Genomic DNA, 70688 nt, shown 5'->3' with positions numbered 1-70688 from the left:
GTTAGCTCCAGCGAAGTGTTGCATCAAGACGATGTTGTCATGCAGTTTAAGTGAACATCAGAAGAAATGTATGGGTAGGTCTGCCAAATAACACACTTGCAAAAACATCATTTTTCACTGGTGTCAAGTAATAGTCATCATTTTGGCTTTATGTGATGCTTTTGGGATGTTCGCCTCTTAAACGATGTGTGTCAAACCCAAATTAATTTAAAAAATGAGAATTTGGATGAAGAAATACATTTTGTAAACACTGTTGTGGTTACAATGAAAATTCCCTAGACTTTGAAACTTGTTAGGAAATAGTTCCAACAAAATAAATGAATAAATTAAAACAAAACAAAAAAAAAATCCACTGTTAAGTCTGGGGATTATCCAGAACAATTAGTACATAATGTTTAGAGTGACCCAGTTCCTTTTGTTGAAATTCCTTTTTGAAGCATATTAGGCAGCACAAGCTTTATTCAGTTCACTTAATTTGCTTCGTTGTTGATGGGAAAGTCTCAAAAACAGATAAATTAAAACCTCAGCTGCCTCAGTGAAACAGTCTTTGTATTTTTACTGTAAATGGAAGCCAATCTGTTTTTGTGTCTTTAAGAAAGTCCCCTTCACCTGCTTACAAACACTGCAGGTGCAATGTGCTGCACACCTGCCATAACACAGAACCTGCACACAAAAGTGCTTCAATGGTAGGACAACAATGTGAGAACTGAGGCGGCCCTCTGTGCACATTCATATCTGATTGTGCAGCGTAAAGTCACTCGAAAGCAATGAACTGAATGCTGAGAACGTTTGTTTTTGTTGTCAATGGCATCTCTAGGAGGAACAGAACAGAATGCAGTCAGGTAGTGTCTGAAATGTATGAGATGAATGTCAAGCATCCAGCAGGGTTTCAGGGACTTGAATGACATTTTTTCTTTTGTTTTGTAACATCATTGAGGTCTGATCGTGGCCGTACCAAGAGGAATTTTCCAACTGTTGCTTTGAAGATTAATTAATCATTAAAACAATTAGGTTCATGACAAGGTGATTTATTCCTCCAATAAATGTAGCTTATTGCATGTTTTGTTTTTCTCATGCAGCTCTTGATTCATTCGTAACCCAGGGCCAAACACTGGAAGGCACAGCACAGTCAAAACAGAAACAGTGAGGAGGAAGAGTTGCCTTCTGAAGGCAATGATTTCGTAAGAACTTCAAAGCGGTTGCATTTACATTGTTAGTGTCTACCTGCTGCCACCTAGTGGCGACAGAGGAGGATTGGTTTGTATGGAAATAAGATAAAAAGCTATATATACAAAGCAGAAAAAGATGCAAAGATTTTTTTTGGTTTGAAAATGTATGACAATGCATTGTAAATGCCAACAGTTTCTATCAAAACTCAAGGCTGTAAAGCCATGAGTTTTGTTTTTTGTACACTTTCCAAAGGGTTGTTCAGGGAAAACAGGGGAATTATAAGTCGATCATTTGACCTTCAGGGGAGATTTTCCGCCTCTGATATCAAAATTTTTCATGTATAGTCCTTGATCTCAGGGGGTTTTCTTTTGGGATTTTTTTAAAGTACAGAAATTCTAAAAGCAGTTGCAAAATGTTTTTATCATGCCATCCTCAGATACAAAATAGAAGGACAAGCCACGATAATAAACGTGATGCATTTACCAAAGGGAGATGGGGAAGTCAAGCACAATAAGAGCAGAAAGATAAATACAAAAACACCTTTGCATGAAGAGGCTTTTAACATGATACATGAAATGATGCATCTATAACTGTAATCATCATTAACACCTACTTTTCAGGAGAGAACTCAAATCATGTTTTACCAGTATATAACTCTGGTGAAGTCAAAACACTTTCACTTTCATAGTTGGACTTTAAAGTTACTCATTTACTGTAAACCACAAGGTTGCAGTATTGCTTTTGTCCCGCCATATAAACTAAAAATGGATCACACACTTGGACAAATACAAAAAATAGATTCCAGAGAGTGTTTTTAGGCAAAACGTTTAAATAATAGTAAAAAATTCTCCTTATATACCATCAAAGCAGGATAAAAGCATTTTAAAGTAAACTCAAACCTGTTTGAAATATCAACAATAAAGACTCCTGCAGTTATTATAGATTATATATACTATATTGTATCCTAATACTCCTCACATAAAAATATTATTCACAAATGTCTACCAAGTCAATCTCCTCTGCAGTATGATGTGTAAAGTTTTCCACACCTCTGTTGGTCTCCAGGATGCTAAAATGCTTGTATCTTAACAATGTTCAGAAATGAACTCATTTTCACAGTCTTGTTGTTTCTGCTGTATAACGACAGGTACAAGTTCATTTCTATAAATTAAGTATAAATCTGGATTCACTGCTTTACTTCAAACTTATTCTTGTGCAGAAGACCAAAATTTAGAGTGTATTTTCTAATCCTCTTGCACATAATACAAAAAAATCCCTGTTTGTCAATGAGGTGTGTCACAAGACTTTCAGTTCTGTTGGACTTTTCCACATTTAGTAGGCTTTTGAATGACTGAGGCGTGGGGGGATTTATTAGGAGGTGTAGAACACTGAATTGTTGTGAACATTTTAACAACAATTTCCTGTGAAACAGTAAAGCCCCTTTAAATATCAGATTTTCAGAAAGCTTAATCCACTTAAACTCTTCTACAATGTCTCTTGCAGATTAATGTAACCAACTTAAACCAGCATGAAACAATGTTCAAACCTTGAGTTTGAACATTGGTTTTACCTTGAATCTGAGCTCAATATAACAAGGCTTTAGTCAAGGACGCAGATCACACAACCCAGCGGAAACCGACCTATAATTTATTTATCTAGTCTTTCAAATAATTTGTAGAATTTAGTATTGTCCAGATTGTATGTTTTTTTAATAGTGGATAAAACGCTTCATTCATATTTGAATTTGCAAGATAAATAAATGAATTAAAATTGCTTGTGTCAACAGACTAACAGCTTACACATTTGCTCAAACTGCCACTGGAAAACTTCCTAATTATACATCCTGTTTTGCAAAGTGTAATTCTCTTATCTGTTGACAGGCGGACTTTACTTCTTCCTCTACACAGCATGAAGAAATCATATGAGAAACATACATGAACAACTGTCAGTTCACATATTGCAATAAAATTCTTGGATAGATGGAGGGAAAGAGGTGGAGGCTGGAGAAGGGAGGAGACCTTTTTCTGCCTTTCTGGGATTTGAATTGGAAGTCTGGAACTTTAAATGTTGCAAAGGAGTTTCCACATCAGGACAGCATGGAAGCTAAAAAAGGGCGTCAGACTCAGCTCGAGCACCGGATCACATGAGGAGAAACAGTGTATTTTAGTAAGCACTGAGTCAGACAGTAAAGATACACATGGATATGACACTGCAGACTTGCAGCTGAGACAGATTGTCCACAATAGAAGTGATGATACATGGGAGAAGGAGAACAGGGTGAGGAGTGGAGGCTGCAGCAAGCAGCAGAGATGATGAGGTTGTGGGTGGATGCAAATGTATGGAAATATTCAGTAGACAATGTTGTAGAAGAGAAGCGATGAAAACAAACGCCAGTAGGCTAACTGCCATCTGCAGAGAGAAAGGGTGGTCAGAGGGATCAAAAGGGTAGAGGAAGAAGCCCAGACTGAATACTGAAGTCTCAGAGTTGTGGAAATTTCCGTAATGAAGTCAGTTCAGCTGAGTTTTCCATCAGATCATCAGAGGTCTTCTGCTCACCCATCTCTAATTTGCTTGAACTTTTTTTTTTTTAAACTAATAAACAATGGATATTTAATACGATATCAGTGGAATTTTAGATATATCAAAACATTCTGAGATAGTTTTTTTTTTTTTTTTTTTTTTTAAAAATGCCCGTTCACCCACTTTTAGCACAGTTTAAAAAAAAATTCATTTTGAGTCAATTTTGGCACAACACTATCTGAACTTTTAGCCGGAGATTTTCCTCTGTTAATTCTCATCCTGTCAAGGATTCAGATTGTGCAATATTACTTTAATATTGCATTAATGTGTGCTCAAAGATGTGACTCTGAGCACACATGAATGCAAGATTATTTCTGAATCTGCACATCTTTCATCTCCTCTTGAGGCTGAATTATAGGCCTAATACCTTTCTTGATCCAGGCTTGATTTTTTTAGATATTAAAATTATTAAGTTACTTATTGTCACTTAACACTTGTGACACTTTACACTAGAAGGTGTTCTTTTATTACAGTGCAAGCCTGTTTTTAATTACAGTGTAATCTTCTTTAATTGCATTCAGTGTGCTTCTTTTATTACAGTGCAATCTCTTTCTTAATATATCTTTTGTAATGGCTGAGTGTTTTTTTTATTGATGCAGCTGATTCCAAGAGCTGTTAAATTGCCTTTAGTTGTATAAGAATGACAATAAAATTCTATTCTATTCTATTCTATTCTATTCTATTCTATTCTATTCTATTCTATTCTATTCTATTCTATTCTATTCTATTCTATTCTATTCTATTCTTCTCTATTCTATTCTATTCTATTCTATTCTATTCTATTCTATTCTATTCTATTCTATTCTATTCTATTCTATTCATATGTGCAAACTTGATTACATTTTTGTCAGCCTAAGACATAATTGAAAACTAGCACTACATAGATTGCAAGTGTTAGCATGCTAGCACTCTACGTGCTAAATGCTAAACAATGTTTCTCCTAAACTTCAATATATTATCATCTGTTAGGACAAACTGTCTTTTCAAAAGGCTGACTGATGTTAGAAATTTACAAAACAATAAAAGTTTGCATGATAATAAAAGTCCTGCTATGCATGCACCTCCTCCTCAACATCCAACATCCACTGATGTAAATACGTTATAAATTGTGACATTGTTTTGTCCATTAAAGCAGGGAAAGGGGAAATCACAATGTGAGAGGCCTCTGTTAGAGTTAGATAGAAGTAAAATAATCAGATTAATTAAAAAATATATTTTTCTGTAGCAGTTTGTGCATACAATGCACCACAAAATGCTTTTCATACAACAAAATCATAAAATTTGCAATGAAACATGAATGAAACTTGATCAGCTTGACTAAACTGATTATATAAAGTAAGTAAGCTAAATCACTTGAACAGAAAGCACAAGGAGTTCCTGGTGTCATTTCTAATGTACGTCTCAACTTAGACCACTAGGTGTCAGAGTGTCTCCTTCAGTCTGATTTCACAAAGTTTTAATTGAATGAATGATGAACTTAGTTCATGCCCCACTTCTCTCTCTCTCTCTCTGTCTGTCTCTCCCTATTTCTACATACCTCTCTCACCCCCTCCTCTGTCGCACAGCCAAAATAATAAAATGCTGACTTCTCAAAGTGCTGTCAGTATGCCTGTCTCAGCATAGCAGCCCTGAAGCCTAACACACAGGAGAGAGAGAGAGAGAGAGACAGAGAGAGAGAGAGAGAGAGAGAGAGAGAGGGAGGAGGGGGAGAAAAAAGGGAGACAACTTTGTGTAACTGCAGGCTCTGCCTTGCCTAGAGGCTTCAGCACTGCGCTTCTGTGAAGGTAGGTGTGAGGCTGCTTCCCTCTGAGTCTGTTTTAGTTGGTCTTACCGGCGTGTTCTATCATCCTCTCCGCCTGTTTCTGGGGCTCTAATTCTGTTAAATATAGTCTGCTGTGTGACTGTGAAACTCTGGGACAATGTTACAGGGTGTATGGGTGCATTATTGTAAAATGTGGTGTTTCTGTGTAGAAGTTTCATGGTTTGATGTTGAACTGGACTTGATTTGAGTTTGAAACTGAAATAAGCCGTGTCCCACTTTGTTGGCGGCTATTTTTCCCAGCAGGACCTTCTGCAGAAGGTCAGTCGAAAACTAGAAAACTGTCACTCAAATGAATCCATCAGTATGGTATGTGGAGGGGATAATCCACCCAATGGCTGTCCATTGCTGTGTAGTTAATTCATCATGGGGGATTTGGAGATGTTGTCTCAGGGGGGCTGTTGAGTTTATAAACTGGAAAGGAGTTTAAAGTTTACCCTCTGCCTGCTCATCACCTCCAGTCAGGATCCATTAGTGCCTGACATTTGTAAATCTATCACCTGGTCACATTGTCTTTTTGGATCCAATGATTTAACTGTGTAAAAGTACAGAGCTTGTATTTAATGTAGATGTGACCTTGTTGTTAATTTAGCTCAGTTACTGCCAGGAAGCGTTGTGATGACTGTGTATCTTTGAAACATTTATGCTCTTTTTCATGAAAAAAAAACTTTAAACCTCCCTTTTGGTGAATACAAGCTCCTCATCCAAGTTGTTCTTGAGGCCTCAAAATGGAGCTCTGACACGGTCTCAAGGAGCAACCCAAGCCGGGGAGGATTCACACGACTGGAAGTAGCTGACTTGTGAAGCTAAAATTAAGCTGAGGGCTGATTTGGAATGTTACACTTGGGCGGTAAGACGTGGAGAAGATGACCCGCGGATGGTGGCAAATCTTCTGAGCAGTCAGTGGCAGAATTAAAAAGCCTGTCTTGTCATGCTACTGTTACAGAAAATTAGACCTACCCAGCAAGAACACAAATAACAGGGAAACTTAAACAAGTGTTTAAGTTTATTTCTGCCTCAGTAAAAGCGAACAGCGTGACACAGAAGCAGGGTGTAAATAACTTTGGACCATTTATGAGTGTATAACCTTTGTCACTCTGAAATCTAAACCCTTGTAATGGCTTTTTACCTATAAAACCTTCAGTGACTCCTCTCTGCTGCATGCAGTACTGGAGCTCCTTCTCATTTATAACAAATTATATCTGCTGACATGCAGTGAATCACATTTTTATTGCTTTCTATCTCCAAAATAAAAGCATTTTTGCTTAAGAATTCCAGTTGCCTTTGCCAAAAATCAAGAAGCTGCCCTCAGTGTGTTCTTCAAATGACTCCATGAGCTTTTACCCAATCAGACTCAAGCTGTGAAATCTCTGAATACTTGAACTGCTGTGACCAAAGTGCTTGTGCACATGTTTGTAAAATCTCAACAACAGATGGTTGGAGATGGAAGGATCATAATGAGCAAAATTGTCAGGGCAGTTGGGAACACTGCTTTAGTTCTATTTGGAGAAAACACTGGCTTCGTGTGATTTCTGTAATCTTAGTTGAAATGTTTGATAATGAAGGGGTGTCCAAGCAGAGTGACTGAGGTCAGTGTCACATCATTATTCTCACAAAATCCCTGCACACTGACACGTATTTTCTGTTTTTCTGACTAATTAGACCCTCAGTTAGGCAGAGCAGTTCTGTGTTGGGAAATGCTTAACACCACCTAACTTTACAAGACTGAAAAAGGTGGAAATTGGCCTTCAATTTAGAAGTTGAGCTGAAAATTTAGTTTATGTTATTTGTTGGCTTTGGATCTAACGTTGGTAAAATATCAACCTCTGCAAAGCTTGAAGCCTAAGTAAAATTTTGATCTAATCTTAGATGTTTTTAACCTTTGTGTCATCAAAGAATAATGTAGAAAGACAACATTGGAATGTGTGAACTCGCAATCTGCATGAAGTTATGTAAATCTGTCAGACAGTTGTCAAAGGTTATAGCAACAGATCAATGAGGGCACTGATTATTATCATAACTGATAAAATGTTATTGTATTTAGCCTGTATGAGTAAGCAAAGTAATTAATAAAAATAAAAAAAAAATAAAGACTAAAGATAAAAAGGCTTTATGTAATCTTATGTGATTTTTTGCAGAACAGCATTTCTGACAGTTAAATCTACACTTAGGTAATCATATCTGGCTATTCATTTATTTATACATCATAGTGTGCTCTATGTTATTATCCTCATATAAACTTAGTCACACCAAAAAGATGCATAATTTATCCTGACAAAGTAACACGTGTCACATGATGCTTCAGGGGGCTTTGCTTGAATTGAGGATTCCCATTAGATGTTAATTAAGCTGGCTGTGTGGTTCTCTGTCCCTTCCTCTATCTCATTATGCTTCATAGGAGTAATTATGCCATTTATCACAGCAGATTGCTAAAAATATTTACTTACAGGGAAAGCAATAATGAGAAATACTTTTGTGAGTCGCTAGGAAGAGTCACACTTGTCTGATTTTATTGTATTCTGGTCTTACCTCAGGTTGTAATGGGAATAATGTGACCGCATGGGTTTGTTTTGGTGTTGATAGAAGAACAGGCCAGTGGCAGCTATAGGTGGAAGTGAACTTAGCCCATCCAAACGTGCGTCTTTGCTAATCCGTCAAAAAATATGAAAAAAAAAGCTCAGTCAATTCAAAAATAGGGCTAAAATACCAGTATGGTCAAGGTTGCATATCCTCTTTTCAAACCTCTGCGCTACCGACCCTGTTACTCATCTAATATTACCACTAGACCTTGTAATATAGCAAGTTAGAAACAGCCACAACAGATGACATCAAATCGGTGTCACACATAACAAAAAAAAATACAGCCTGGCATATTTTCAGGTGGATTTGAAGTTAATGTTAAGTAACTGTAATTAAATAAACCCCAACAAAATATAGACATTTATAGCTGGGCCCAGCTGAGGTCACAACTCCCACTAAAAACAGCAGCTGCAGGTGCAGGAGATGGTTGAGATTTTGACTGGAAAAAGAAGTCTGGCAGTGGCAGGTGACAGCTTCCACACTGCTCCACTCCCAGCTGGTCTTGTTTCACAGAGAAACCCTGCTGAGACTGCTGGGGACAGATGAACCTTCCCAACCACCAAACAGACAGTCTGTTTGTCAGTTTACCAGAGTGCCAGTTTCTATTAGGTTGCAAAGCATCCAGCTGGCAGGAAAGACTCCCCAAGAACTGTAAAAGTATTGATCTAGATTTGTGGATGTCTGTGGGAAATATTCTGTCACACATTTGCCAGTGAAGTTAAACTATATAAAGTAATATGTTCTTCGGTTCCTTTAACTGGTTGGCTGCTGGTATGCAGTTGCCTGAGCCCTGACTATTAGCTCAAGTGTCAGAAAACAGCCGTGCATTTAGCTCAACAATAAGCGAGGCTCAAAGGCTTGACTGCAGGCAAATCACATGAGCCTTGTTTGGATGGAGCCCCGTGTCACGTCCACTTCTTAAGTCACAGACTGCTCTCCACGTCAAATACGGGAGAAAATTAGTGGTCTAGCTGGTATTTTTAATATTACCATGTTACAATATGTTTCAATTTATGCTGCCTTGAAATAAAGATTTATATAATGTGCATGAATAGGAATGAAATGTGCAAAATGTAATCAAATTTATCAGGTTTTGCAGATAATTTTTTATTTTTATTTTCTTTTGTTTATAGAGAAACCACAACTGTACACATTGTTTAAAGCCTAATAGAGATTTTCTAGATTATCAAACTGAGATATTACTTCTTTTAGCCTTTTAGGTCGGAATGTTTTAAAATATTGTAATATATTTGATTATAATTTTCATAATTATGTTAGTTTGATGCTTTTCTGTTAAGCATCAAACTGTACTGTACTTACCTCAGGCCTTCGAATAAAAATGAACAATTAATTAGGAGGAACATTATTAAAATCTCTAGTGACACTCACACGTTAGCAATAAGGACACTTAAAACCAGGTTTAAAACTGGGAAACCTTAAATTAAACGTAGATCTCACAAGTACAAACAACATAAGCTGTTGATCCAGATATAAAAGCTGTTTTTTCAGCTTTAGGCTGGTAAAACTTTTTATACGCGATAAAAAGCGAGTCAGAGTAGCTTTATCCTCCACCTGGTCCTTTGAGCTGCAGCCTCCTTCCTCTCATCCTTTAAATCTCCTCCATCTTCCTCGATACTCAGCCGTGTGATCCACTGTTTGCGTCTTTGGCTTTACGCATTAGAGCCACACAGCCCAGACGAGAAGCTGCCAGTGGGGTGCAGGCACACAGGAACATGTTTAAACAGGTGTTTTACAGTTTTAGCTTCCTGAAGAGGAGCTTTGTGGAGCCTACATGCTTTTTCTATATCTCTGCCAAGCTTAGCATCTATGTGGTTCATATTAGATGTACTATTTGAGAGGCCTAATGCTGAAATGCCAGTTTTTCAGCCAATGCAACCTAATATATAGTGTAGTTTATACAATGAATTGTTTTTTTGGTGGTTTCTGCCCATATTTTGATCTACAGTTAAAGACCTAAATATCAGGAAATAAGAGTTATGTTCTAATGAAGCAGTTTTTATGTGATATTAGTTACAATACCAAGAACATACTTTAGGTTTGTAAACAAAATCACACCTCTTCACTAAATTTCAGACTCAGAGTAAAATACTGCACATCTGAAACATCGGCGCTTCCATATGCACCCATACTTGTCATTCACTGATTTGCGACAGGCATTGTGTCAATCATATGTTGCATCTGCATGTAGGTACAATCAGTCACAAGAAGTGTGTGTTCTGACTCTGTGTGTATGTGTACTTGTATTACTCATGTTGTAGGAACATGAATCCCTTTACATGGTGACATTGTGGTGACACAATTTCACAAAAAAGCAAATCCCCACATCATAAATGTTCAATTTTAGTGTGAGGACTTGGTTTAAGGGTGGGTTAGGTCTTTGGAAATGAAGGCATGTCCTTGCTATGTCCTCTGAAGTAATGGACTGTTGGTGGTTGGTGTGTGTGTCCTTTCTAACAAAGACACAAGAACAAGATTGCATCAAGAACAAGGTTATAGCTGTGGTTTGTTATGAACAGGATAGAGCAGAACAGAATGGACTGCCCATTAATTGTCATTTACAAGTCCTGGAATAATTTGGAAAAGAACAGTTCACTTACATCTCCATTTACACAAACAAACACAGCTTGTGCCTTTCCACCTCTAGAATCCTTTTAAGAAAGCATAAGACAGTGTACCTTCATTCATTTGTTCCTGGCAGAGATTGAGCTTAAATTGAACTTGGAAGACAAAGTTTAGACCTTTTCAAAGCAACAAGTGGAAAATCAACCCCAAAATAGATTGTAGTTACAATATAGCAGCTCTATATTGTATTATGAAGCAGAGAGACAGGCTGTGGTAATTTACACCTGTAAGCCTTACATTCAAATTAATTTAATTTGAATAAAAATAAATACATTTTAAAAAATGTGAGAAAACCCGCACTAATACAATATCACTGGATCATCTTGGGTGACAAACTAATATTTATTTATTCAAGTCGTGGTGCTGTGATTGCAAGCTTTAAGATTCTGTTCATAGTCAGATAAATAATCACCAGAATAGCGCAGAGTAAACTCTGCTGTAGTATATACTTAACTGGTTCCAACTAGATTTACAATTTTACTGCCTCATAATACTGATCTGCTTTGTAAAATTCAAGGTTGTGTATGAACTGTACAACGAATATATCATCTTGGTCTTTTGAAACCAGACATACAGAGACAGGAGTGGATCTGACTGAGAACCTCAGGACACTATGCACCCCGAACCCTAATTTTTATCCTGTTTTACTCTAAATTGGACTATAATTTACAAAATGAACACCATGCTGTATTGAAGGATGCTTAAAACTAACTGTTGAGACCATAAACTCAGCAGGGACCTGCTTACTGAGAAACAAGTCAAGTGGGAAATAGAGTGATTTTCTCATCAACTTTTTTACAATCTGGCATCTTTTTTGCAACCAGAGGAGTTGCCCCCTGCTGGTTGTTGTAAAAAGAGCAAGTTTAGAGTTTACTTCTGCATTGGCTTTTTTTTTTTTTTTTTTTTGTAATATGAGGCTACATTCATCTTTTATAAACAGTCTATGAACCCACATTAGCTTAATCATTAATGTCTTCTGGCCTGATTTTGCGCCACACTTAAAGCACTAAACATGTACTGCCAACATCACTTTGATAGTTAGCTGTAGCACTTATAATAACTTAAAACATATCAGTTTAGATACTAGATGGGGTCCTGGTCATCACTTGCTCTATAAGCTGCCAGGACAAGTTTATTCATATTGAATCTCTCTTTCGCTGCCAGCCAACTGCAACATCCCACATTGTTGGAAAATTGAATTAGAAGCTACTATTTAGTTTGTTGGTGAGGTATTTAGGGCAAAACACTAATATAGAGTTGCAAAAGCCGCTAAAAGCACACATTCATAATGTTCTGTGTCACAACGTGGGGGTGAACCCGAGCAGAGAGCACACAGACAAGGGACTGAGGCAAGAACCAAGGTGGATTTTATTTAACAAAACAAAGGGGAGTGCTGGACGGGGTGGGGAACCTGGTGACTGGAATAACTGAACTAAAGGGGAGGTTGGGGGGATGTGACTGTACCAGGAACCGGCGGCCTGGTTGGCGTTCTCCGTGGTGGGGGTAGGTTGGTGGTGGAGAGTGGGCAGGAGGGCCTCGTTCCAGGGGGGGCGACAGGCAGGGTGTTTTCCAGAGCCGAGGGGGGGCACACGGCAGGCAGAGACCCTCCACGACGAGTAGGGGATCCAGGAGCAGGTAGCAGGTCTAAGGTGAGGGAGGCAGGGGGGGAGGTCTGGTCAGGGCTGGATCCAGAGTGCAGGAGATGGGGGGACAGAGCAGGTGGAACCGGGAAGCTGGGTCAGCAGAGCTAGGCAAGAGAAACAGGGTTAGTCAAGGCAAGGCTTTTCAATGGAAAAATCTCAGCAAAGGTTCAAGGCTAGACAACTGACTGCATGAGCAGACTTTACTATCTGGAAGGGTGTAGAGTGTGCAGCCGGCTTTTATGGTGGAGATGATCATCAGGTGTGCTGCACCACAGCTGCCCGGAGTTCCGTTAATGAGTGATTGGTGATGAACAGCAGCTGGACAGAGCAGCTCTGCTGAGCTGCAGCAGGAAGGTGGAGAGAGGAATAGGAGGGAGGAGGATGAGGGAGGATGAGGGAGGATGAGGGAGGTCAGGTGGGGGCTGAAGCTGGGACAGAGGAGGGAGCCCAGACACTATGTTGCTAAATGTGATTATATACTGACACATAAAGTCGCCTGCTGTAAAACACTTGTTGTGGAGCAAACTCTTTGTAGTACCAGAAGCTGTTGGGTGTTTGCAGTTTGTGTGTTTGACTTTTCATCACCGATATGTTTCGGGTGGGTCCATTACTGTATGAGCAAGTGTCCGTCAATGATAAATAAGGGACTGCACTTTCCACTCCTCCCTTCTCTCTATTCTGCTATTCTTAGTCGCTGTCTGGTGAGCTATGGGTTTAAAGTTACAAAGACCTTGCTCTCTCTCTCTCTTTCGTTTCCTTCGCTTCTTTGCCTTGCAAAGCCTCTTCGTCTTTCAAACTGCAGGGCATCAGTGGGCGGTTGTTCACCTCTCATGTGTTTTAAGGTGAAAATGAAGATTATGTAAGAATGTGATCAGTGGGCTGCTGCAGCATATTTATACGGACTCTACTCTCCTGGGTATTGCAGATTTGTTATTGGAAATGCATCTATTATTACCATCCTCTCATTGTTGAAGCACACTGGATAGGCAGCTGATAAGCTCGATGAAGTTGCTTGCCAGGACAGTGGTTGACAAAATGCGGGGTGGGGGACCCCCATGGGGGCCTTGACGGAGCTCCAGGAGGTTCCCAGGTGACATAAGGGCAGAGTGGTTTATGAATTACTCAAATAGAAAAACTGGGTATTATGAGGCTGACCATGAACTGTAACATCCCCAGTTAGCATCTGGCTGGATATCTTATCCCATCTCTATTGTCTAGTTTCATGTCATTTCTTTCCTAGCAGCTATCCAGTAAAGGCATGCCCAGATAAATAAATGAAAAAATAAAGGCTTGATAGATTAATATTGTGATCAGAGTTTTCGTGTGGTTCATCTGCTGTGTTAAATGTGTATGGTTCAGTGCTCATCTGTTTACAACTACTAACTACAAATCTATTTACTGTATATTAAATGTAAGATACTCTGTGATGATTCAGTATCTTGCATAGCTTTTGTCTTTCATAAGGTAGTGTCAAAGTAAAGTCTTTTGCAATAGAAATGGTAATACATTAATTTGTGGGTCACAAGTTGTTGTGCTCAAATGGCAACCACTGGGACAAAAAAAAATCAAGCCACTTTGGAGTAACTAAAAACTGCAGTTCCCCGAGCGACCACTAGAGCCTGGATCCAAAACTGAGTCTGTACCTTAGACGCCCACGTTAAAAAGTCCAACAATGCAGCAGAAATAAACATGCTAACAGCCTTGTACAAAAATGTTTTGGTCTCAATGGCTAATTTCTCCACTCATGACACCAGTGTGGGAGGTGAATTTTTGTATAACTTAACCATTCAATAAAAAATAGAGGGTTAAGTTATAGTTAAGTCCACAGATATTTGCGTGGCCTGCCTCAGCTCCACTTACTTTCCACCTCTTTGTGTATTTTTTGATTAGCCTGGACTTCAGAAGCCCTGTAAGTGACATCAAGAAGGGTTCATCCACCTTTAAATGCAGTCTACATTTGTGATATTTTTTACTCCAGTCAAACAGTTTACGTATAATTCTGATGAGAACCTAAGACAAGACACCATTACAAAAAAAATCGCTGTGATTTCCCCCTCTCTCTCCTCCTGTCTTTGCTTCACCTGCAGTGTCGTCTCCCCCAGGGGTGTGCAGCGGTGTGCATGAGTGAGTGTGTGTGTATGTGAACCACAGCCTCAGGAGCCATGTCAGATCCCAGGGACATCGACGAGGATGCCATCCTCAAGGGCCTCAGCGCCGAGCAGCTGGATCAGCTGGAGTATGAGCTGCAGGAGATGGACCCTGAGGTATGGAGCAGAGCTTCATTTGTCTTCCAAGGGGTCAGCTTTTGATCACTTTCTCCACTTCCACAAGGTGTTGATGGTCACATCTGGTGCTTGAGGTGCACAAGTCCTGCAGGTTTTTGTTATCAGGATGACACCAGTTGTAGCTTGTTGACTTAAGAGATTCAAAAACTTACAGGAGTTGGGATATTCAAGACAAATGGTGCAATCAGTTCCATTTTAGTGACTGAGTTCATGTCTTCTACTTAGAAGACATGAACAACAAAAAGTGAAAAAAAAATGATATTCTTACTTCAGTCGAACAGTTTTTTGGAATAAAGGAAAGGCAATATAATGCAACAAATAATATTTTTATGTGGAGTCAGATGCTATTTGGAGAATCCTGCTCCACTAAGAGCAGAAAAGTATGCAGAGCTCTGACTTTCAGTGGTTTGTTTCACTGAATCTAAAACCTAAAACCTTTTGGAAATGTAGCAACTTTCAACCCACCTTAGTATATAATGATCCAACCTCTTATTCACAAAACAGTGACGATGCTTGATTTTGGATTATATAATATTATGAAATTGAAAACCCCAAACAGCTTGCAAATTACTTTCAAAATAAAAATCCACTTTAGCTTTCTTTACAGAAAGTAATACTGATGTAAATAATTAAGAAAAGTATTGACAAAATGCTGGCCATCTTTTACGCAAAGAATTCCGCTACATGCATAGAAGATCATTTGATGTCACTAAAACTTTGATTCAGTTTCCACTCTTTGAAATAACAATTAATCCATTTCCCTGTTCTGTAGTCTTAATGCCACAGCAACATAATATGTGACTTCCTGTTCTTCCAGAATGCCATGCTGCCAGCTGGTTTCAGGCAGCGAGACCAGACCAAGAAGAGTCCGACGGGGCCTTTTGACCGTGACGCCCTGCTGCAGCACCTGGAGAAGGAGGCTCTGGAGGATCCAGACAGAGAGGACCTGGTGCCTTTCACTGGAGAAAAGAAAGGTGGGAGGAGCAGGTGCTCCATATGAGGATTCCTGTAGGTTGTCTGTGATAAAATATGCAACAAGTTCTTTAATCTTGCCTCCAGTCTTGGAACTGAACACTGAGACACACAAAAAACCTCATGTATGTCTCTTGTGGCATATAGAGAGTACAGTTTCTTGAGGAACTGAAACAAAACTGACTGTGAAAGATACATATACTATTTCTGTTTTTCAGTTAAAAGAGTTGTGAATGCTGAATGTAATGCCGCTAGTTTTGAATGGAGTGAACTAAAGTCCTTAGAGACAAGTCTTGCCACTCGGCAGACATTTTGCTTACACCCCTGGGTAGTTATTTCAGGCTAGCATGACCAGTTGTCTGTGTAAATAAATGATGAGAGAGCCTCGACCGTACTTTCAGGGGTCACTGTGATGTAAACATTGCATGTACAGAAAGACCAGTCAAATGTGATTTTCAAAAATGTGTAAAATTTTGTGTAAAATTATATTTTAAAAATGTTTTCCCCCACAGGTTATTCTTCTGCTCTGCATGCAAAAAGTTTATTGACACTGTGCTTGTGTCAGTCCAACAATACAATTGGCTGGATGTTTCCTGGTTGTTACAAAGCAGATGATTAGCTTTTTGTGGCAGTACTCTCCTGAAGATTTCTATTCAGGATTCTTTGGGTCTCTGCCTTCCTAACAGATACATCTCAACATACAGCTATGCCACATGCAATCAGCTGTACCACTGCTCCTGAATGTATGTAATATTAGATATGGATGCAGGACATAAAATAAAATTTTTAAAAAATTGAATAATATCCAAGCAAACTACAATAACTTAGTTGCACACAGTCAAGGTGTGTCTCCATCAGGCAACCTTACATATACAGAACATATTCTCCTTAGTTTTGGTGCAGAGCCCACTTAGTATTTGTATCTCTAGATGTTTAATAATAATTACAGGATTTCTATATATATACTGGATGTAACTGTCTCGGAACAGTAGCTCTTCAGCTACGGTTCATGCAGGTCCTGAATCTCCATGGACTTTTCCCCCCTGCTCCTTCAGATACATATACAGTTTTGTGCTCTGTGATGCACCACTGCACAGCAACTCAGGCTCTTAGTTTCAGGTCTGTGTGGGGTTTTTTGCAGCTCACTGACTTTTGGGGCCGTTTCCATTAGATTCCCACAGCCCGACATGTTTAGACCTACATGGGGAATTGACTTGGCTGAGAATATTCGTACTGTAGTTTGTTCACAACAAATCCACTAAACGGAGACCGATCATACAACAGGCATATCTATGCCCGGTCGAAAATCTTTTTTTTCTGAGGGGATTTTCAGCTGAAATCATGAAGATAAATGAGCCAAGAAGAAAAAAACAAGTTCGCACAGGGTTGGCTGAAATGGAAAACTGAGTTTATTAGAGCTGCTCCATAAGTCTCTGATAAGCCCCAACTTATTCGTGTTTTGGGAAACATGATTCGAAGAGAGCTTTTACGAAAACAGGTCCAAGTTTATAGTTTGAGACATTCAGACTACAGAACCTCATTAAGATTAAAAGAAACAATAATTAATCTTTTTTTCTCATTTCATCTCCAGGAAAGACCTTTGTGCCCAAGAAAGCAGCAGAAATCCCCCAGCATGAGCAGGTGATACTGGAGCCAGAGCTGGAGGAGGCTCTGAAAAACGCCACTGATGCAGAGATGTGTGATATTGCAGGTTAGACAAACACTAATACTAGTAATGCTAATGGTAGCAGTAGCCACTGTGTTATGTCGTTATTTACATGATGACTTCTACAAGTGCAGATGTGTGAACAAAGTGTTTTAATCACTTTTAATTACGTGGCTTAATTAAACTCTCTGAACATTATTTTCACGCACAAGAAACTATATATAGTGTTTGTCCAACACCCAGTAATACATTAGTCCTGCAAAACCATAATCGGTGAAAAATGACTGCAGCTCTGACTACTAAAATATTGCAACTAGAATTTTTACTCCGAAAAGTTGCTTTTACTTGTAATCTACCAAATAGTGTTGTAAGAATGATAAAGTGGTAAATGACAGAAGAACATTGGGAATCACAAATTTAGACACTAAACAATTCTTTTACGATTCTACTTTATCGTGATTGCACAACTGAAACAACAAAACTCCAATTCAAAACTTTAAGTAGTGAAAAATATTGGAAAGTAGAGCAATGAATAAAAAACTAAACAGTACTGCAGCAGGACAGGCTGCTGTTGTGGGTTCCCTCAGTACAAATTCAGCCTCAGGCAGAACTAAAGCAACAAACTGTTTTTATTTTTTCCAACCACACTTTTCAAAGAAACACAGATACTGTGCACTCCTCGTTGCTGCCCAGCTCGGAGCGCACAAATAACTATCCTCAACAGGAGACGCCGTGGCACAATAACAATGGCCAGACTGGTGAGCTGGCGCCTCTTTGGTGTGGCTGGACTGTGTGGCTGCCCTCCAGGTCTCAGTTCACAACTGCATCAGAGAGGAGAAGCTCATTAGACAATGCTGTGCCAGTCAGCTCTGGCTAGCTCTGTTTCCTGGATGAGTCTGTCTCGCCTCTGAACCTGCAGCAGAGCAAAACCCACACCGTGCTGCTAAACAAGCACATATAAATATAAGGTGGCTCAGGTATGGTGCTAGGTTAAAAATTAGCTCATATATATATATATATATATATATATATATATATATATATATATATATATATATATATATATATATATATATATATATATATATATATATATATATATATATATATATATATATATATATATATATAAATAAATAAAAAATAAAATGTGTAGAAATTGCAATTAAATTACAAAGCTTTGTCCCTTCATAAAACTGACTGGTGTTGCACGCTTGTCTTTCTATTAAAAAGTCCATCTTTCTGTACGCCCTTGTAGCTCAACAGGTAGAGCAGGCAACCCACAAACAAGGGCTATAGTCCCAACACAGCGGTCAATGGGTTCGAGTCTGACCCATGGCCTTTTACTGCATGTCTTTCTCCCACTCGTCTCCCCATGTCTCTCTCTTCACTGGTCATTGTAATAAAGGCAAAAAGGCCAAAAACTTAAAAAAACACACAAAAAAGTCTATCTTTCCCATCAGCAGGTGCTTATTAACCCATTATGACCTACACAGCATAGTGCAGCCTCAGTGTTTTCATCACAACAGCTCTGACCCACATATTTCTATCATACAGAGCCATTGTCTCTGCTGTTAGCTTCATATTTTTTCCCTTAAAACTGACACTTTTCACTAGTCCCAAGCGAACAGACATGGCCAGACATGCAATGAGGTCCAATTCCCCATGCTCAGCAACACAAAAATAAATAAGCCTGGCTCCGGGCCGCCGAAGGAAGGGTGGAGTGGACTTGGGGATGGTGGGGGCAAAGATACTGTATCTGTTGAAAACAGACAAGTGGGAAACCGCTGTGTTCACAGATAAAGACACCGTTTTCCATGTTTCCTGAAGCTCAGATTATTTAGCTGAACCTTAAACTCAACAATATAATGTGGGTAATGTTGGGAAAGTGTTTAACAATGGCCTGTGTTAAACAGGGCCTCATTTAAAGTGTAGATTTGACTCTTTTTTTAAAATATGATTTTCCTGTGTATTTGCCTTTATTATGTAGAAACTGAACAGAGATGACATTTGTGGAAGCAGAGCAAGGGAATGATATGAAATATACCAGGGACTTTTGCATTCTAATAACCTGACTGTTGGGTCATCATTTTAATTAATGTACTAATGTATCTTAAAGTTCAATTACTATTAAAAAGTGAAATGTTTGTGAAAGTTAATGTAATGTTGGGGAATGTCTACATGGATCATTGGTGTAGAAACTAACCAAAATCCAACAAGAGCATGACTGAACAGATTTTTAGTTGTTTTTACTGACTTTTAGCCCTCAAACTAATGCAGCCTAAATGCCAAGTTCTCCTCTTACTCATCTAGTTACAGCTGCTAATCAGTGACTGGACGAGCACTGTTCGGAGGATTGGCTTAGCAAATGGGCAAATGTTATATTACTGTATGTTTTATTAGAAATCCTTTTTAATCCACCTGAAAACCTTACATTTTTATAAAATCCTCTTTGCAGACTAAACGCTGGCTGGCATTTTAAACGGGCCGAAAGTGAACCATAAAACATGTTGCTTTATTGAGTGTGATCCTCTGAACACCCGGCCACACTCATCTGACAGGTCAAACTGGCAGGCAGGCATCCGGAAAGGCAGAACAGGAGGGTCTGTTTGTCCAGCTCCATCAGCCTGTTAGAGAAACTGCCGTTTTAACCCTGGATGAGGTCCAGATGAGGATTAAACCTCAGTTAGCCTCTGTCAGTCTATTGTTTGGGGCTTTTTGGCAAACAGACTGAAAGGGGCTGAATAGCGTGGCTAGCCGAAGCCCAGAGAGAGCACCCAACAAGTCAACCTAGGATTGTGATGTTTTTTATTTTAATTAAGATATTAGCATGTTGCTATATTGAGAGTTTCAGTCATTTGCAGTCTAGTTTGTGCTGTAAAGCTACCGTGGGTTATTCTCAGGGCCAAACTGGATGACGTGTGGGTGTTTATGGCTGGTAACGCCCCCCACAAACCCACCCCAACCCCTACCCCCTCAGCAGGCAGCTGTCCCCTTGGCCTCCCCTTCCCTCACAAGGCCCTTCCCATGGTTCCCCACACCAGGTCAGGAGGCTGGTGGGTGGGAGGAAGGGAGGAGGAGGTTGCTGTCACAGCAGTTGGTTTGTGACAGTTTGGTGCTGCCACTTTACAGCAAGTCACACAGAGCCATGTCTGCCTCCTCCTGGTCATAAACAGTAACATCAAGAAGAAACATTTACTTTTACAAACATAGGTCACTCTTGGTTAAAATGCAAAAATGATCAAGACTGAATATGTTTAAGTGAAACAAATAAGACAAATTTTATGAGTACGCATTTTTGAGGCAATGCCTACCAATATATTGACACTTATTGTCGAAACAAATGAAACTACAGTGGGTATGAGTTAAAATATTTCACTAACTAGCGGATCATTTTGCTTAAAAAAATAACACAGTGACACAATTCTAAATTTATGCTCAACTTCCTCTCTATGTACTTGTTACTTAATTAAAATTATTAATTATTTATATAGCACCTGTCTGGAAAAAGTTTCAAGATTTTAAAGTACAGTGAATAAAAACTAGTGGACAAAATACCAAATCAGTTTAAAAAACAAACAAACAAAAAAATGAATAACATAACCACAATGCAAACTTATTATCAATTACAACAATCGCATGAAATTCTAACTATGCATATTCACATTTTATATACAAAATACAGTGTATGATCAATTCATAAAAAAATTTTCCAAGCTACACATTAAAACTCACCAGTATTCAAAGTAGGAAACATTTCAGCCAATTTCAGCATTTAAAAGCATTAGTAACTAAATTTAAAAATGCTGCACCCTGAAAAGGGTCATTCTATATAATCTGTAGATTTAATTGTGTGCATTGCAATTGTGTGCATGCCCTAAATTTCCATAAAATCTCTCCACTCACCCCTCCCAAAACTCTCCAGCTGGAGCGAACTTGCTCTGCTCACACACTGTTAAACTAGTCTAAGTTACACTACGGCAAGTTGTAACGTTGCCATAGTTCAGGCATACATATTCAAACCAGAAACAGATTCTGAAGAATTATGATATGGAAAGTTCCACTTTGCAAGTACATGATCAGGTTTGTTACATATGAAACCCCAGAAGTCCAAATCTGTGTTTTTGAGACTCTCATTGGGACATTAGTTTTAAGGTAGAAATACTCACCCATGGCATTTACTGCTTATGTTGATCATGATATGTCTTGTAGTGTTTGAAAAAAAAATTACACAATACAAATAACATGGTTAGCAACTCGCTGGTGAACATGCCAGAACTGGTGGTTCCCAAAACTGAGATAAAAACAGCAAAACAAAAGCAAATATTGGACTTAAGTTTGTCCAGAAACATGGCTTTAAATAAATACTAAAGTTGCTTTGTGTTGTATTTACAGCTTGTTAGGTTGACAAAAAAAAACCCAACCTTTTTTCAGGTTTAAGGACAATTTGTTGATAATACAATACTGTATAAAATTTTAAATCCAGAACTTTCGGTTGCAGTGGTAATGGTACAAAGATATTGGTACTTTTATTGAAGTAAACAGTCCTTCATCATGGCTGACTTCTTAGATTAAACAGTCATTAGGAGGTTTATATTTAGCACTGAATATATATTTCTAAGGGCAACTATGAACTAAGAATTTGACCTGGTACATAGTGTAGATACTGTAGATTTGTGTGGTCTTTTATTACCGAGTCAATATCAAATAGAATAACAGTAACAACATTAGAGGTCCACTGACTGACCCTGAAACTCACATATTCTGCAAGATATCATTACTTACTTTAGGACCCTGGAGACTTTAAGATCACAGCCTACAACTGAGGTCGCCACTGAGCTCAGAAAACAATATCCTTATCTCAGATAAACAGAGAAGACACACATATATAGGAGATGAGGGAAAACCGAACTCCTTTTGTTTTGGATTCAGAACTGAATCCAAATCAGAAAAAATTAATTAGCCAGCAGAGCAGTGCACAAGAATTTTTCTTGGGGATATCAGTACAGGCACACAGCAACAATGCAGACTATAAAAACAAACGTGACAAGAGCTGAACCTGCAACGTATGATCGTATTCAAATATCACAGATATTTTTATCTGAATAGCAGTCGTGACATGTCTTCATAGTGACTGTTTTCTTGTGCTTGCAGCTATCCTTGGAATGTACACGCTGATGAGTAACAAGCAGTACTACGACGCTCTGGGCACCACGGGCACGATCGCCAACACAGAGGGCATCAACAGTATGTGCAACACCATTTTATAAAGCTCTATTCTGAGCTACCACTGACATCCAGAAGAAGCAGCTGGTCACATTCTTGATCTTCTTCTTCTTTATCTCAATCATCCTTTGGACAGTTCATGAAAATGTATTTCCCTGTGTGACTGTAATAGATCTTACACTGCCACTCTGTAGCCTCAGCTGTGATGTTGTACCTCCTGCAGGTGTTGTGAAAGGAGATCCTTTTAAGATCTTCCCTGAAGAGCCTCCAAACCCCACCAATGTGGAAGAAACCCTGGAGAGAATCCACAACAATGACAGCAGCCTGACTGAAGTCAACCTCAACAACATCAAGGTCAGCCCAGTGGGACATTACAAAACAGAGCACAAGAAAGATAAAATCTCTGTTCTGACACACAGTTATACTTTTTGCCTTACATGTGCCATTTTACCATGTCCAGTGCCAACCTGACGGGATTATTTGTCCTTATAACAACAAAAGTTCAAAAAGAGTGTGAATTATTCAGCTGCTGTATTGATCAGTTAGAATATGAAACCATACCTTTCAAAGCTGACGTCCCTTTATCTTCACTGAAGGACATTCCCATCCCAACTCTGAAAGAGATCTTTGAGGCGATGAAGGGAAACTCTCATGTGGAGTTTCTGAGCATCGCTGCGACCCGTAGCAATGACCCTGTGGCTTATGTGAGTACGTTCTCCCTTTAAAATATCAATGACTTGCCAATGAAAGCACAATTTTTATATTCATTGTTACTTTCTTTATTGCTTTGGTATAAAAAGCTTACTTGTTTATTTCATGAAAGCATTTCTATTTTCTTTATCTCTGCAATTTAAATATGTTATGTATGCAAGAATTGACAATCCTGTGGCATTAAGAGGATTACTGGTTCTTTTAATCTGGTACTGTGAGGACACTGTTGCACTTCACCATGTGTTTATGACATCTCACATAAAAGCATCCATCATCCTAACCCTAAACAAACTAGGTTTCTCATGGAGTGCATAGAATTCAAACGCTTGGTCATAAAGTTAAAGACAGATATACTGCAGATCTTATAAAGAAATTTATCACTTGGCAATAGCAATATTTTCCAACTTTTAAACGCAGAGTATCTGACTTGTGGATATTGGAAACATTTGTGTGCACTGCTGTGTGTGTGTCGTCAGGCATGTGCTGAGATGCTGCAGGAGAACACCAGCTTGCAGAGTCTTAATATCGAGTCCAACTTCATCACTGCAGACGGCATGATGGCTGTCATCAAAGCCATGGCTAACAACGCCACTCTGGTGGAGCTCAAGATTGACAACCAGGTCAGAAAATAATAAATGAAACCTTGAATATCATGCAGCAGATCCAGTTAGTACTTCTGCTTTGTTTATATGGCGCCAATTCACAATTTGTCTTCTTAGAGCAATTCACATCGTACAGTCAGAAATTTCAGTTTGTATGATAGAGAGAAATCTGATAAGTCCCAACAATTGAGCTAGCGCTGTGGCGACATAAAAATCCCCCTTTAATAGAAGAAGCCTACAGCAGAACCAAGCTCAGGGAGGACAGTCATCTGCCTCAACCAGTTGGGGCGAGGGTAAAGACGCGAGAAATCAGGGTAGCATTGAAAACTAAACACTGCTTGAGACAACAACAAGCACTGGGGAGACTGGTGAGGCAGGTAACTACGGTTTGGAAACGTACAGTACCGGAGTCAGAGACACCTGCAAAGAGGACAAAACAGAAACTACAAGGGTGAGAAGACACAAAATTATTGATATGCAATGGTTGCAAAGAGAGTAGATAAGAGGAGATCAGAGAAAAGCTGCTCATTGCATCATAGGAAGTCCCCAAGCAGCCTCAGCCTATAGCAACATAAGTAAGGGATGAGTCAGGGTCACCTGAGCTATTAAATTTAATCATGAAAGAATATAATTGTATTGCGAAGGTATCTGCCTGCTGAACACACACTGGGAGCACTCTGCACTCTGAAAGCAAAGTGTTCTATTGGGATAAAATGGTCTTTAGGATAAAATGGAGCTATAATGTAGATATTACTTGCAACCCTACACTTAAAGTTAGACAAAGCGATAATTAGCATATGATAACAAGAAGAAATCCTTATTTTTGTCACAGTAAGATGAATGCTCTGTTTTGAATCGGCTGAAAGGGCACTTTTTAAATTGACAATACATTGTAAAGTATAGAATTTAATGTCTGAGTTCACCACTCTTCTTCTTTCTGATACAGAGGCAGAAGCTGGGAGACTCTGTTGAGATGGAGATCGCCTCCATGTTGGAGAACAACTCCAGCATCCTCAAGTTCGGCTACCACTTTACCCAGCAGGGTCCCCGTGCCAGAGCCGCCATGGCCATCACACGAAACAATGACATGAGTAAGAAACCATTGGACCACATGCTCTGAAAATCCTTTGAAATAGTCATAGAAAGTTTGGAATGAAGGGAAAAAATATTTAAGGTTGGCTTGGCAAGATTAACCTTAAATCAGGAATGTGGGGGAGAGTTGCAGCCACTCGTGCAAAGAGGCTGTTTTCACATATTGAGTTTTGGGCTTAATTTTAGGGAAAGTAAATATATCTTGAACAAATCCAGACATCTTCTTGACAGATATTTCAGGTCATAATTTTGTTCTTATCTGATTTTTTTTCCTTTTCTGCAGTTCGCCAGCAGAGATTAAGATGAAAGCAACAGTGAGCAGACAGGAGAACGATCACTTCAGCTCCTCGGAGCCTGCACAGACTGCCAATGATGGCCTCGCATCGGCTTTTTCACTGTGCTGCACCAGAGCTGAACGAATCCTCCCAAATTACTCTGGGTCATTGTGCATGGCGGAAACCGTGTCTAACATCCATTTCATTTCATTTACTGCAGCAAGCTTTATGTAGACTGCTGAAATCATCATAAAGGCATGTATAGGCCACCAGCAAAATGTGAAGTGTCTTCTTTGTGATTTTTTTTTTCATTTGCGCATCACCAACATCATCCCAAACAAAACGTTAACTCTTTTCATTCATGAAAACCTTTTTTTTTTTTTTTTTTTCAATGTGGTGCTACATTACATGTGGGAAGGTTTCAAAAATCTGTAAATAATTTAAATAAAAATATATATTCAATTATTTTTTTGGAAATGTTTGGCAAGTTTGCTTGTATTGCTTCTACACCTTTTTTTGCACATATGAACATTATTCACTTACTTTGGTACATTTAAACATCTACGGCTGAAACTGGATGGATTGGAAAGGAACTTTGAATTGTGTTACATTGTATTTCAAGCAAAAAAGAGATACCAATGTGACATTAATTTTGCTGCAAATTATGTTTGTCATATATAAAATCACATTACCAATACTACATTCTCTACATATTCCATTATGAACACTAACCAATAATTTTGCCTTAGAAATTACATCAACTACTGCATTTTACAGCTGAGGTCTTCATGTAAATAATCACAGCACTTTAATCCTTAAAGTCCCTCCTGATCCTTTGACTTCCTCCAAACACCTGAGCTATTTTTACACCACACCCTTCCCCAACCCGAAACTTAACCTAGCCCACTGAGCTTGAGTTACCTTGTTCCAAATATAAGAGGCAACTTTAAGTGGGTTGCACCCGAATGCACCCGCAGAGATTTACGAACAGAAACAGCTGCTAACCTCTGAGGATTTTGACAGCATTGCTCGGGTTCCTACCCTCCACCACTCATTTCTTTAACCTATTTCTTCATTTCTTGTGTGCACGCTCACTTAATGTCAAATTTGACATGACCACATGATTTTCAGACTTCTCAAAGGTCACATTCCAAAAGCCCTGAAGGCTTCACTGACATTTGGCATCGTGAAATGCTTTAAAGTCAGCGTTGCCTTGCTACAATCCTTTCCAAGAGTTTCTCTTCCCTTTGATCGTTCGCAGTAAAACGCAGGTGTATTTTTGGACTGTAACACTGGGTGCCATAAATGCTGTGACATGATATATTCACCATATTGTGTTCCCTTTTTTGTTTTCAATTTCGTGTCAGACAGCTATAAAAACTAACGCTGAAGGAGCAGACGTGATATTAAAGGTCATCGGTATTTAATCATCTGTGAATTTGTCCTCAAACACTCTCGAGAGTTTACATGTGATAATGCCAAGTCGAAGTGATGAATGAAAAAGATTTTCGAGATATAAATTTCCCCCATGTGCTGGTGACGCTCTCAACTCCAAAATATTGAAGTCAACATGCTCTCGACACATATTAGTGGTGTCATCAGAAACTAACCCTTGTTAATTCCCTCTGGCTTCTCCAAATGACCCTCAAGGTGTTATCCAATTTATACCAACTGTGCTGAGAGGAGCTCTGAGAAAACACACTGTGACGAATGCCAACTGGTGGCTTCGGTACCCAGATTAGCACCAATTCATCCTATCTGCTGCTGATTTATAGTGAAGTATAGTGACCGTGGATTGATCCTACCAGATGGAAATGACTGAAGTCACATGAAAGGGTGAACAAAGGGTGATGGAAATAGCCTCTAATATTCTGTAGGCGTTGCGAGACATTCAGCTGAAAAGTGTTTCCTGAGCTGTTAATGCTGCTCTTTTAACACTTAAGGCTCCACAAACAAGAGGATGTTGGAAAGAATGACATAAGAGAACACGGTGAAGCTCAAAACAATGATCTTGAATTATCACTGATTTATTTGAATAAAAGGACCAAAACTACAAAATGGCCAATGAGCAAGAAAATATGCTCTTATAAACCAGAAATATCTCTGAAATCATAAAGACAGCAATGGTAAAGTGGAAGGGGGTGAACTCCGAAAATAATATCGAAATTGAAATATTGCCCAAGTGTAACGTGCAAGTTACAGCAGTATTTTTTTTACAGTCAAAATGTGTCACTACATGTAACTTTACTTGTGGTGGTGCTAGAGAGATGCCCTGGCCTGTAAATCATACTCTAGAGATCTAGAGATCAAATGGAATGTGCTTGAATGTGCTTTTTGGTTGTCATTGTGCATATTACAATATGAATTTTTTGCATGTTGTTCACCCCCAGAATGAAGTCTGTATGAATATTAATCCCAGGCCACATAACTGCCATATCAGTTGTTGATTCTTGAGTAGTTTCAAGTCATCACGGTGCTTAAATAATTCCCAAACTGATCAACAATCTGGCACTTAGCTAAACACTTCAATATTTGGCATTTTTGAAATTCTGGTGCGCTGTCTTGGAGATGGAACAATTCCACAGTCTGATTTCCCAGAACTCACCATGAAGTTAACTCAGTGTGCTTGCACGAGTACAGAGACAAACAAAAAACTAACGTGCCACAGAGCTAAGTCTTAACAGAAAGTCAGTGGGACAAACTCGTTCTGTCGCTCTGTAAAAGAAAGGAACACGCTGCAAGGCATGAAGTCTGCTGGAAATCTATAACAACAAGAAGTCATTTGGCAGTTTCATCTACATGTTTACTGAGAACACGCATGTCAGGACCGCTCAACTGAACATACAGTCTGATCAATGTGAGCATGAGGTTGTAGAATTAAATCAAACTTTTACTGTGAGTTATAAACAAAATTAAAGTGTGACTTGCAGTGTCTGCTTGGCTTAAGTCTGCTTGATGTTAAATGGATTGACCGCATAAAACACAACATTCTCAGTAAATTTGGGTAATTTGATATAAGATACCGGTAATTTCCTGGCATTTCCCTGTGTGTACAGAACCAGACGATGCAGTGACAACAGCTTTCATGAGTAAATTGAGTGTTTCCTGTTAGTTACAGATGCAAGTGATGGCTTCTGCTAACTGACAGGCTTCTACTACAATGGAAGAGCAAAGTAAACAGGCATTGAAGAACAAGAAAATAGGAAAACAATACAATTTAATGAAAGGTTGATGAATAGTACAAATCTGTTTTCGAAAGTCCTCACAAGTGGGGGTTCTGGCTGTCCCACCAGCTGCGTGGTTCCTGAACCCTACCACTGTGGTACGAGTTTATCTGTGATTTTACACAGTACTTCTCAGTCCGCTCAGTGACTTGTAGGTGGAGCGGCAAGTGATACAGGCTCTTCCTCGTCTGAATCAAACTCCACATTCTCGTCTTTAATCCAATGCCCACTCGGGTCCTGTAACCACCCATCACTAAGAAATAAACAAAGCAAGATGAAATTCACTAAAACACTGAGGTTGATGCAGTCAAATGTACTCAGCTAAACACTGAACAGACACACAGCAGTGAGCAAGCTGATGATGCTCAGCTTCAATTTTAACAACAAAAAAAAACTCTGTTGTGCACCTTTTTAGTTTGAGGTAGTGCTCCAGCTCTCTCTTCCGGTCGACTGTCATCGGTTCTTCCTTCTGTGTCACTGCAGCCTGAGATGCTGTTGTGTCTTTTGATGGACGTGACTCTTCACTGGCTACAGGGAAAAAAAAACCCAAAAAACCTGACAGTTTAAGAAGAGTTTTCCTCAACATAAAAACTAAAAAGATTTCCAATGACAACTTCACCTGTTGTACAGTCACTAGAACTGTGTGAAGATAAATTGTGTGAAACTTCAGTTTTACAATATGCAGGTGGCACTTTGTTGCAGCTGTTGCCACTGGGATCTGAGCTGGTGCTCGCTGCTCCTTTTTCAGATTTTGTACTTTAAAAGAATGACAGAACTATGGTTAAAATTTTTAATGACATTATAAATGGGGAATTTGCACATCAAATGACCACAAACCTGGTTCTCCTGTGACAGCTGTTGTATGGTACAGTCTTCAGCAAAGCATGATGGGTGAGCTTCCGTGTTTGGGCCAGTAAAGGTGCTGAACTTGATGGCTCCTGACATCACAACGCAATGATTTAAGTGAACTATATACTGGGAACACACTGACAAGTTACAAGCTAACTCTACCAAATGCTTTGTCAAGTGCTGTTCATGTTTTCCACCAACAAACAAAAATGTGTGTAATTTGTCAGGGTCATATGGCAGTCATGATGCTGCCACTTAATGCGTTTTATATAAGACAACAACATGGATAAACAATCAGAAAGACTCAAATTGTTCCGCTCATGTTGTTTTCCAATGATGACTCATCCACCCTCTGCCTGCTGAAGGATCCAGCTGATTGCCGTCTATTGTTTCTAGGATGAAACATGAACTATACTGCTTAAGTATGTGTAACAAGAGATTTTGATAAGTTTGCTTAGGGAGTCAACTTATCTGCAACTTGACACAGTTAAGAGGTACTAACCTGTCGACTGTCTTCAGCCTCGACGTAGTTCTCATGTCGCCTTTTGGTTATTTCATTCCTCAGCTGTGCTTTCTTGCCATAGAATGCTTTTAATCCTGAATATAACAGTACACACAACATAAAAATCATCAAGGTGTGATTTGGAGCAAATATCCAAATGTGACTTTTCAGACAGATATAGCAATTTAATTGGTGACACAATTTATTAAAGTCAAGCTTCAGTTCAATACTACTTTGCAAACAAATAAACATGTGATGGAGCATTACCATCTGAAAAAATATAAAAAGCATCACCCTGTCTGTCACAACCGTTATCATTTGTCAGCTTTTAAATTACTTTAAACTACTTTGACTATCATTTGAGTTTAAGGAAAAAAGGTTCAATTATCTGATTTCATCTTCTTAAATTTGAATATTTTCAGGTGTCTTTGGTCTTCTGTGACAGTGTTGTGAATATCTTTGGGTTGTGGACAAAACAAGACATTTTAGGATGTTATGTTGGGCTTTGGAAAACGCTGATGATTTTTTTTTATTTTTATTTTTAATTTTTTTTTTACCATTTTCTGGCATTTTATAGACCATACAACTAATCAAATAATTACAAAAATAATCAACATTGAAAATAACTCTTACTTGCAGATATATTAGTATAACTTCTGCAAGGTTCTAACTTGACATGTTAGGAGTTTGGTTTTCTTATTCCCCCCAAAATGATGGCAGCATTTTAAGTGCAGAAATTTCATAAAGTAAAACTATTACTCAAAAAAATCACGTTTTTAAAATAATAATAAAAAACACAGTCTGTTACAGGTGCTGTTACATCGTAAATTTCCCCGCTGCGGGATCAATAAAAGTTTAATCTATCTATCTATCTATCTATCTATCTATCTATCTATCTATCTATCTATCTATCTATCTATCTATCTGAGGGATACAGCTATATAAAACAGACACCTTCCTACCACAGAATAAAAATCTGTCTACTGATAAGTTACTCTACATAATCTTTGTAAACACTTGAAGTGAGAGTAATTTAATGAGTGAACCAAACATTATAAATAAAAGTGAGCGCTTGACCATGGTGTCTCACCTTGTAGATGTCTCTTCCCTTTCCGGTGGACTGTCAGCATGTCAACTGTATCAAACACAGGACGGTAAGAGCACACAAGGCAGGTATACCTGAAAACCAAATGAAGAGGTTCAATTTCATCTTCTAGTCGTCAGTGACTTAAAGTTAACAAACCAAACTACCAAACATATCGGTGTTTCTGAGTTAATTTTACCTTCCATTTTTCATAAGAGCTGCCTCATCCTCGGGAATAAAATTAGACAGAAGGTCTGCCACACGCCGTTTCTGAGACAACACTTGATTAGCAATCGTGTTTAAATTCACAGTTTCTTTTAAGAAATGCCTACATTTTCAGTACAGCTAGGTGGTAGCTAACAGGATGCTAACTGCAACAACATATATTATGTTTTTTTTTCTCGGAAGTATCTTTTAATAAATAAAATAGAGCATAAAACATAAAGTGTTACCTTTAGAATATTCAGTTGACTCTTGTCATCGCCTTCACGTTTAAACGACATAATTAGTGGGGTTGTTATCTATTAAAACATGTCAGTAGCAGGTTAGCTGTTCCACAACAGCTACAAGCTAATTCCTCGTGATAGCATTGCTGCGTTTACTGACATTGAAGAAAATCGGAGATACGCATGTCCAACATGAAAATACCACAATTTTTTTTCTTTTTGACCTCAGAGTTTGCTAATGTATGCCAGTGATTTGTAATTATTTTTATTAACTGGGAGAGTCCAGACAGCCATGCTCTGTTGCAACTAAACGCAGCTCTGGGGACTGTATATTTGATGAAGCTCCAATTTGTTCTGGTTATTCCAATTGTTATAAACTCAACGCCTGTGACGAATCATGGGACTCGTCACTCAACACGGCAGCCATGGCAACACAAGCGAGCAGACAGCTGACATGAAAACGTTGACAAGTTTCTTAACAACTTTTCCGGCATTTGTTTGACACATGAGGTAGGCTCAACTTTTAGTCAGGCAAGCGTTCGGTTTTAGCTGCTGCAGAGCTTCTTCATGTGTCATTCTCTGGATACGGCGACAGTTTGACACTTGAAAAAACGAACGAGCGTCAACATTGATTAAGTTGATAAGTTAGCTAGCAGGCTAACTAAGCTGCTAGTTTGTTTCTTAAACCCTACACGGGCTTAAAGTAAGCGGTTGCTTTAATGATGTTGACAGAAGTAAAGTTTGCTCGTAGCCGCATTTTACCACCAGTCACCCGGTTATCAGGTTAAATTTTTTTGCGGCAATGTCCGAAGAGCGAGCACCTTTACCCAGCGGGGGGGACGGCCTACTCCGTGGGAGCCGCCGTACGAGGTCCTACGGCAGTTTGACTCGATCTCCGCTCTCCCCGGTCCGCCAGAAACGCATTGAACACACAATTCAACCAGGAGAAACACTACAAGGCCTGGCCCTGAAATATGGAGTATCTGTAAGTATGAGTCACCTGTTTTTTTATGAAACTATTTAAGTCAATTTTATTTCTTTGTTGCTCCTTTTAAACGCGTACTTTAAAACTTACATACGATTATATTACTCTGTCATGCTCCCCAAGTCACATTTTAAACACTGAAATGTCATGAGAATGACTTTACAAATGTAATATCTGTTTTTGCAGTACTAAAATGTAAACCTAGTATACGTTATTCTTTGTTGTTTTTATCATCTATATGTACACGCATTTTTCTTATTGTATTTTTTATTTTGCTGGTGATCAAAATAATTCTAGCCTTTAGGGGGTTGATGCAGGGGATACGACCCCTTTATTCTAAAACTTTCACAAACTGAAGATGGAAAACAGGGCAGAAGAGCAAAAATTAAATAAAAAAAAAAGTCAATATTTTGCATGTTGACTCAGCAGGGAGTATACAGCAATGGAGAATGCCGGAAAGTCTTAATGGATCATAGTTCTCAATATTTTTGCCTGAATGTTGTGTTTTTCGTTAAACAGAGACATTGCTACCATAAACTGATGCCGTAAAGGCACACGTGATGCATAGAAACTTACCAGAATTTAGTATCCGTTGCATCTTGGTTATGGCCCTAATACATCCTATTTTTAACTGTAACGTCACAATTGCATTAATTCTGTGGTTTCGCAGAACAAAGTTGTTATTGAATTAATACACGTACAGCCCTCTAATTACATTGTTTAGTCATTTGTTTCTGTATATGCTATAGAAAAAAGTCTGCCAGAATATCAGTGCACATGTTTGTTCCTTATAAGAATTAATTAAAATTTGTCATGCAACTTTTTACAATGGAGAGCTTTAGATTTAACACAAGTTTGCAAAAGGCTCACAAGGAAATTCTCTCTTACAGATGGAGCAAATCAAGAGAGCAAACAGACTGTACACCAATGACTCCATATTCCTGAAGAAGTCTTTGTCAATCCCTGTGCTGTCAGACATGGATGACTGCCGTAATGGGGTGGATTTGGCTGAGGAGGGCGGCGATGGAAGCAGTACTAGCAGTGCTTCTGTTCAAAATGGACACAGAGGGAGAACCTCTGAGAAAAAGCAAGAAGATGGGAAAAAAATGGCATCGGACCTTACTCCAGAGGATTTTTTGAAGAGGTTGGATGGCTTGATAAACCAGTCCAAGGAGGCTGCTGTCAAAGGATGTCAGGAAGCAGAAAAAAGGTATAACTACATGGCTGTCACTGTTTTCTTACTTACACTGGATATTCAGACATGGCTGTTTTGATGTTTTGAGTTCTACAGAGTTCTACAAAGTAGGTGCATCTATGCTCTGGTTTGCCATTTTATATGTAATATATTTATTGAGCAGCATTCAATCATTTGTTTATTTGTGTCATTACCAAAGCCCAACCAATTGGTGCTGCTTACGGACATCTTTTTTCTTTTTGTATCACTTAGAATTTACATTATATTCATAGGCATTACTAAAGCATGTTTTGCCACCTAGATAACACTTATTTTTCCAGGTTCATGTTTAACATTATATGTGCAAATGTTCACCGTATTTTGCAAATTTTGTGTTGTCCACATGCTGAAATATACAAAAATATTGTTGCCAATTCAGACTCTTGATTCATCCATCCACCCCCCTGAACCACTTCATTCTGTGACTAAATGCTGCCATTGAAAAGAAAATGGTTAATTCTGCATGTGAATGTAATTCTGAGTAGGCTGGTTTGATCTTTGAGCAGGACTCATTGTCTCATAGAAAGAGGCAGTTTTTCAGAATATTCGTGAAAGCAGCCAAGGATGAATACAGGCTGAATCAGTGGAGACTTACTCTATCTTCTCATCTGTTTTCTCTTGGCAGGGTTGCGGCCCTAGAAGCAGCTTGCACCAGCAGGACACCAGATTGGCGGCCGCTTACAAGGTCGCAGAGTGTCTTTTCATCTTCCAGAATGCAGCAGCAAGCAGCACAGGGGGCAGTACCCCTCACTATCACCAAACTCACCAAGACACTGAGAGACAGGGAAGACGAGATCTTTGAATTGTGACATGTTTTTTCGTCTGTCTCATTCTGATTTCAAAAGAAACTTTTTCCAGAAAGCTATGTAGCAGGGTTTTCCTTCCAGGCTAACAGAGCATTGCGGACAAAGGAGCTGAACCCTGGTGATCTCACTGCTGCCGTGTAGAGTTAATGTTTAAATGTCTTGCCACACTGCCATTTAGTATAGTCATTGTTACAGGATGTAGTTTGATTAGTTTTTTTTAATATATATAAATTTTGCACATTTGTAGCCTTATTTATTTTTTGAAACAAACTGCAGAATGTACCCTCTAGCTGTGTCTAGTTTGTTCTCACATGCAGGAAATAGGAGCACGAAAGATTACAAATGATAATTCACAGTCACATGTGGGTTTAGTCATATGACTGCTCATATGGTCAACTCAGCAAGTGGTTTGTGTGTAATGCTGCCACACATTTTTCAGGCTAGAACCTTCAGCCATGGAATATAAAGTGTATAAAACATGTTCACTGTAAAAATAACAGCTCAAAATGCAAGTTTTTATTGTTGTTGCTAAACACTTTATACTCTAATGTAGCCAAAGGTTAAAAAAAAGAAGAGATGCATCTTTTAGAATATATTTTTACAGCAGTCTTTTTATTGTTAGGGTTCTATGTTTGATTTCATTCAAGTTTTGTATAGTTTATTTTAAAATAAAATAATTGATCCCATGTTGAATAGATTTTCTCTACATTTTTTCTTAAATGAAGAAAATATTTTAGCAATTAAATGCTAAATTACCGTATTTGTTCGATCTTGTGGAAATCCCAGCCAGCTCTTAATTTTCCCTTTTCTAACCTTTAAAATCTGTATCATGTAAAACTGAAAGAATAACATGTTTCTTTACCTCAGCCAGTGACTGTGATCCGATCGTCAGCAAATCATGAATTACAGGATTACTGGTCAAGCTGGTGCAGTCAGTCTTTTCCTAGATGCTTCTAAACATGTTTTGAAACTACAGAGTGATGGTGGGGTTATTTGCTTTATTATTGGCTGCCTCGTCATCTGGACCTCAGTAAATACAGTTCACTGTTTCTGAAGCATCATCTTGACCACCAGGTGGCAGTGTTGTATTACAGTGGCATAGTTCCCTGTCCTATCTGCAGATGCTGCCGGTCCAGCTAATAGAACTCCTCCACTCCAGAATACGTAATATCAGTAGTTCTGATGAAAACATTTCAAGATCTCAAATATTAAACATCAGGCGACATTTTATATGCTCATAACACACATGATATAGTATAAATCTGTTCATGTTCAAGTTTGCTTTCTAAAATGTCTGAATAGACAAGTAGGCATCACATTTATACAGTTTGCTCTAAATGTTTCACCTATAAACAATACAAACTTGACTCCACAATCTTTATTCTTTTCCCACATGTTCTCTGAGAACTGTCAGGCGGCACATTTGTTCTCACATCACTTGTCTTACATTGCTGGTCCTCAACAGCAGGTAAGACGAATTTTGTCCCAACAGTTCAGAGTCTATGGTGAGTGCCTGTTGATCTCCCAGTGTCTGTCTGAAATATTTTCTTTGTGTATGTCATATTGTTCCGTCCTCCACCAGTTTGTTGAGTCCTCTACAGATGTTCGTGAGGTTGGGTCTGAAGGGGCCGCCGGGCTCGTATAGTTGGGTCAGGAGCTGTGGGTCAGAGTAATGGTTGAAGACGTGGTTGATGCGGTTGTGAGATTTGGGTGTGAGGTGGGTGTTGACCAGCTTCAGCAACAGATCCCTGCAGCTGGACAGGAGCTCTGACATCACTGCCTTGTCGAAGGTAAAGTCCACCTGTATTAGTCACAAGATATATTTATTTGTTAGAAAATTGGCTTGAGTGGGATTTGTGACTGTAAATACACTAGTAATATCTAATATAGCAAGCTCCTTTGTTATGGACTAATTAAAGACCCCTTTTTAATCTTGTTAACATAACCATATGGTGCTTTTTATACACTAGACATTGTCAGTGAATTGAGCAGTCATCATCATGGCTGAGCATTTCTGCCTTGAAGCTGCTGTGTTCTGATGAACTGATGACCATCTCAAGAACAGATTCAGAATCCTCAGATGTCATACATACAATAACCTAAGCAACCAGTCTCATCAGTTTGCTGGGTGTTTTTTTTTTTTAATGTGTGATTATTCTTCTTAAGAATCTTTTTCCAGATCAAACATGTATAGCTGAATTTCTCCCTCATTAAAACTTGCTATTGTGTTGTGCAGAGTAGTTTTACAGTTGACAAATTTTAGGTGGATTTGTCTGTTCTAGATTTGTGCATTCCAGAGGAAGCACCATTTTTGAGTTGCATCTAAGCCATTTTAACTTTGGAAGGGATAATTTTCATGGAAAAAAGTGACCCAGAGATGAGTTTTCAGGGGTTAAATCAACAACTGGAGAGCAATTTAAAGCCATACAGCAGGATTTCTGCAAGTACCTTATCAGAAAAATAAATAAAATGCTTTCATAAGTTTAAATTCAGCCACATATAGTTTCTACAGGTTATGTTTTTTTTTTTGTTTGTTTTTTTTTTTTTGCTTTTATTGTTGTATTGGTAATGTTTGTTGCAGATGTCGTTTTGATATAAAGTAAATCTATAATCAGTGTGACACAAAGTTGTTACATGGTATAAAAGTAGAGAAGGAAACAGGCAGTTGAGTATTGTAAAAAAACAACAACACACTCCACAACAAGTTTGAGCCACATACAGTACGAATACATAAAAGTAAAAAAAAAAAAATCTGCTGTTTTCATGCTGTTTTGTGTTCATATATGTTTTAAATTATCTTAATCAGACATTTTGATTATTTTACTGGAGGGCTTGCTGTGATTCATTCATTTCTTTGTCTGTGTTGGACATAGTAAACTAACGCTGAGGTCACAACATTTGGTGGCGGTTGTTTTTTTTTTATTTGTGAATTTTTTTTAATGAACATATATTCTTGCAGTTGCCAGCACCTCCAGCCTTGACATATATGTTGCACAGCGTTTTTGTCCCCCTACTTCAGAGTAATTTGCACTCTGTTACAGTTATTGAGTAACAGGAAGTTCTTGAATCTAAATTCTGTTAACATCTTGCTTTCTGAAGCCTGCCCAGACTCTGTACATTGAAAAGCCAATATGTGCAAGTGTACCTCATAGAAGCTGATGGCCGTCATAGCCCCCTGGTGCAGCTTCTTCTTGAAGTCTTGGGCCACTACCAGCTCCTCTGTGCTGAAGCGGTTGTTTCTGAACAACACGCCGATCTTCACTGCGATCTTGATCAGGTTCTTGATGACTTTCTGAGCCTCAGACTTATTACCCGAGTACTGTTTGGAAACGTGGTACAGTTCATCCAGGATCTCACTCGTAGTGTCATCAATGAACATCTGCACAGAGCTTCTGGTGGCCATGGAGCTCAGGATCTTCTTCTGTGCCTTTAAGGCCATGTCCTTGGAGCTGAATGCATCCATGGTTGCCTGGATTATCAGTGAAAAGGATTTTTCATGTTAATGACAATCTTGATAAAGAAATTATAGAGCCATTTGACTGTTTTAGTGCTCAGATAAAGATTTTACTGCTCTCTTTGAGAATATTAAAATTATGCGTATAGACAGGCAGTTGAGTGATTAAAACTGAAGAAATAAATGATGCAAATCAGTGGTTTCCGGCAGTGGGGCAGAATTGAATATTCTGACTTAGTGCTTCTAAATTACCCAACAGGACATCAATATACACTGAACATGAGACTCTCAATCACAGAGGCAAAAAGATTTAACATTTACAATTTCAGCTTTTTCTGAGGGAATTGATTGCTCATTATTTTACACAGCTTCTCATTCTGTAGCTTCAAAAGCCTCCGTCCATACCTGACATTAGATTACAGCAAATCCAAAGCACTATGGTAAATTACAACTAGGAGTAAACACACAACTTTCTCAGTTTGGAGGAATAGTGCTAAATATAAGAGTAGGCCTTACTGAGATGAAAAATGATTTTAAAAAACTAATTACAGGTTCCCCCCTCCAAGAAAACCAACCTTTTTTCACACCTTACTGCTATTTGGCAAAACCTTTACTGCCAGAAATCCAGCAGTTCCAGTCAAGGAGCTGCAGGTTAAGTGTTATGTTCAAGGTGAAACTGCCGGTTGTTATGGAGGCTGGGGAGGGCAACACATGTTCACCTCACTCTCTCTCCAAATTTTCCATATCATACAGATTCAAAGCAGCAACCCTCCAGTCATTACGTTGACTCTCTAACCTTCAGATTGTCACTCATTTTGACACTTCTTCCACATCACTGAAGTCCATATTAGCATCATCATTATAAGCAACTCAAGCATGTATATTTGTCCTTTTATAAAAATAGAAGAAAATATGGTAAATATTCTGCAAAATTTTTAACCCAGCTTTTATGTGATGTTAGTTAGTGTTTGTTTTTGTGTCTGACATGAACACATGATGCCAAAAGGGAAAAGTGCCATGGAAGAGGCCCCACAGAGGCTTTTAATTTCTCCACTGAGACTCTCACAACGCCTAGCATCCATCACCGTGAACCCCCTGGGAGGTCATCAGCATGCATACAACACGCTACGACAGGACGACAAAATACACTCCTTTTCTTTGATTGTCAACACAGTTTGAAATAATTCTGTTTTAATTCCATTTAATTTCCCTCTACTCTCTAACATGGAAGCAGGCAGATTTGAAGAGGATCACTCACAGAGGAATACTACATTTACATTTTGCTTGTCTGATCTTCTTATGAGAGAGCCACGCAAGACTGGGCAAGCAAAATAAAGTTTCATTCCCACATCTCCAAAATAAAGATGGGAATTATCAGAGCAATATGACTCTTACAACAGATAAAGCAAATAAGTGCCTTTGTGGTATACTTATGTTAAATAGATAAGTCCTAGTTATATCTTCAGTTCCAGAAAGACAACAGCTTAAGTCTAAGTCTGAATGCTTAGTTTCCACTTCACCTTAATCCAGAGTATGTGTGATGAGTAAGACAGAATCAACAGAGACGTACAGTATCTTTAGCAAACATCAGTGCCACTGAGACGACTGTGGATTCTCACCTTCTCTCTATGTCATTTGGTCTTAAATTCTTATGTGTCAGAGCTGACTGTGCAAACAGGGCTGAAATTCAGAGGACAGTTCCCGAACATCTTTCAGTGTAATTTTCTGTACTGAATCCCACTTCTGGCCTGTGTGGACAAGTATTTGAGAGGAGCAGGTAGACTGCATAGCTGAGACAGGTCCGTACCTGCTGAGTTCACATTGCATCAGTGCGAGGGCAAGAACAGAAAGTGAGCATCCTGAACTCAGCGGCTACCATAGCTACTGTCGCTGGGTCTGCCTTTGGGTAAAACATCAGCTCCTCTGTTATTGAAACATCCTGTGCATTAGCAACAGCAGATTGCCAGTACGCTGTCAGTTAAATGACTTCCTGATAGCTGCTTTAATGTATTTTTTCTTCTGCAAAAGATGATGTTCTAGTTGCCCAGCTGCAGCGATGCACAGTCAGCAGTGTGAGCAAACGACTCCACTATTCACCGATAAACAGAAAAATGATCCGGTCACATTAGCTACCATATCATGCAAATAGTGCAGCCCTCCCTGCGTCTCTCCCCATCTCTGGCGCGCACCCCAATCCCAGCTGCAACATTTATAATAAGGACACAGTTACTTTTATAGGATATCTCAGTGGGTTCCATTTCACATGCACTACCATTCATTTTGAACAAGTGTCACATTTCTAATGGCTCGCTTCGTTACGAAAACTTTGCGTTCCCTGTGGGGAATTAAAGAACATTCATTAGATTAATTTCCCTTAACAATGATAATGGAAGTGGAGCTGTGTGATAGCTATTTCAGATTCAAGCTTCAGTGTCATTTATTTGCTAAAAAGACTACAGGGATTTGAGGGACGTGCACAGTGTGCAGTCATCAGCAAGTATTCCACATTGTGAAACTCCCACAGCAGGAGACTGCTCGCTGCTTGGCTTTTTGTGTATCCACATTGTTTATTTTATGCAGCTCTATCAGGGGGTTGAGGCTGTTTGGAGAGCATTGAAACATGTCTGTGTTACAGCAGCATATTGCCATAAAACTTCTCTTTTTTTTTTTTTCCTCTGTAATGGACATCATTCAGTTGGTCACGCCGAGGACACGTTCAGTATTGGGTAGCAGTTTTCTGATACAGATGGATTGAAGAGGGCCTTTAAGCATTTATCAGTTTGTTGTTGACACCCACCAGGGAGAGACAGCATTACATGTTCAAGTGTTTGTTTCCTCTCTCAAATGCCTGGAACTGGAACTGAGCATCTGTGTGCTGTGTGAGGATCTAATATTGTAAGAAAAACAACAAAAAAAACAGAGATGGTCTTGATGAGTTTCAGAGTTTGTACAACATCCAGGCAGTGTAGAATTTATTTATTTATTGGTTTGATCAGGGACCATGCAATTAACATAGAAAACAGCTGATGTCTTGCGTATAGAGTGTGTAGCATTAAGCTAATTTTCAACTCCTGTCCCTGGACTGTTAGGTTAATGGACAGTCGAAGAGAGACTGCTGATTGGTGGAGCCATCCAGGCAGGCGAGAGAGGTAAATATTTAGCATTCCTCAGATGACTCCAGTATGGAGATCAGTGTTTGTGTACATGTATGTGCATGTGGATGTGCATTTTTGAGCACCAGAGGTTTCCGGTTGTTTTTGCATGCAGGTATTGGAGATATAGGATTTTGCATGGGTATTTGTGTGCTCGCTCATTCTATTTTTGTGTTTATGAATATAATTCCTCTCACAGGGTTCAGAGGAGCCCCCTTTTCACCGAGCATATAAAACTATGCTTTGTACTGTTCTTAGAGTGCAGCAGGGCCTTGTTACTTTGACTAAGATATCCTCCCTGTGTGTCATCACCAGGCCTGGGTTTGGGCAGACAGGATTGTAGCTTGTGATATTGAGAGCATCAGGTCTCTTTCAGTTGCTTATAGCCTTTGATCAAGTTGAACAATGAGAATGTTCCAGGAAAAAGCACAACAAGGAGGCCATATTTGGATAGGATGATTGGTGGTTGTATTGAACTGACTGAAATTGTTATTTCTCCGGGTTATGAAGCAGGGAAGATAAAACATTAACCAGAAAAACACAGAATTTCTGCGTCTTTACTCAGCAGCTTTCTGTAAAAGGAAGAGAACTTTGCCAGGATGAAATGTCACTTCCGTTGTGTGTTTTGAACTGTGGCTGAAGAACTGTACTTTGAGAGTTTTTTTTTTTTTCATTTTACCATCTTGTGTAACTTGATCTTAATCTCGTCTTACTTCACTTGCACATTGACTTCTTCACGCAAGTTTGTTAGGATTCATTTTGTTTCATATTTATTTTAATAACAGCCTAGACCACCTTTGACCAATACTTTGGTTAAAACAGAAGTGCCTCAATAAAGCAGCAGACAAGCAGGCATTTTGAAATCCTGTAAAAGCACATATTGCAGCTTCTCTTTCAATATTGCACAACTTTTCAGAAGCGTCGTTGTTCAAGCCTGCCACCCATCTGCAAATGCCTCAAAAGGGAAGCGAAACAGAGCAGTTTGCTCTGTGGTGAGGAGTCAGTTTGTATTTGCCCCTTGTGTCTGCACAGCAGTGTGACATTACAACCTTTCACTGTCGTTGGCCATGACTTAACATGCTTCAAATCAAAGTAGGCCAGTGAAGTCCACTGCCTCGAGATTTGAGTTGAGCAACTCCCAGCCTGTGCAAACAAAAAATGGGAGCTCTACATCTGTGCCTGTCACTGTGCTTGTCCCAGCATGACTGTGAGTGTACATGCATATCTCCCAACTCGTGCTCAAGATGGGGAAGTGGAAACAAGTCACACAGTTTCCATCCCTCTACTTAGTCTGTCTGGGCGCCAACTCTGAATACTCTTTAATATGTATAACATCAAAAAAAAGAGAGAGAGAGAGATTACGCATATCTTGTCCTAGAGATTTCCTGTAAAATAGCACGTGAACATGGCAGAAGTCTCTTACCTGTGTGTATGCTGAGTCCCCCTCCCTCCTTGTCTGGTTCAGATATCGCTCTCTCACTCTTCTCTGTGTATCAGGTGGACAGCACAGGCTGGTTCATTTAAAAAGATCCCTTCATCTCCACCACGAGCTGAACCAAAAACCCAAAAAACAGCCCTCCTGCAGCGCTTCTGTCAGTGCTTACCACCCTGTCTTAAGATAATGTTGAGTTGTACTTCCTTGAGGAACTAAATTGCTATGACACACCCCTCAGCCTGTGTGAATGTCTCTCTCTCTCTCTCTCTCTCTCTCTCTCTCTCTCTCCCTCTCTCCCTCTCTCCCTCTCACTATGCTCTTGTGTTTCCCTCTGAAATTCAAATTCAAAACTCTTCACTGTATTTTTCTCTACCTCTCACTCATCACACTTTGGCACTCACTCTGAATCTGTCTATCTTTCTCTCCCCCAGCTCTCCTCTGTAATGCTGACGTTGTGCCTCTGCTTGTTCTGACAAGTGAAAACCCCAGAAAGAATTTACCAATGATCCAGTGATGCAGCCAGTTGAAAGGGGAGCGGCTTAACCCCTTTTTTTGTGTTCACCTTCGCTGGAATGCGGCTGCTGTCAGTGCTGCCGAGCGCTCTGTCCCTCCCCATGTCTCTCTTGTTTAAGAATCAAAACAATGAGTAGCCAGGAGTGTATCTCTGACTGACATACACAAGGAAAGTCATTGTTCTGTGACTGTACTACAACTGCATGCTTTTACACAACCTACGGTACTTTTTGATTTCAGGCTTGTGATCAAAGCACAGTTCCATCATGACAAATAACAATACCTGATAAAGGTGTTTCCATCTGCCAAGTCTGTCCGTTTATAGTTGTCTCTAGTAGTAAAGTTACATTTGTTTAAACTGCCTGATAACATTTAAAGACTGATTTCATTTATGCTGTGATTTTTTTTACACTAAGTTAAAGGCTGTTAGTCTCTTTTATCACGTAAGAAACTAAATCATACATTTCAGCTCTTTTTTTGACAAAGCTAAATCTGCATATTGACATCATAAATCCTTTGTAATTTAGTGAACTTTGTCCCTAATGAATAACTTTCCATGGCATAAAAACACACATCATAAAGTAATTCCCCTTAGACTTCTTATCACATAAGCTAATAAAAAGCTGAAGTCTAAGAGCTCTCTAATGAATGAAGCTTTGTTTACCATAAAACTTGTCAACCGTTAAAAGTCTGATCTGAATAGGTGAAACATAAATACGCAAGGAGGATAATATAGAATATAATCCAGAGTAAACACTATTGAGTCTGGTAGTTTTAACAACAGAGCAGTCAGTGTATGCAGCTGCAGTAAACATGTCTGCTGGTCTGAAGCTGTGAATTCAATGATTCATCTAGAATCAGGAAGTGTCCACTGCTTCTAGAGCCATGTGTTTATCTATATATTTATCTGAATGGCAACCAGCTGTGCTGAAAAACTGTTGGCTGAGGCTCGGGCCATTCAAAAAAAAAAAAAAAAGACATGTCCATCGAACACTCGCAAATGTTAATTGTTGTCAGATGTTGGAGTTAAAGGTCCCACTGAGACCCAGCTGTCCTGTGAGGAGTGTCTGGATAGGATACAGCCCACCAGAATGCACTGGAGACCCAAACACACCTGCCTCTTTGTTTTGCCTCCCACTCAGACCTTCTGCAAGAAATTAACTCAAGTAAAGTCACGGTAAACTTTGCAACTGCAGCATGAGGTCTGTCACCGTGGCAACAGACAGGAAATAGTGCTTAAGCGGTTTCCTGATGGCTTCCTCTTTATCGTGTAATGACATCTCACAAGGAAACATCAGCAGGGAGTACACAGCTGAAGATCTGTGTGTGTGAGTGTACATGCTTGTATATGTTTGTGCATAGGAGGCTCTGTGTGTGTGTGTGTGTGTGTGTGTGTGTGTGTGTGTGTGTGTGTGTGTGTGTGTGTGTGTGTGTGTGTGAAGGAGCGCACACCCCCTAAAATGAGCCCTTACCTGTCTCACCTTCGTACTGAACACAGCTTACACACTTGCCTCTTTTGGTTATGAGATAATATGAGGATCTTAAATTATGTCACTTATCCTTCATTAAAAGATCACAGGAACCTTTCAGCCTCCAGCCTTCCACACACACATACAGTCACTCACATAATGGCAGTGTGTTATCACCAGATGACTAAGACAGGAATAACCAACTTCATAACCACTGAGGTCAGAGAATTGCGCCTGAAGATTTGGAGCTTCAATTGGACTGCGGATTTGGTGAGCTTAGGCCCTCTGTGCACTCACGCTTACACTGTTATAAGATAGATGGCAAGCACAGATCGAGATGAACAGATGCTGGTGCGGGGGTTGCCAAAGATTTAATATGATCAGTCTGCAGCTAACAGGGATTCAATTTGTAAACTCCTTCCTTCTCACTTGTTTCTATTTTTCTGTAAAGAACCCGAGGGATCCACTCACTGTCCCCGATGCCTAATTTTTTTTTAGCAAGTTTTTTTTTGTTCATTAATTTGTGGTTGACATATCACCTCCTACTGGTTGTTAAAATGTCTACAGATGACACTGGAACAGTCATTTATCTACATCCTCTTTACAGCTCTGTACTTCTTTTTCAGTAGCCTGGCAATTTCAGAATAATTTCCTAGACCTTTTGTGGAAAAAAGCATGTTCTCTGGCACAGATAAAAAAAAAAGACCAATTGCTATAATGTCCACTTCTAGTTAACTACTGTCCATTAGTCGCTATTGTAACCTATGTCTGTTAGCTACCGTAGTCCACAGCAGCTCTTGTGACATGCATAAATGCAAGCTTTGTTATAAGATAGCTGAACCCTTTTTTAGACATGCAGGATACGTGACATTGCAGGCTTCATCAATCCCTGAAAGTGAAAGCATTCTTTCATTCTGACACTTGTAATGTTCTGTGACTAAGAAGGCCATGGGACACGTAGAATATTTTTGATAGATGTGAGGTTTGACAGTGCATCAAGTGATGTGTAATGCATTTATAAAGCAACAATAAACAAAAGACTAAATCTAAATTCACTTTGTAACAAATGATTTAATTGCAGCTTATAAACTATGACCGTGAACTTATGAACTATGACTGTGTGTGACAGCTCAATGTCTGAGTAAAAGAAACCACCCAGTCTGACTAGATCCCGACTAATCTCTGTCTCCATGTGGGAAAAAAAATTTAATTATTAGTAATTAATAAAGTCAATCCTGTTGTTCCACGTGAGTACATGCATGCAACTCTCTCGCTTTGGAGATGCTCAAATGGATTCTGCTGCAGGTATGTAATAAATTCAGAGGAAAAAAATCTTACAAATGCCTGGAAACAGCAGACTTCAGTATCTCATTCATTTGACTACCTACAGATTCTACCTTAATTGCAAAGTTGTTTTTTTTTTTTAAACGAACTTTTCAGTTTGTAAGGTATGAAATTTTATAGCAAAGTGAATGAGGAAGGTATTCTGTGGTTTTGGTTGAAAACTGTCTTCTGTGCTCTACATGGTGTTCTTGAACCCATACTGGTGCTGAAATGTAGAAAAAAACCTACCTGATTATCTTGTACCCTGTCAGTTGAAGCAACGGCATGCAGTTGAGACTTGTGCTTTGTTGAATGTGATGCAGAAGTATTACCTGATCTGACCTGGTAAGATTGTCGTTGGGACTTTTATGGAAAAGTGATGAGGGCGCTCATTTTGATATGAAGCTGACACATTCAGTTGTCATCAGATTAATGGGAAGATGTGCATGTCTGTAAGGGACTAAATAGGTAGAGCTTCTTATAATAAGCAAATAAAGAATTAATATTTCTCTGATTCATTGCTCATTGGAGGAGTCCTTTTGACTATGTTTTCTCCTATAAATGTTATGGAATTATTAGGGAGCTTTGCCTATTAAGATACAGTTTGCAGAGTGAAACACATTTTTGCAGTTCGATTCAACAATTGGAATTAACAAAATGTACCAGTCGAATAAATATCAGTGCATGAAGAGTCATTATTTGACTTGCTGAAACAAGGAGCCCATCCTGTTGACACATTTTATGTGTTGGTTATATTTCCGTCATGGAGACTATCCTATGAGACAGCATCAGTAGTTTCAGCAAATACCTCAAAACCACATGTTTTAACGGAAGTGACAAAAACCTTTTTCAGCTGTAGTACAGTGCAGTAGGTCACTCGTTTTTGAAACCCAGCAATCAGGATGCAGAGTTCACTCCAGCCACAGGCCAAAAACAGATGAATTTTGGTTACATTTGTAACTGATAGGTCAAAGATTTATGAAACCACAAGGTGCCATGACCTGCTATTTTTAAAATAATAACGAGAGGTTTCATGGCTGTACATACAGTTTTATATCAAGAAACGCTGTCATACAGTGAATCAAATGTAGGTACATACAAAAAGTAGAACCAGACCTCTAAGACAATACTGTGCCACCAAATGTCTACAGAAATACCATACAGCCAGTTTAAACAAGATCGAATACAACCTCTGATGACGGCTACTCTCAGTGAATTACATGAAGCATCCATAGACTGTGAAATCTCCCAGCTCAGATGAAAACGGTATAAAACTTGTGTAAAATGGCTTGCTTAAATTTCTTGATTTTCCAAAAAATATCCTGTAATTTGTTCTCATTATACATTTTAATACAATTTCTGTAGAAGTAACAGCACTGAATTTATGAATGCTACAAAACAGTACAGCAAACAGCACAAGGTAGATAGAAATAAACTCATTCTGATGGCTGCCATTACCAGTTGTAAATGTGTTCTGTTTGTCTGTGCTGTTTTCATGTTGAGGATGTTGTACTTCCTTTTTTTTTTTAAACAGTTGACATAAGGAAAGCAGGTTGTGAAACCTGTAAAATTCTCAGTATTCAGGGTGAGGATAGAACTGGAAAAAAAAAAACTTTTTAACATTTGGATGCATGAAATCACTGAAGCAAATGAACAACATGAAAATGTTCTCCATCTGTTATTTTTTAAAAATTAAATCCAGTGTTTTGAGTGTAGTAGGCTTTTATTAAGCAATCAGCATAACAGCACCGTTTCCATTCGCTGACTGTTGCACAAAGTTTGCCTTAATCTAAGTAGTTTTAAGTGGGAAATGTTGGTGGTTTATATCACTCAGTATTTTTAATTAACTGGAATTTGTTCAAATGAAAATCATCAGTGACCACGGTGCCTGCTTTGTCTTGCCTGTGACTCAATTTCAATTACATTTTCAGTATCAAACCCTTGTCACATGCTGGACTGTTCTCACCCTACAACAATCTGCTCACAGAATGCAACAGGCAGCACTGCGCATGGGCAGGTTGGCGGGCAGCTTGGCGTACTGCTGTCTTAGGCTGTTTCTCTTGTTGTTGAGCAGAGGACCTGGGTTCTCCTGGCCGTCGGCAGCCGGTGAAGACTCCGGATTTGCATTTCCCTGGGGCACATCCAATTTGGCCCCCTTGTTGTTTTTAGTCTTTTTGGCTTTCTCCTTCTCCTGAGACTCAGATGAAATGGTGGGGGGTTCGTTAGCGGCCTCTGGTGTGGGCAGGGTGTCCAGTGGGAGGTTGCTTGGGCTTGGTTTCCCTTCCGCTTGCTCCTCACTGCTAGTGATGTGGAGGTTGGAAGCCTTGCATTTGGCATTAGTGCTTGTGGAACTAGAGCAATTACACATTTGTTGAATTCACAGCAATATACATATGAGATAAAAATGTTCAGGAATCACATACTTGTAAAAATAATGTCTGACGTCAAACATTTTTACATTTTTCCAAAGTGACAGTAGCTGAACTAACTGGGATTGGGGGTCTGTATAGAATTGCATAGTATGTTAAAGTACCACAGCTTAATTTTCTTCAAATAAGCATCAATGAGTCTGTCTTAAGAGTGACAGTATTTAATCTGTTTTCAATTAAATCAATATGCTGCATGGCCACTTTCTAGAACAGTATAGTTTGTGTATTAGCAGTATACCTTCTTGTCCTTTTGTGTCTCATTTCAAGAAAATTCTTGCAACAAGACAACACTGGAAACAAGTGACCAAAGTAGTAAAAACATTTATGTTTTATGAAAAATAAGTCTCAAAGGCTTGATATCAGATAAAAGGAACTGTTAAAAATGGTGTTTACTATTATGTTGTGTCTCGCCTGTTTTGTTTCACCATTTCTTATGTTGCTTCGGTAACCCAAGGGGTTGCACTGCCCCATGTGAGAGAAATGTGTTTTTGATGAGCAGCATCAAACAACCGAAAGCAGCTGAAACAGCCTTCCAGTTTGTTTGCTGTCTTGTGCTGCAGGGGACAATGAGCACAGCTCTGGCTGAATCAACAGGGGGCAACCTGAGTCCACACTGTGTGCCGAAGAGAAGGGTGTTTTGGTGCCGACTGCTATTCTTTTCTCTACTCACCCATTAGAGCTCTTGTCCTCAGAGTCTTTCTGTTCACTGCTGTAGCGCAGCTCTGCCGGGGTCTTGAACGATAGATCTTTCTTTCCTTTCAGCCAGTAGGTCTTCATGTAGCCTTTACCCTGGAAGATGTCAGGAAGATATGTAGAGTTAAGTACAACATTATTCACACCCATGACAAGTTTTTATTTATAGATTTCTATTTGACCAATATATTTCTTCTGGCTGAAATGACACAAACAAACAACAAAAGATGAGAGTATTATAATACAGTATAAATGAATAAAGTTCCCTGTCAGTTACTAGTCATTTCATTAAAGCTTGGATAAAACCAAAAGAGTTGGATTTTAGGGGTTCACCAGTGACAGCAAGATTGTGGCTGTTCCTATTCAAGTGTTTTCCACTGCAAGGAGCTCCACACAGAAAAATCTCAAAGGGCGTGGTAGGAATTTGAAAGAGACTCCATGGCTGGCCAAAATGGTCATGCAAGAGGTCAAAAAGAATCCAAGGATCCACACCAAAGCCATCCTGAGGAATCTGAGGAATACTGGTCCCAGTATCTCAAGGCAGACATTAAACAAGGCTGGTCTCTGTGAAAACCAACCAATCGGATTCCACTTCTCCAAGACAGGCACTCAAAAGCTCAACAAACCTTTGCTAAAATGCAGCTGAACAAAGACGAAAGCTTTCAGTCATCAGTTCCAAGACAGAAATGGAGTTGTTTGGACGCAAGAACGCATCAGTTGTTTTGGAAAAAGAAAGGCGAAGCATTCCACCTTAAGAATCTCATCCTAAAGGTTGAACCTGGTGGACGAGGATCTAGTGCTTTGGGGATGTTTTTCAGCCAGTGGGCCAAGCAACCTTGTCAAAGTGACTGGTGTCAAGATAGAACATTGAGATTATGGAGGAAAACTTCAGCAGTGTGCAGAAAAACTTGGGCAGCACTGAACCTTCCAACAAGGTTAACAGAACACAATATCAGCATTTTGGAGTGAGCCAGCCAGAGTCCAGACCTGAATCCTATCAAGAATTTGTGGAATCTCAAAGACCTGGGGATCAAACAAGGAGTGGTACAAAATCCCAGTGGAGACATTAAAAAAGCTGATTAGCAATTATAAGATCTGTTTGATTGCTGGTGTTGGTGCTTGTGGAACTATAGGCACTGATTTTTGAGAAACGTTCATGGCATTTTTAGTTAAAATGTAAACATAAACATAGAAATATTTTATATTTATAATTAAAATCTCTAGCACAAGGTCTTGCCATCTTTTGTTGATTGTTTGTGTCATTTCAAGCCAGAATAATCTTACTGTTTGAATAAAAATTCTATTTTAATCAAAATTCGGCATGTGTATGAATAATTTTCAGCATAAGCTGATGAACATGCTTTCTATACATTTTGAAAAGACCAGTTTTATGCAGAAATTGGTTAACCAACACTGAAACAATTGGACTGTTAGTTTCAAACTATCTCTGAGTTGGCTTAAGACGGTGAATATTTTTAATAATACTCAACACTAAGTGGCCACATAAAGATCAGCGTCCCATCTTTTAAGATTATACATCTCATCTTGAAATTAAGAGCTTAAAATTTAGAGCCGCAAGACTAGAAATGTAATGGCCTGTAAAGTGGCAATCATAACGGCCCTTTCAATCAAAGGAAGGTGGTAAGGGAAGACATAATTTTCAGAGAACATGACAGACAGCAAAGTCCTTGGCTACCACTCACCTTTACAAAGATTTTGCCCCTTTCCTCGATGATATAGGGCTCATGCTCCAGGTGGTCTTTGGTGGTTTGACTGATGTGTATCTGCATGCCCTGCTCAGACAGACGCAAACATAGAAAACTAAGCTAAAGCTGAGTATATAAACACAAAAGTTTTCTTGCTTAATGGGAATGTGCTGGGGGTGAAATTAAGCCTGCAAAAACTGCTTCCTATTTAATTTACTTTCTTTCCATCACAAAACAGTTCTCCCGCATAACAAGACATCAACCTTCATTACTGTAAGTAATGGAAAGCAAATGAAGTGATTAGCCTGTTGCATCAACTAAAAAGCAACCAGCACAGTGGCATCATTAAGCAGAAAATGATTTTTGCATTGTAATCTACATGAATTTCGACTGAGGGAAATCTGAGTGCCGTTGCAGTTATTTAGATTACAGCCGCCGGTTATTTAGCACATTTTGCTGGGTGATAGGTTATTAACAATGTTAGTATAGTCACCACTCCATTGCTCTCCATCCTTGAGGCTGTGTTGACAGTGTCACCAAACAGACAGTAGCGAGGCATCTTCAGACCCACAACTCCAGCCACCACCATACCAGAGTGAATACCTAAAATATAGATCCAAATATGAGATGACTCACGCTTAAACTGCACGAATCCATGTTTTAGGGCAATTTTTGTCCAAATTTACATACACACATGAAAAACATGTTGCAACAAATGCAAATTAATCATAAATTATTCACGATTGTTTTACTTTGATGGTGCAGTAGTTTAAAAAGGGTATTGTTGCTTAACGTAACCATGATATAGTGTTTGTGCAGAAGTGATTGTAATAATTCTGCATTTGATTTCCAGTCTTGAATTGTTTTTTTTCTCTGCCACTGGAGAAACAAAGTATTCAGCACAGCAATGTTTTCTTCTGATATTTAGTATCAAGACTGGCAACCTGTTATAGCTCTATTCATTCTGGTCCCTAGTTTACTGCCTGCTTCCCAAAGAACCTGATTAGAATAAACATTTTACAGAATAGATACATTGATAGATGCAAGTTTAGCACAGTGATATTTTATCTCCTACCGTTGTGTTCCTGTCAAGCTCCAGTGCTGCATTATGGCTTTTTTATGTGGTTACAGACAGTATGGAACTGTATAAAGCAGATCTTCTATTTCCATTAGTGTCTTTTATTAGTCATGCACTATTTAATGTTCCTAGCTGTGTTGGAGGGCTCTTTTTGTTACAAGTATGTTTACTTTTAGGGAATCTTTGACTTTGTTCTGTTTACCATGTATGTAGTTCTGTAGTGTTTTTGACCTTAATTTGTTTTTATATAGCTTTATATGCTTATATATAAAGGCATTTGTATTTTATATAACATGGTAGGGTCCCAACCGTAATATTTGCATTGGTTGTGTAAATTTACAAATTAAGTAATACTGTAGGGCCTTCACCTTCATATTTAAATTCATTTAGTAAATTCGCAATGTCATTTCTCAGGTGGAAAGCACTTTGGTTCAACGTCTGTTGTTTTAAATGTGCTTTATAAATTATAGCAACATGGGTTTCTGACTTTAAATCAAAACATTTAGTCACAGCTTCAGTTCTAGATGTCTCATGGTCTCAAATCTTAAGTTAAAAGAATAATTTTACAGTATTTTGAAGCCAGTGAGGGATACACAAATGATTGACATTTTCCTGTGCTCCTGTTTGCGCTAAAAATGTCAGTGGTCCGGTTTGACTCAAAATAGCGACCCCTTGTGGCAGTAGCAATCTGTGTCTCCTTCTGTACACTTCATCCAGATCCTTTGGTTGACGGAAAATCTTTCTACTATGCCCCAAGATCTTAAAATCATGTTTCTTTTGGACTGTTGTTGAAATGTAAGAGGTTGAGTAGATAAAAAGCCTAAACTTCAGCTGTCTGAAGTACAAGGATCAAGTCACTGATTCCCTACCAGTTCTGCGGTTAACCCTAACCTCATATGAACAGCAACAGAAAACATCCAAATAATCTGGATGTGTTATCACACAGGAGACTGTAAAGCTCCAGACAGTTCTGCTGTCTCACCGACTCTGATCTGGATATTATCTCCGGTGGAGGGGTCTTTAAGGTGGTCGATGGAGCTCAGCATGTCCAGGGCCATGTCGCAGATATGGTGCGCGTGAAAGGTTGTCTTGTTGGGAACGCCTGCTACCACCATGTAGGCATCACGGATCGTCTCCACCTGGACAGAAAGGACAGTGACGAGTTCTATAGTGGGATTGGAATGCAAATTTTACTGTATAATTTCATGAATGTTGCCTAAAACACACCAGGATGTGAATTTTAAAGCTAAAATTTGCTCTCACAAATTGTGTACTGAATTTTGTATTCAGAAAAACTAACACATACATTTTTTTTTTAACATATATTGACTTTTAAGAAATGCTTAAAGTCTGACCCATTTCATCTGCAAATAAAAAAAAACAAACAAACTTTACAGTATGACATGGGTTACATCTTGGCTAAAGCATCTAAGATATTCAAAATTCTAACATTTTAATTTTTTTGTAATAATATTTGTTTTAGTGTCATTTACTTCAGTAAATAAAAATTTCTACCATCTTCTGTTTTCTGACAAAAAAAAGAGGAAAAGTCCAGTAAAGTTGGATTCTGAACAGGAAAAAGGCCAAATGGAAAGATAATCATCAGCTGTTCCTCGGCTTGAAAACAGACCCTAAAAACTACAGAGTACACAGTTACAAATAATATGCAGTTGGATGTGTTCCTTTCTTGGACTGACTTTGTAGACGTTGTGCTTCTCGCTCAGTGTGTCAAAGACGATGTAGATCTCGTTCAGCATGTCCACCACCTGCATGGGTGTGATGTGGATGCAGATCTCGTTAAACTTGACCACGTCGCTGAACAGGATGGTCACATCTGGGAAGACCTGGGGCACACACACACACACACACACACACACACACACACACACACACGTTCTAAACTGTGACAATCGCACACCAGTACACTCACCAGGAAAAAGTATTTCTGTTTCATGCGGCTGCCAGGCTATGGCTACTGTTGCATGGCGGACCCCTGACCCCAGTTGCAGTGGGTTGATGAAACAAAGATACTTAAGATGCAAGATGTGCTCTCTTTGACTGACTTGAGAGCTTTGGTCACAGTGTCCTATCAGCTAGAATAACTCAATTTAGCCATTTTTCAGAACATAATGTTTCTCATATTTTGTGAGCACTGCTATCTGTGTTCACAAAACCTCGTCTCTTGTACCTGGCATGTCTCCAGAGCCGTGATTCCCTTCCTAAGGCGGTCAGCCACAGCTTTAGGGATCATGGCGTACAGCAAAGAATCCCCCCTCTTCTTTTCTTCATCCAGCTTCTTGATAATTTCCTGCAGCTGAGCATATTTTTGTTGCTCCTAGAGGATCAGAAACAGGATACAAGAGTCTACAGTTACAGTCAAACCTCATTCTTAAAGCTCAAGAATCCCTCTTTGCCTTCTTTAATCCTCTTAATCCACACCTCTCCTGCATGACTGAAGTAGATTTAATGGTTGAAATCAATAGGGGAGCAGAGCTTTCACCTGAGCTCACCTGTTCAGGTTGCCTCATAGAGAGACCTGGAAGTGGTAGCACTTATTGCATCATATAAAATGACTTATGCTATAAGACACACAAGTGTTACAAGACATTTTATTTGATAATATGAACCTCAGACTTCCCTCATACTTCATGATTTTGTAGAATCAAGTTCTTGCTGTTTCACACAAAACTGCTCTGCTGGCAGCATAGTCTGTCTGTAAAGACTTGAGGATTCAGGGTTTTTCTTTACCTGATCGAGGGCCAACTGCAGCTCAGCTGACTGCTGTGTCCCAGCCAAAATCAGCTCTCTGCTGGAGTCATGCAGATTCAGATCGTTCACATACACACCCATCTTTATCATGTCCTCCACAGTCTCTATACTGCAAGAATAAGAACAAATGAGGATACATTAATTGGCATACAAATGTCTAATCTGTAGCTCCTAATGTCAGTCATTAAGAAGTGCAACATTTAGATCTGAAGAGTAAAGGTGTCAGGACATGCAAATGAATGCCAGGGTAGAGCATGAATATATTGATCTGTTGCCCCCTTTTCCAGTAGATGATCACATAATGGCCAATATTAAAAAAATTGATTCAATCTCAAATAGCTTGTTGGTACAAAGATACTACAGGCTTGTTTTAAAATATATAAGCACTGTAAAACAGAAGATGACTCGTACTATAATGACTCAAACAGAAATACTACACTTGCTGTTTATTTCTGAATGTTACACATAACTGCGCTTTCTCAGTTAAGTTGAAGTTAATGAAATGTAATGCTACATTTCACAGCTAGAGCGAAAGGAATATGCCAGTTGGAGAAAACATGGCACAAACAATAGGAACAACAAAGTGACACCTCAGAAATAGAAGGCGCGCCTTAGAAAATACAAATACTGTATATTTAATTAAAAATAGACTAAACAAAAGGAATATAAGATGTATGTCTTCATAAAGTATAGTCTGTCTAAAATACTAGGCTTCTTAGTTGAGCTAAATAAAGGCTGGTGTATAACGTAACACCTTCATCTGAAGATATTCTTTCTAGTAATTGGATTTCCTACTGTGGGCATGACAGTTACTTTTAGACCCAATTGGAGTTTGACCTATGGAAAACTTGCATACATAAACCAATTTTCAACAATGTGTTTTAAAATGCAGTTAACCCACAATAATTTAGAAGAGAAAAAAACAACAAGGAACAGCAACGCAGGTAGCAGCAGAATACACCAGCTTTCAACATGAAACCATAGCTGAAAAGAGAGAGAACTTGACAGACAAAAAAAAAAGAAAGATCCACTACAGTGACTGGTACTGTACATGATCACAACTGATACTAAGGTAGCTGGAATCTACTTGAACAATAGACACATGGAAGCACAGACATGTACAATACTTGGAGCAACAGAGTTTGAGTCTTTCAGACCTGATTATACTGAATATAATTTGGACCGAGCGTAACTTAGATCCCAGGCTAGGTTTTTGTTACTAGGAGTTGAAATGACACAACCTCTATTCCTATTGAATTTGAAAAATGATCAAACTATGATCTTACATGGGTGTCCCTAGGAAGATGAGGGAGTCCCACTGAGGGACATATTTCATCTGGCCCTTCAGATGTAAAGGCTTCTTTGGAGGCTCCCGCATGTCTTCAAAGATGGTCTCGCTACACTTTCCTGTGCAGCATGGAGGAAAAGTTACTAGAATTATGACTCAATAAACAAAAGCATTCAGATTAACAATAAAAGAAAGCCAGTAAGATATTGCCTGTCCTAATAGTTAACATTTTGTAAAGGTTAAAGTGTAAAGCGTTCTCACCGGTGACTGTCTGGAATGCCAGCAGTTCGATATCCTCGCCTCCAGAGTTGGCAGAACTGTTGTACTGGGTGAGAGCGCTGCTGTACTCTTGGTCTGTGCCCTTCATCTCCTCCACTGCCTTTGGCTCTGATGGAGGGAGAGCAGCAGAAACAGGCAGAGGATAGATGGCAAAGGAACAAGGATGAGTTAACCAGTCAAGTTAACAAGGTCGTAGGTGCTTGAAAATGCTGCAGTGAATTCCAGTCACACAGTCAGGCGATAGCAGAAGAGCAATGGTCAAGAAGAGAATAGATAAAGCATCTATATGATGCTTCAGTGTGTGCAGGATTATGTCCAAATCAATTTATAGTATTTAAGGATGGTTAAATGTGCTTTGCGGATGCAGTGCATTTAAATTAAAATCAGTTTGATATTAATTTCCAACGGAATGGACTATAAATGTTTCATTTTGCTCTATGTAGACACCCAGGAGTGACTTGAACCCTTTTTATATGCTGCTGGTCTGAAATGATTTAAAAAGTTGAAGTAAAGGGACTGGTACCCATTTCTTCTTCCCTTTTTGCTTTCTCATTCTCCTCCTTCTCGTCCGGCTCTTCCTTGCTCAGCTTGGGGATGTTGACCTTCTGCTTGCTCTCTACCACAGCTTTAGACAAAAGCTCAAACACATTGTTCAAATGGGTGTAGATCTGACCAAAGCAAGCAGAAAGATTTTTTGTGGATTAGAATAGTAATGATATAACAGTAAGCAGAGAAGAGACTATACTCATGTTTACCATTTAGAATCATGACAAGTAATTGGACAACCTCATCCAAACTCACATTATCCCAGCTGAACTCCAGCATGGGTCTGACCAGAGTGAACTCTTCGTTGACCTTCTTTCCCTGGAGGTCAGAAAAGACCTCTTTCAGGCCGTCGCCGATGCGATACATGGTCATGTCGCGGCGGAAGATGACGCTAAAGGGGAACATGTCGAAGAAGATGCCTCGCTTCATTGGCAGCTTTTCATAGCTAGGTGCTGTCTTCTGCTGGGGCATGCGGTGCTTGAAGGCAGCATTGTCAAAGTTCATCTTATAAACCTGAACCAGGGAAAAAAAGGGAAAGAAACTTCTGAAATACGAGCTTATGGGTGGAAATATTTTTTGGGGAGAAGTTTCTTCCTGTCACTGTGGACTTATTTTTCACTGCAATATAAATTCCTGCATTTTTAAAATTACTTGAAAGACAAAAGGAAAAGTTACATTTCTTTGCTTATTTATTCTACAAAAAATAATAACTAAAATCTGTGTGTATTATAATTTTCCAAGTGTCCCCAGGTGTTACCAATAGTAGAAGAAAAAACGCAGCTCTACATACTATAGATAGCTTTACTACTTGTATTTTACAGCCATTACAAAATGTTTTTCACGCCTATATCAACTCTAGAAATATATTTCATCATGATGAATGCATCTTCCAGCAATGCACACAGTTTTTTTTAGCCATGCTGCAAATATTTTATAGATCAAATAGGTTTTATCTTCCTCTCAGTCTTTCTCGTCTTCTCGTCTCTGCTCTGTGTAAACACTGCCTGCAGTTTTTGTCAATGACTTTTGGTCGCAGCTGAGTGGATTATTTCTTTTTAGTTGTGTCAAAGACCAAAAAATTTTTAGTTTTTTTTTGCACAAGCTGGTGCAAATGTTTTTGTTTTTTTTAGGGAATTTCTGAACAACTAACTAATTTTGATGAAATCTCACAATTTTAAGGTAATTTTTGACTATCTCTCCTGCTGAGACTGTACACCAAACATGCTGTTTTTTTTATAGAAAGACAGAAAGTTAAATATCTGATGATTCTTTCTGTTCTCACAATTTCTGGCTACTATAAATTTAGTGTCTGTAATTTTTTGAAGCTACTATGCCTTTTAAACTCTCAGATGGATTTTATGGTTCAGAGTTTTAAGTGCACTTGATAAACCAAAATCCCTAATGTAATGGAATATTTTCATGACTCTGAACTTTTGAAATGTAGAGGAAAAGAGGAGTACAATTCTAGGAAAGGAAAAAATATACCACCCATAGGGCTACTAAATTACTAACAGTTCATTCGTACAATTTTTGGAAAGGGGCTCAAGAGCATCTAGTCTTGATGTACTTTTGAACATTTATTTCCGCATCAACAATTACAGACTTACTTTCTAACCAATAATAAGCTCTTATGAATTGGTTTATTAGTTTTAAATAATATACCAAGTCTGCTGTTAAAAAAAAAAAAGTAGAAACTTCTACCATTGTATTGGAATCTGGTACAAGGTTGTTCTTCCAGCCATTTTGCTTGAGGGACATCTCAAGAACAGCAGGGGTGACACTGATGTCATCTGATGCTCGACATCATTACCACAGGTATGCCAGGTTAAATATTTCATATTTGCTGTGTTGTACATTTCAGCTTACCCAAAGCCCCATCCCAATAAACACTTATCTCCATCCAATAAACACTTGCTGTCTGAGTGCAAACAAGAACTCTGCCTGGCATCTCATTGAAAGTGATGCAATCATTTCCCCACTGACTGAACCCACAAAGGGTCAAGGTCAAGCACTCAATAGCTCGACTGATATTTGATCAGGGTCTGAGTACATACCACATACGTCATTTTCTCGGTTTCCTCTTTAGACAGGATTTCCACTTCGATATCTGTGTTGTAGAATTGCCGTCCCACTTGAGAGAGCTGCCCTGCAGGAGCCAATAACATACGCTGGTCAATGGGGTCAACTTTGCGTTCAAGAGGTTTAGTCTGAATAGGCTTCTGTAAGCTTAATTTATGAGCTAACTGTAGTGCTAAGGAGATTTCCATTTTGTTTTGGATCAGTGACTTTGTCTGGATAGGTTAACCTTGTCTGGGGATATCACTACTATTGTGTCCTCATGAACCAAATAATTAGACTTTTAAATACATTATAGTACACAGAAGTCTATTTTTTCCCTTAATTTCTTTATATTTTTTATTGAAAAATACACATTTCTTCAAAGGGAGAAGTTAAGAGGAAAGTGGACTCGAAATTCAAATAACTTGAAAGTAGCTGTGCAAAACTAATTGTACAGTAGATCCATTAGACAATTCTTTTGCAGTATTCAGCATCATGTCAAATTAATCTGCAGTCTACAGTCAGCTGAAAAGTTGTTATGCCTGTCTGGGATCCATATACTACACGTTACATATACTATTTTATAAAAAGCACACTGGATTAACCTATTTTTTCAGCAAACTATTTTCACAATATATTACAAGCCATCGAACAACACAAGCTTTCTACTGCAGTACTTGGAGCAGGTGTTGGATGGTGTGAGCATTTATAGGAGCTGTGTAGCAATTAGCCTTTTCCAGGCTTTCTGTTTAAATTGCAGTAAAGGATCCGACAGCACCAAAAAAAAACACAAATAAGTAATGGATGGATCTCCAATTCTAATTCTGAGCAGCTAGGAAATAGAGGAAAAAGTTTTTTGTTTTTTTTTTCCTATGTTGTCCTATATGGTGAGATTTACATTTGGGATAGTGATGTTTGAGAAAACAAGATGGCTCATCAATGAAGACATCAAGAAAGCAGAAAATAGTACGCGTCCTCTCTGAGTTTAACTGGTTAACATTTTTGTTTTCTTTTCTGAGTTTATTCAATCAGCTTTGAAACCCACACAGTAGTGTTTGAGGGCCAGTCAGATTTTTTCTTCCCTCAAAAATAGGCTTTAATAGAGGTTCTACAGGGACAGCTCTTGTGGTCAGAACATGCCCATAGGTTTGTCCCACCCTAAAATGGCCAGTTCTTGTAGTGCAAATTCACATTTTTGTTAAGGATTAATGACAAATGAACTCTAAATTAGTCAAGTTATTCTCTTTAATTACTAATTCTGTAGGGTTAAGCCATAATATTTATATCAGTTGAGTTCCAAAATGTATTTTATGGTATGGTGTTAGCTACATTATTGCATTAGTTTGGTTGTTCCTTCATAATGAATATTATTGTAGGATCTCAAACCTAATATGTATTATAATCAGGTTAAATAATATTTTTTTTACATGTATGTAAATTTTAATCCTAAATTTATGAATTACTCAGGTTAAATCACACCATAGATAACACAATAAGGCAATAAGGTCTATTTTATATTGCATGTTTATAAACCTTATGTGTGAAACACACACATTGTTATATGCAATTTGTTTATTTCAAGAAATTTCACCTTAATGTTGAGTTTTGTACTGTAATGAAAGAAATCCTGAAGATTCCTGGAAAGTAGAAAAAGTTAATTATGAACATGTAAAACACTGCAGCGCATTTTGGAGAACGATCCTTATAAATGTAAAACACATGCAGTTTACAGTAAAGGGTATGAAATCTGTCAGAATGATGATACAGCATGTGTACTATGCTGCAAAGCTGCACAATGTTTCTTAATATGCCCATATGTGACAGTAATTCTTCTTCGCTGTGCTCTGAAGTCTTGCTATTACAAGTTTAATCACACTGGGGCTCATGAGGCTGTAGCCTATATGAGCATACAACAATCAGAAAACCCACACAAACACAGGGGAAGGATGCAAACTGCACACTGCAGACAGATCTGAGGTTGGGGGTCAAACCCAGTTTCCTGTTGCTGTGGTAAACTGCTTTATACAACTGGGGGAATCACTGGTTGTGCTTCTGATACCTTTGACAAACTGGGTGAAGCCCTTGCGGGTGCTGCGGTAGTGCAGAGTGAGGCTTGTCTCGCACTCCTCCTCCACGCAGAAACTCGGTGGCTGCACTTTGGGGAAGGAAAAGCGGAAATATTCGTGCAAGTTGTCCAGCTCGTTGATGAAGTCACGCACATTTCGCCCCAATACCTGGAAAAGAATGACGAACAGAAGGTTCAGTACTTCTGATTGCTAAGTGTTTTTGATGCTTAGCACTCATTGCTTCTGTGCTTCTTCGCTACATCTTTAAGATCACTATTCAACACCATTGCAGATATATATGATACCCAGTGACGAAACATCCTAAAAGTACCAATAAAGCAATGCAAACACACTCAATCGGAAACTAAAGTGCTGCATGAAAAATTATTAGCAAAAAATTGTTGAAGTAAAAGTACTGCTTTGGGTCCTCTGATTGATGTATTACTCCACTGCATCTGCTGCAGGTGGAGCTAGTTTGAACCACTTTAAATACTGTTTCGTATTCAAGTACACCAGATTAAACTGAGGACACATGAAATGATTAATAAGAGAGGAACGAAGAAACACTGGTTGTGATACAAAATACAAATTAATTTTTAGTTCAGATTTTTGGGGAGATATTGTATCATGTAAAGATAATTAAAATGAAACCATGTGGGAAACTTAGAGTGGAAAATTACTATTTATAGAGCTGTTATAACTCATCTAAAATGTGCCTCCAACCACATGCTGCTTTTTTGGACGGTGCCAAAAAAGTTGGAAACCACTGACTTAATCCTTAACAAATTGTTGTATTTCACAGCTTGTTTTATTCGAACCTGTTTAAAATCTTCATTGTTAAAGTAAAAAAAAAAAAAAAGGGCAGTTAAGTGACTGTAGCAGAGTAAAAAGTACAAGCAGAGTAAAAAATGGGAAGTATAAGTGTCTCAAACTGCACTCAAATTTAATTAATAACTTTCCACCACTGAAAATACCAAATATGAATTGGTCATCTGGTTGAACAGGCTTGTTTTTATATGACCAGCCATTTTTAAATTTTTCTTGTTCTATTGGCACTGGGCTGGTCCAATCACATCTTAAAGTCCCTCCCCTTTTGGCTCAGTGCTCTTATTAAGCAAGTCATTTGTACAATAAAGTTAATGATTTAAAAGAAGGTATACTCTGAGGAAATGTGTCCCATAAAATGAAATTATGTTGATAATATCACAGTAAATGTGCATGCTTTGCTCGAGAATTCGGCTAGTTTGCTACTTGTATTACCACAGGCGGTGTTAGCAATCTACTTACAACATCATGTGTGGAGGTCACAGTGCTAGCTAACAAGAGTTGCTGACAGCTAGGAAGCTACCTCTAATGTGTTTTCCTTGGAAAGCTAAAACTATATTTTATTTTTTTTATTTTTTTTTATTTTTATTTTTATTTTTTTTAAAAAATAAAACTATATTTTAGTCCAGCTCTGATATATTTCCCTTTAGGGAGGACGACAGTATATTTGTTATCTACCATTTCTCAGTATCAACATTACAACTAGCAGAATTTGTTGTTTTACTCATTTATTTATCAGGCTCGAGGCTAAACACAGCTCTTCTGGGACCTAGAACAAAATGTGTTGGGGAACTAGCGTTTGTGTGGCTTTACTCAAATGCTACTTTTATCTGGAAGACACTCATCTGATCAGCCATTCATCATATGTACTTTTTCTGTCTCACACATACACAGGATGTCACCACTTTCTTCAGCATTTATCACATTAGAGTACTGCAACACCACTTGTTATCACATTTCTTCTCTCTTGAGCTTCCTTGATTCCCTCCTATTCATTACCTGGCTTTAGTGTTTATAGCCTGTGACAAGATTTGTGGTGTGTGATCCACTGTGATGAGCCAGTGTGTGCCAAAATTTTCCATTCAGATTTTGCTTCATTTGGTGGTAGATGATAAAACCCTGTTTCTCTTAGGGAATTTCATTCAAGCACATATTTTGAATGCTTTTTTTCCTCAGTCTATTCAGCTACAACCATGTATGCTAATAATCCAATTCTCATTCCATTTATTCTCAGATGTGAAACATGATTTATGGGGAAAAAAAACCCCTTAAAACCTATGTAAGCTGGGTTTCCATCAATATATTACCAGTCATAGTTTAGCCTGTGTTTATGTTTTGCAGCTGTTTGCTAATGACAACCACTATATCACCTTCAGGATCCGCTCATATCCATAGTTTCCAATCCTCTTGACCATATAGACCCCAAAGGCGTACATGAGCTCATCGTGGGTCTTTCCCAGAACCTCGCCTGCTGCCTTTGCCAACCGCAGGATCAGGTTGTCACTGTCAAGAAGGAGGGATGTTATTAATAGCATTAATTTAGTTTCAAGTTGTTCTTGCTTAATTGTTAATATGTTTCAGTGAGATTTAAAGTGGACTTTATAAAAAAAATCACATGGAAAGATCAATAATAATAATGAATTATAGTTTCAGTCAATGAAAATGAAATGCGGAGGTGGACACAACATCATCAAGTCTCCAAACAATCCATAACCAGAAGAAAACAGTTACTAACAAACAAACTTTGCAAATCTATGATTATTGTAGCCTGACTGTGCTACATTGCACTATATTGTACTTAATACATTCTGTCCACCTTGTGTGTATTGCCTCAGTTAACTATATCAACCCTTCCTTGTCAGTAGTACAGCTGGAGACTAAAAATGTTAGGTCCTTGCATTTTTTAATATTACAATATTAAAGTGCTGCACTTGAAATGAGCATGTGGCTAAGCACTGCAAGATTGCTGTGCTACTAGCTTTGTGTGCTATGACAGTTCGTAATATGTCTTGAAATTGTGCAGTCATCATAGTATAATGGGGCAACAAACACTAAACATACTTGTACATTTGATGTCTGACAAACTTGAGGTGGGGTATCTCCGCTCGGTTCTCAATCAGCCTCCACACATCCTCTCCATAGGATTCGTTAATGTAATCGTTCACTGCTTCCAAATACAGGCCGTACATCTTCAGAGGGTTGGGAAACCTCCAGACTGCTGCCCAAGTTAATTGCTTAACTGAGGAGAGACCAGGTGAGGGATGACACGTCCGAAATACAGGCTGGAGTCGTGTTAAAAATAACACTGACGATAAAAACCTCCTAGAATGCTTTCTTCTGTGATTGACGAGATCATTATCACTGTTTTCTCATGAGGCTAAAATATGATTTTTAAGGCTAATTGCACATGAGAAGACATATAATTTAAATTCAATCTACATGTGCAATAATGGAAAGAAGAAAATATCTTTTTACCTGTGTCACGCTGAACCTCATGAAACCTTTAGGCAAACTCCAAGACACCGGCAAAATCTTAGACAAGAGCAAGATTGTCAAATAGAGCTTTAAAAAGACAAAAGAACTTGCAAATGTGACTGTCTGCTGCTGCTTTGCTCTGTACTTAGTGTTAAATATTGCAGCTGTGAAAATGCGTTCCAAAAACAATACATAATGCTCCTAACCTGTCAGTTAAAACACATAAAATACAACCAAAGCGCTAAAAAGCATGCAATGGTGAATCGAGAATCCCCCTTACCTGCAGTCACTTGGTGCTGTGTTGTCTTAGGCTCCAACTGTGCCAGCCAGAACCACAGCACTGTTGCCTGCTGAGAGTTTCCACCTGCAGCTGACATGTGTGCTCTCCTCTGACACTTGCCTGTCAGGTCAACAGGTGACCCAGGCCAAAATAGCAGCACCAAGGCATGTTTGTGGCAGGCAGTAAAGAAAAGGCAAAAGAAAATGTTTTTCTAGAGCCTCAGCTTTGTGGACTAGAAAATGCACAGAGTTTACTTTGCACTGCATTTGTATGAAAAGACGTCTGTAGGCTGCTGTGACTGTATATGGGAGTCCCTTTAAAAAGCCGTTTAGTGTGAGTCTTACGTAAACCAGAGTGCACAATGTGAGGCTCATTATCTGGAATTACCTTTGCAGCATTTCATTAAAGCAAGCAGATTTCTTGGCTAATTACTTTAAATTAGCATAATTATAGTCAGGTGCACGTTGAAATGACAGGCATTATGTTGAGATTGGCATCTGAAAGGTTTTGTATTGTTTGTTGCTTTGTGAAGTGAAGTTGAATGAATCTATTCAAAACATTTGGGCCTTCTGTTGAAGCTGCTGTTACCTCGTCCCTGAACAGTGAAGGTTGAAGTGTCACAAACATTTATGTTTTGACTCAAATCATGATTGCTCTTTTGGCCTGCAGAAACTTTTTATATTTGAAAAAAAAAAAAGTCATTATAGACTGAAAAAGTATTATAGGAGAGCGCTTTATTAAAAAAAATAGTATGGCTGACTCAGTTTTCAAGCAAAGACAGATACTGTACATGCAGAGCACATGCATATTCTTTCAACCATATCCACTAGGGGGCACTGTTACAACACCCCTGATTTATTAACGCTTTATCCGATGCTTCCACTGGGAGAAATGAGCTTAAAAGTTAAAGAAATGTGTGACTCTGGCCTTTCAGTAAAGCCAGACAGCGACAATCAGGTATTCTGTCATTTTATGACATTGGTGGCCTTTTATATCTGCCCTGTTGTAAAATATACAAACCTGAATCAAAACATAATTTCCTCTTTAAAAGGATCATATTTAGTCATGGACAAAAAAAAAAAAAAAGGCTCAAATTTTACTTTTTTCTATATTGAAAATTCTGACCTGAAAGGTTAGGGGGTTCACACCTATCATCTGTAGGTTTAATTAAGAAAACATACAGAATTATTCATCAAGCCACTGCTCTCCTTCTCAGTTACTCCAAAGGGTTGGCGACAGCTAAAATGTAATACCTGCTCTGAATGATAACCTCTCTGTTCCATTTCTTGTGCGGCTGCATTATTTGATTTTATTTTTTTGCTTCTTTTTCCTCCCATTTCCTCTGTCTTCTAAGTGTTGCCTTATTTGCCAGGTGCTGCCGTCTGTCTTTAATGGCCTCTAGTGCGACTTTGCCACACTGCGGCCTGGGAGGTCTGCTGCTGCCTCTTAGCCGGGGAACACAGGGAGATAACAATGTGCTGATGGTGCCAACCACAACTCCACACAGATGCTGCCGGCACTTTCATTAAAGATGACATGACTCATCTTCTTTCGCTCCGCCAATATTACACCCTGCCTTCCTTCCTTTCCCACAAAGAGAGAGGTGCCGCTGTTTCAAAAGGTGTCCATTCATGTCATTTTTCAAACGCTAACAGGGAGCCAAGTAACACCTCCCTCCTATTGTTTGATGTGAACAACACAAACACATGCAGCTGCACACAAATGGACACACACAGGCCTGATTTTCCCTTTCCTTCGCCACACGTACAGGTGGTATCTTTTTCACTCTCACTCATATATGTTTCCTTTCTGTCCTTGCTTGTTATCTGGTAGCGGAGTTATCAGGCTCAGCCAGCCTAACGGAGGGATGATCCAATCTCTGCGGAGAATCAGGGTCACTGGAGGAAACCATGCATAGTCGCTCCTGCTCAGTTCCAACAAAATGTGAGCGGTTTATATCGTTTTTATACCATCAAAGCAGGAAAAGAGCTCACCATTCAAACGAGGGAAGCTGATTAAAACATGAACACAAAGCATTTTTGCAGCATTTCAACTGAGTCAGACCACAAAGTTATCAAGTGGCAAGTTTGCATCATAAACTGCCTCTTATTGTTCATAACCAGCAGCCCCTACACAAAAAATCCTACATCCCTTTGCATTAGCAGGGCTGTAACAGCACTAAAGCTACAAGTATGAATCATGGGATGTGGCAAAATGGAAATCTCTGTCTCAGTGGAGGAGCTGTAACTGCTATGACCCCATGGTTGAATTCTTAATGGCCATCTATCTGTATCCCAACCATCCTATCTCTCAATCTGGTCTCTCAGCGCCTAAGCCCCCACGCCCGCACTGCAAATAAATGTGCCATATTTCTCCTCCACAATCCCATGATACCCTCCTCTTATTGGTTTTACTGTAGACACAGCAGGAGCTGCACCATATTGCTACACTAGCTGAATGCTAACAATGTTGGGGCTCCTTATTGTGGCTTTATGCAGCAACCAAAGACCTCTCTTTCGCTGTATTTATAGCTTCCCTGTGAGTTCTTCCCCCTGTTTCTCTTTCTCTCTCCCACCCTCCTTGCTTCCTCCCTCTCTGCTTCTTTTCAGTTTCACCTGTCAGCATCTCTATCTTTCTCCCAGTATCCTCTAACTGCACCTGCTACTTTTCCTCTTTCACTTTCTCAATCGCCTCTAACACCGGCTCTCTCCAGCCTTCTGTCGATATTTAATGCAGCATTTTGGCAACATCAGTCCAGATTTTACTTATGGTTCATCACATGCCTGTGCAGCTGTATCCTCCCTCTCTGTCTCTCTCTCTCTGCATTAGCTTAATTGAATCATCCACTGCCGTTTAAAAGCATGTGATGTGGGTTGTCCGTTGTTACGCCTATTTCTATGAGGCGTACTGTGGTGAAGCTAATAGCACCTGACCAAAAGCTGCTCATATTCACTCTGTATCTGTACAGGCCCTTTCAACTGCAGCCAATGGAAGCACAGTTCTCTCGGAGGTGTAAAAATAGTGTCAAATTGTAACAAAGGCAATTCTAAAACGAGAGATAGGAGCAAGGTTTGTGTGCGGGGGGTTGCATACGGCTTGGAAAAGAAAGGAAATTCAGTGTTCCACAGTCTGCATATAAATATTATATTAACTTCTGCTGGCTCCATAACGGCACGGCAGCGCGGTTATGCATTCAGTGCCGGGAATTTGAAATGAAATTATTGTGGAGGTGGAGGTAGAGAGGGATGCAGTGGTGGTGAAATAGCCGTTTCCTTTCTTCCAATTTTCTCCTCTTCCCTCTTTCGCCCCTTTGCCTTATCATGGGTGACACTAATCCAATTTCAGCTCTGCTTGTGACAGCTCTAACGTGGTTTTGTGTACCGATTCCACCCCCTGTATGCACTCGCACAAACACACAAGTGGTGCAGGCACACATTGAAAGGTCACATACAGTATCCAGACAGAGTTTACACAGTACACAGAGAGGCATCCTTATTTGTCTGTGCACATCAGCGGTGGAAAGTAACTAAACGGATTTACTTGAGTATTTCCATTTTACGCTACTTTGTACTTCCATGCCACTGTATTTCAGAGGGGAGTATTGCACTCTTTAGATCACATTTATCTGACAGCTTTAGTTACATTTAAGATGAAGGTTCTACACAATAGATATTATGCATTTAAAATACAACACAAGATTAAACCAGTAGTTTCTGACTTTTTTGGCATCTAACATTTTTAAAAAAAGAAGCAGTGTGTAGTCAGGGTCACACTTCAGATGTCTATGAGTTGTTAGCAGTTCTAGCAAATATTGATTTTACCCTCTAAACTTCTAGACTGGTTTATTTCAATGTTCAAATGTTTCAACAGCTTCCTAAAAGTTAAGGCCAAGAGAAACAATTAAAAAACTGAAAACAGATTTCTGATTTATAAAACTGTATATAAATTATTTCAAACTAGCTCCACCTGCAGGAGCTACAACGGGAACATGCTGCTGACACACTGATGATTCATTATTAATAATCCAATGATGTCATATATAATAATATATCCGCTAGATGCACCCAACCAGGACTTCTAACTTAAAGAATTTAATTATATTTTTCTCTTGTAATTATGCTTATGCTGCACTTCTTTTACTTACTACTTTGCATTGCTGTATTGGTGCTTCTACGGAAGTAAAGCCTCTGTATACATCTTTGACCACTGACACGTATGAAAGTTCTCAAACATGTATCAGTGACTGCGTGTAATATATAGACTAGGAATTTTAAAATTTCCCTGTCTTGTGTAAATAATGTATTTGACCTACAGTCTGTGATTTTACGTCAAGAATAAACCTCATTTGCTAGATCTGCTTAGCACTGAGAGGATTCAATTCAGATTTCAAAATTGGTATTTCTTTGGTTTAATGTCTCTACCTTTACTCAGACTTCAGCAAACAGCACCAAAGAATTGACCTGTGTTTTATTTGTGTTACTCACAGGTTTAAAAAAATACATTTTCAAAACTTTTCTAATAACAGTGATTTGGTTACTCACAATAATCTACAGGCTTCATGTCATTCTGAGGGAACTGATCCCTTAAAAACCCATTATTTTACTGAGTAAGCAGAATTCAAGGTTGACGTATGGCTAAAAACTTCAAGAATAGCTTAGTAAACCTTCAGTGTATCCTAGTTCATTTGTTCCTAAAATCAGAAGTGAATCTTAGTAGTGAATATTTTTTTGCTGTACCATCTGACCACAAATGTGTTTATTGCAGTTCTGTAAGTCTGCTCGATAACTAACAATTCATCAAGTGAAACACCTCACAATCCAATATTGGTAGATTAAGTTGACCGGACTTCTGGAGTAGATCTTGGCTTTGTGTGATTCCTTCCTTTTGCTTCCAGCACAACGTGTCTGCATTGCATCAGTCTCTTGGGGCTGCTGTTGGTGGAGAAATTAGTCTCTCTGCGCCATCTATGATGGATTTCTCCCTGTTTGATTATTGAATCTCAGTGCGGCATTGTGAGATTAGAAACAAGCCCTTGGCTCTTTGATTCTGAGTGACTGACATCAAAGCCTGACGTTTGGCAATGATGCTTTAGAAACGGCATTGTAGTAGGCGGAAATGAAAAAATACACCGCTTTACAATAAAACTGCCCAGGAATGGAAGACAGTCCCGAAAATGTTCTGTAATGATCTGGCAAAATATTTTAAAACATGGGACTGGATACTGCTTCCAAATTAATAGATTTTGCAATTCACAGACAACAAGTGATAAGTGTTGCTTTTCTTCAACATGTAGAAGTGTAGACCTATATTTTAGGCCTGAAGCCGAAATAGTTGGTCACTAGTTGACATTTGAGGCTCCGGTGGCCTGTTTAATTCTTTTGTATGTTATTCACCCCAAATATTTTCTACGCTTCAACAGAGGCAATTTAGTCACGTTTAATTTCTGTTAGTAGACAAATCGTAAATCGATCAGCCATTTACGAACAGTAAAATAACATCCCAGCTGCTGTGGTGAAGCTCAGGGCTCAACCTGAGGGGTAACAAATTTTAGCTGTGAAACTGTGACTGTGTTTGACAGCTCTTCTGTCTGAAGTGAAGAGAAGTATCATTGGCTTTTAAATCCTGCAACCGCTGCACAGCCATCTAACCCACACAACACGCTTTCCATATTCCAATGATTACAGGAATGTGGAACTTGCCATCATGATTTTGGTTTTTGTTCTCATGTGTTTTCAGTACAATTGTACAATACTGGTTAATTTGAGATTGCAATAATGACTTGCTCTTCTATCTGATGTGGCTGAAGATTTGGGATTAGGGATAGTTTTTTTTTCCAAAAAATTATTGAATTACAAAAAATTATTTACCTTATCGAGAATCATTTTTACAAAATGATATTGGATCCGATAATCAGTCGGGCCACTAATCAGTCAGACCCTAGAGGACAAACAACCGGTATGTTGGGTGCTTGTGTCAAACCCCTGGAGGATTGTGCTTGACTAAATGGCATCATATGTCAATCAACGATATCTTTCATTCCTGTTGGTTGTTGCCTCAGTTGTGTTGCATCAAAGGTGACATTGCATATGCTTGATACCTGACCACTTTGTGTCACCAATGGTTATTTCACTTGTCATCACTACATGTTGTTGAGTATCACTGATATTTCATGGTCTTTGGTCTCCACACTGTTGGTCTCTCTCTCTGTGTTTGGGGCTTAAAGCTTATTTTACTCTCATGTTCAGATTACTGAACAATCTAGATTTAAGTATACCTGACAAACACCTTCAGTGATCTCTGTGAATCTTGTCCTTCACAGAGAAAGGCATTTAATAGTGTGACATTGTTATGGAGTCACTAAGCCTTGTGACATATGACTTGGGCTGAAAAGTTTTCATATTTCATATTAACAGTCAACCACTACCTGATTTTTTTTCTTCACTTTTACCATGAAGT

The 70688-nt window shown here is 38.9% G+C and overlaps 5 protein-coding genes across 7 annotated transcripts; 2 read left to right on the top strand and 3 right to left on the bottom strand.

Annotated features, from left to right (window-relative positions):
• The first annotated feature begins 5379 nt into the window (after positions 1–5379).
• On the top strand, positions 5380–25729 carry tmod4 (tropomodulin 4 (muscle)). Its single transcript, XM_023276929.3, has 10 exons — positions 5380–5534; positions 14523–14699; positions 15538–15694; positions 17284–17403; positions 22513–22605; positions 22808–22938; positions 23181–23288; positions 23772–23915; positions 24844–24988; positions 25273–25729. Exons 2-10 carry the CDS (start codon positions 14598–14600, stop codon positions 25293–25295), a joined length of 1023 nt encoding a protein of 340 aa, XP_023132697.1. The 5' UTR covers positions 5380–5534; positions 14523–14597; the 3' UTR covers positions 25296–25729.
• Positions 25730–28464: 2735 nt separating this feature from the next.
• Positions 28465–31530, bottom strand: scnm1 (sodium channel modifier 1). Of its 2 annotated transcripts, none has more exons than XM_023276932.3 (8): positions 31376–31530; positions 31123–31193; positions 30930–31018; positions 29840–29934; positions 29326–29426; positions 29108–29244; positions 28896–29016; positions 28465–28741 (listed from the first exon to the last, which is right to left on the bottom strand). In XM_023276932.3, the coding sequence occupies exons 1-8, from the start codon at positions 31424–31426 to the stop codon at positions 28630–28632; spliced, it is 777 nt and encodes a 258-aa protein (XP_023132700.1). In that variant the 5' UTR covers positions 31427–31530; the 3' UTR covers positions 28465–28629. The 2 variants fall into 2 exon arrangements, with proteins under 2 accessions (XP_023132700.1, XP_023132701.1); XM_023276933.3 differs by having other exon boundaries at positions 31123–31204; positions 31376–31497.
• Positions 31531–31534: 4 nt separating this feature from the next.
• On the top strand, positions 31535–35087 carry lysmd1 (LysM, putative peptidoglycan-binding, domain containing 1). Its single transcript, XM_035951313.2, has 3 exons — positions 31535–32354; positions 33245–33564; positions 34214–35087. Exons 1-3 carry the CDS (start codon positions 32172–32174, stop codon positions 34395–34397), a joined length of 687 nt encoding a protein of 228 aa, XP_035807206.1. The 5' UTR covers positions 31535–32171; the 3' UTR covers positions 34398–35087.
• Positions 35088–35372: 285 nt separating this feature from the next.
• On the bottom strand, positions 35373–42868 carry tnfaip8l2b (tumor necrosis factor, alpha-induced protein 8-like 2b). Of its 2 annotated transcripts, none has more exons than XM_023276935.3 (3): positions 42424–42868; positions 37540–37863; positions 35373–36195 (listed from the first exon to the last, which is right to left on the bottom strand). In XM_023276935.3, the coding sequence occupies exons 2-3, from the start codon at positions 37855–37857 to the stop codon at positions 35953–35955; spliced, it is 561 nt and encodes a 186-aa protein (XP_023132703.1). In that variant the 5' UTR covers positions 37858–37863; positions 42424–42868; the 3' UTR covers positions 35373–35952. The 2 variants fall into 2 exon arrangements, with proteins under 2 accessions (XP_023132703.1, XP_054869341.1); XM_055013366.1 differs by lacking the exon at positions 42424–42868 and adding an exon at positions 40646–40715.
• Positions 42869–46769: 3901 nt separating this feature from the next.
• On the bottom strand, positions 46770–64439 carry LOC111573014 (soluble guanylate cyclase 88E-like). Its single transcript, XM_023276936.3, has 18 exons — positions 64233–64439; positions 63953–64009; positions 63539–63716; positions 62848–62980; positions 60646–60820; positions 58583–58674; positions 56784–57041; positions 56506–56650; positions 55965–56090; positions 55702–55822; positions 54395–54524; positions 53835–53981; positions 53344–53490; positions 52629–52785; positions 51062–51171; positions 50566–50655; positions 48840–48958; positions 46770–48091 (listed from the first exon to the last, which is right to left on the bottom strand). The coding sequence occupies exons 3-18, from the start codon at positions 63664–63666 to the stop codon at positions 47722–47724; spliced, it is 2448 nt and encodes an 815-aa protein (XP_023132704.1). The 5' UTR covers positions 63667–63716; positions 63953–64009; positions 64233–64439; the 3' UTR covers positions 46770–47721.
• Between the last annotated feature and the right edge of the window lie 6249 nt (positions 64440–70688).

Source organism: Amphiprion ocellaris, chromosome 9, assembly GCF_022539595.1.
Source record: "Amphiprion ocellaris isolate individual 3 ecotype Okinawa chromosome 9, ASM2253959v1, whole genome shotgun sequence".
NCBI classification, from domain to species: Eukaryota; Metazoa; Chordata; class Actinopteri; family Pomacentridae; genus Amphiprion; species Amphiprion ocellaris.
This window is presented reverse-complemented; position numbering and strand designations above follow the sequence as displayed.

Bases quoted from the DNA above. Each gene is read 5' to 3' on its own strand.
- tmod4 (XM_023276929.3), top strand. From the start codon at position 14,598: ATGTCAGATCCCAGGGACATCGACGAGGATGCCATCCTCAAGGGCCTC. The intron at 14,700-15,537 runs GTATGGAGCAGA...CTGTTCTTCCAG, and splicing joins TGCAGGAGATGGACCCTGAG to AATGCCATGCTGCCAGCTGG. The intron at 23,916-24,843 runs GTCAGAAAATAA...TTTCTGATACAG, and splicing joins AGCTCAAGATTGACAACCAG to AGGCAGAAGCTGGGAGACTC.
- lysmd1 (XM_035951313.2), top strand. From the start codon at position 32,172: ATGTCCGAAGAGCGAGCACCTTTACCCAGCGGGGGGGACGGCCTACTC. The intron at 32,355-33,244 runs GTAAGTATGAGT...TCTCTCTTACAG, and splicing joins CCCTGAAATATGGAGTATCT to ATGGAGCAAATCAAGAGAGC. The intron at 33,565-34,213 runs GTATAACTACAT...TTCTCTTGGCAG, and splicing joins TGTCAGGAAGCAGAAAAAAG to GGTTGCGGCCCTAGAAGCAG.
- tnfaip8l2b (XM_023276935.3), bottom strand. From the start codon at position 37,857: ATGGATGCATTCAGCTCCAAGGACATGGCCTTAAAGGCACAGAAGAAG. The intron at 36,196-37,539 runs GTACACTTGCAC...TGACTAATACAG, and splicing joins CGGCCATCAGCTTCTATGAG to GTGGACTTTACCTTCGACAA.
- LOC111573014 (XM_023276936.3), bottom strand. From the start codon at position 63,666: ATGTACGGCCTGTATTTGGAAGCAGTGAACGATTACATTAACGAATCC. The intron at 62,981-63,538 runs GTATGTTTAGTG...CCTTCTTGACAG, and splicing joins GTCAGACATCAAATGTACAA to TGACAACCTGATCCTGCGGT. The intron at 48,092-48,839 runs GTGAGTAGAGAA...TAATTGCTCTAG, and splicing joins GAGGACAAGAGCTCTAATGG to TTCCACAAGCACTAATGCCA.
- scnm1 (XM_023276932.3), bottom strand. From the start codon at position 31,426: ATGTCGTTTAAACGTGAAGGCGATGACAAGAGTCAACTGAATATTCTA. The intron at 29,017-29,107 runs GTGAAGTTGTCA...TTTTCCCTGTAG, and splicing joins TTCTAGTGACTGTACAACAG to CCAGTGAAGAGTCACGTCCA. The intron at 28,742-28,895 runs GTGCACAACAGA...TTTATTTCTTAG, and splicing joins CACTACCTCAAACTAAAAAG to TGATGGGTGGTTACAGGACC.